This window comes from Ylistrum balloti, unplaced genomic scaffold, assembly GCF_031769215.1.
Source record: "Ylistrum balloti isolate Yb309-2 unplaced genomic scaffold, AGI_CSIRO_Ybal_v1 Utg370358, whole genome shotgun sequence".
In the NCBI taxonomy this organism is placed as follows: Eukaryota; Metazoa; Mollusca; class Bivalvia; order Pectinida; family Pectinidae; genus Ylistrum; species Ylistrum balloti.
The window spans coordinates 541,583-605,156 of record NW_026782254.1 but is presented as its reverse complement, the minus strand read 5'-3'; the positions used below and the strand labels follow the sequence as shown (position 1 = coordinate 605,156).

At 35.9% G+C, this 63,574-nt stretch overlaps 3 protein-coding genes across 5 annotated transcripts; 2 read left to right on the top strand and 1 right to left on the bottom strand.

The window, feature by feature from the left end:
- The first annotated feature begins 5,654 nt into the window (after positions 1-5,654).
- Positions 5,655-10,066, top strand: LOC132553830 (amine sulfotransferase-like). The gene is made up of 5 exons (XM_060218112.1): positions 5,655-5,829; positions 6,218-6,529; positions 7,333-7,436; positions 8,251-8,437; positions 9,957-10,066. Exons 1-5 carry the CDS (start codon positions 5,655-5,657, stop codon positions 10,064-10,066), a joined length of 888 nt encoding a protein of 295 aa, XP_060074095.1.
- A 3,562-nt stretch (positions 10,067-13,628) lies between these two features.
- LOC132553831 (arylsulfatase B-like) lies at positions 13,629-21,986 on the top strand. Its single transcript, XM_060218113.1, has 14 exons — positions 13,629-13,662; positions 14,074-14,185; positions 14,819-14,870; positions 15,780-15,883; positions 16,372-16,478; positions 16,887-16,951; positions 17,271-17,372; positions 17,735-17,798; positions 18,171-18,268; positions 18,477-18,613; positions 18,849-18,907; positions 19,127-19,253; positions 21,403-21,545; positions 21,814-21,986. The coding sequence occupies exons 1-14, from the start codon at positions 13,644-13,646 to the stop codon at positions 21,984-21,986; spliced, it is 1,362 nt and encodes a 453-aa protein (XP_060074096.1). The 5' UTR covers positions 13,629-13,643.
- A 16,056-nt stretch (positions 21,987-38,042) lies between these two features.
- On the bottom strand, positions 38,043-59,693 carry LOC132553827 (probable ATP-dependent RNA helicase DDX41). Of its 3 annotated transcripts, none has more exons than XM_060218106.1 (13): positions 59,604-59,693; positions 58,565-58,654; positions 54,221-54,431; positions 53,400-53,474; positions 52,095-52,155; positions 51,435-51,644; positions 49,226-49,379; positions 47,612-47,748; positions 45,761-45,923; positions 43,783-43,986; positions 41,634-41,730; positions 39,244-40,267; positions 38,043-38,984 (listed from the first exon to the last, which is right to left on the bottom strand). In XM_060218106.1, the coding sequence occupies exons 1-12, from the start codon at positions 59,622-59,624 to the stop codon at positions 39,798-39,800; spliced, it is 1,893 nt and encodes a 630-aa protein (XP_060074089.1). In that variant the 5' UTR covers positions 59,625-59,693; the 3' UTR covers positions 38,043-38,984; positions 39,244-39,797. The 3 variants fall into 3 exon arrangements, with proteins under 3 accessions (XP_060074089.1, XP_060074090.1, XP_060074091.1); XM_060218107.1 differs by having other exon boundaries at positions 39,282-40,267; XM_060218108.1 differs by lacking the exon at positions 38,043-38,984 and adding an exon at positions 39,229-39,243 and having other exon boundaries at positions 39,362-40,267.
- Between the last annotated feature and the right edge of the window lie 3,881 nt (positions 59,694-63,574).

The window sequence follows — 63,574 nt, the reverse complement described above, 5'->3', positions numbered from 1 at the left end:
GAAAAAAAGTGAGAGAAACACTTTTTCATAAAAAAAATCCAAGATGGCTACTTCACAAGTCCCCGTGGTTGAAGACATTGGCTGACAAATAAACAGAACAACAAAAAAAACGTGTCCCTTATGATTTTGGTTAGTTTTCGCATTTACGGGAGTGTTCATAGCTACGGGCGATTGTAAAATACCTATATTTATAAGTTTGGTTAGTCACATGGTAACGGGGATCTTTCATATCGAGCCCCAAACATACTTTCGACATATGCACGTTGTTGCCGCATGGAAAACTATTTCAAGTTTTGTCGGAATTTCTTTACCAGTGGTTGTAATGGTCGAGGGTTTTCCAGCGCCCTGTAATACCCAAGGTAGTACAAGATACTGGAGATGTGCGCACACATTCCCATCGTTCTCTCTCCAACTGGGCACTGGCAGTAGTAGTCCTTTATTGGGGCCTCAACATCGGGTGAAACGGTGAACCGTATCCAAACGTTATATTTCGTTTGGCTTTTGTGTCGAGAATGCATTTGACATCGGAGAAGGTCTGGGGGGGGGGGGGGGGGGGGTGCTGGTAAAGCTACACCTCATAGTCTCCGTCATCACTTAAATGTTCGGCGATGTAACCAGGAGCCAGAGATATCTGATACGTTCCACACGTAATGGTTCTCAAGTAATCAAGATCGAGACAGGGAAACAGTACGAAAGATGCATCCATCTTGACAAACTCGGACCTTGCCCGTCTAGTTAGATCCGGATCTATCTTGACTCTCTGAGCTAAACCATTCGGTGTTGTCAAACGGTCCTTCATACGTTCAGCCATTAGCCTATCTTTGGCATCTCTCTCTGGAGATCTCTGGTAGATCGGTCCTCTAATACCATTCAGACAGGCTGTGACGGTTCGAAGCAAAGCCTCAATGACATTGATAAAGCTGTTAGACACCAATTGCGTTCGGAAGAACGTCCAGTGTTTCAGACGACCATGATAGGATTCCACAATCCACCTCGATTTGGTGATAGTTCTGTCAAGATTTGCTTGGACGTCAGAATGTTGACTTTGACCGGGTTTCCGGTACGACGGCATGCAAGCATTGAGACCAGAGGCTTCGAGAACTGGTAGGACATCTCTAAAACCTCGGTCAACGACAACGTTGTCGTAACTAGCTTGTCCATGACTTTTTTTGTAATTGTAGCATCATTTTCGCTGCCAGTGAATGGTCCTACGGTGTCCAGAATGTAGCCATCTGGTAAAGCGATGCTCATGAACTTGACATAGTTTCTCTTCTTCTGGCCACAATAGGACATATTCTGGATATAAATATAGGTGCCATCCAATATGGCAGTGGCTTTATCTCCAAAAAATGCTTCTGAAAAGACAATATTGTGCCCGAGCAATTGTTCTCTTGTCAAGTGATCCGGACCTAGAAATTGTGGGACTGTCGATGTGTCTAATGCCTGTACTATGGAGTGGAAAGTTTTGGACACACTTGATTTGGAAATTCCAAAAAGAGAAGAACACTGACTCCAGAAAATGTCGGTTTTCAGTTTTACCCAGAACAGTAATAGAGCATCGTGTGTAGTCTTGGTATATATACCAGATGAAAGATATGGGGAACAGTGCGAGTGGATTTCGAGGAACTGATCTTTGGACCAACCTGTCCAGGCCATGCATGCCGAGTCATTTAAGAGAAGAAAAGCTTATTGTAAACGCAGACTGGTTCTGTGAAAGGACGTGCGACACCTCTAGGAGATCATTAATAATTTCGGACGATTTTGATGGTAACTGAGATTCCAAGGAACCTCTACCATCAAGGACAACCTCTGTAGACGGATCTAAGTCGTTACCAATAAGGTGAATGGAGCAGACGCGGGATGAGGTGGGACACCACAGTTTGTGTGAATAGATCAGGTGATGTCTTGCACGTTTTGGTAAAACTGATGATTTTATTCCATGTTTTGGAAAGGTAACAAGACAGAGACAGCATTTTTTGTGTGAAGATGATCCATTCAAAAGATCATGAAGGGTCAGCAACGGCAGGATATGGGACGGGGAGTCGTCTTCTTCCTCTATTTCCTGGTTCTGCTCGGGTTCAGGTTCAGGCTGATTTTTGTTCCGAAGATACTTCATGTAGCACTTCTGGCAAATAAATGCTTGTTCCTTTGCTGACATCAATCCTTGTTGCACCAGCGTATCTAGGAGCCATTTATATTTTGGACTATTTACATTGCGTGCACTTCTGTTCTTATTGCCACTACGTTTCTTGAAGTATACTTGACACTCTTCTCCAACACATTTACTCTCCATCTTGAAACAATAACGATTGGTTTATGAAGCGTATAAAGTAACAAAATAGCAAGCCACCGATGATTGCTGTAAACAGCTAATACTTAGTAGTTTGGTACAATTATGCGAAAATGTGTGATGAATAACGAACAACTAATTACACAAAATAACAAGACAATATAATAAATCACATTCAATACATTCAAGAAGCGCAGAATTGATTGATTTCTTAGAACAAAATAAAGTATTTCATATGGATAATCTATCTATTCGATGTGGCGTGGTCGGCAGGCACAAAGAAAGTGAGATAAGTCAGGGTCCCAACTCTGACAGAGCCACAACGCTTTGGAGATGGGACAATAAAACAAGGAAATTGAGACAAGAATAGCTAGCGTCGAGTGAATGATTTCGTAAACGTATAGACAAAGACAAGAAGATACGGATAATTGTACAAGGCCACACGATCAGAAAATTCAGAAGAGGACAGCTTGAGATAGAACAGTATTCATGTATCAGGGCGTCCTCAGTGTAAATCTTTATATCGATACTATTTATTTAGTCGTTACACATCATAAAACTGTCATGAAAATATCCGCTCTGATATTCAATATAAAAGTTTGTATATAATAAGCTATATAATAGGGTTACAGACAAGGTTGTTACTCATTTCCCCTTTTCTTTCAATTTACAACCACATTCAGGCGGCGATATGAGAACGTTCCATCACATGGAATTAGCTGGTTTTTGGTACACATATGAAACAAGTAAAGCTCTATCCGATTTTCTGATGGAAATTTGCATCCAAAACTATATAACGGGAGAAAATTGCAAATTTATGGTATTTTTCTTCATAATTGTGTCTCTGCAAGTACATTTCCATCCGAGAATATATTTTTTTTTATGTTTTATGAATAAACACGATGTTTTGGAAATATTTATCAAAAGAAATTTATACTATGTTGCGAATTACAATTTCGAGATAACCTTCTTTTATTTACGAACTTATGTCTTTGATGCTGAAATTGACAACTTTATAAAAATACATTTTCACTGAAATTATGAAATCTGGGTGTCGGAAAGGTGTAAAATTATTTTTCGGAAAAGAAAAAAACAGTAGTTGAGCTAGATAAGAAATTATACGGGGGCAGGCTCCTATGGAGAATTAACATTACTGGAAACAGGCCCTTTACAGTGAATAAAGAAATTTTATCTAAACCATATATTGCATTTATCAGACGTATTTTGGAATATGCGAGTGAAGTGTGGGATGGTTGTAACATTATACAGATTCAAAACAAACAAACGAAACAACAACAACAAAAAAAAAAAAAAAAAAAAAAAAAAAAAAACAAAACAAAACAAAACAAAACAAAATTGAAGCTGCCAGAATAGTCACAGGTTTGCATTTATTCGCTTCTAAACAGTACTTACATTAAGAGACTGGCTGGGAAAAACCTGAAGACAATACAAACTTGTGCCTAAATTCTATGTAGGCGACAGAAAATTAGGTCAGATTCATAGTAGACTCGGTCATGTTTGTACGGCTTTGAATGCATTATTTAAGTTATTTAATCTTATCACCAGCATGTGACTTCTTACTAAATAGAAAACTATCTAGACACAACATAAACGTTGATCAAGATGTGCTGTTGAGCGGGTCTGCTGATTTGAATCAGGCTGTTGTCTGCTTGGGTTAGGTCTCCAAATATTTCGACGAAAAAAATAACATTAAGATTCCGACATCTTTATTTTTTTCCAACAACTAATTAAAAAACCAATAGATTGGACACCTTTTCCGGAATTAAATATAAACTAATAAAACAAAAATAAAACCAACTGACAATATCCGGAATAAAGTTACTACCCCCTAGACCGTAAACATTATAGGTGGATATCTCATTGACCAGTGTCTCATATATATAACACAAGACCAAATTAGAAATATGAATCGACTTGCAAAAAAGTGCTTTAGTATCAAATCACTAATATTGGTTTAATGAAATGTTAAAATTTACGTACAGAAATTATTATTATATCTATTTATATGCATTGACATGGGAACATACTTTATATATTTATGTCATATTAAGTAAATTATCTGAACTACTGATAAAGGGAAGATGTCATCCTCCATCTGTAAACAGTAAAGTTTGTTTCTTTCTGTCTAGATATATACTGCTATAAACATAGATTTACTTTTATCATGAAATGCTGTTATTATAGGTGATTACAGAAGTTGACGTTCCCAAGTTGTAAACGTGTGTCCAATCGAATGTGTTTTTTTTTTCAAATAATATATGTTTAAATTAACCTAATTACCAATATTCCAGATCACATCTTTATACTTAACATAAATATCCACATTATATAATGTTGCTTTTAAACATTATTAATAATCGATTTTGTTGAAAAACATATTCAAGCGGTCTGCCTGCATTCTGTCCAACACGCATTAGGAAATGACCAAACTTTCCCGCCATTTTGTACTGAATTAACATGTAACCTTATAGGTGCCTCATTGCATACATATATCGTTATAACAGACAAAAAAGTGTTTAAAACCAGAATAAAAATATGATATTAAATTCCCAAAACTATATTCACAACTTGCCGCTTATGATTGTTGATTTTTAGGTGAGATAAAATAGTGTGTATTTCGTCAGGTACGGTTCAATTAGTTTGTATTCGGACAGTTAAAAGATAAAACAACACGTAGTTATATGTTGATGTTTTGTATTCTCTTCCAATCCGTTATCAGTTATCGATAAAATCCTAAAGTACATAGATGTATAACTGGATGTGATTTTGTCCTGACATAAAGAAACACTTAATCATAATAATATATGAATGCATTATATATGCTCTTAAACTTGGTGTCTGAAGTCACTGTGGTTTAGCATTATATACCTTCAGGGCAGTTATTATACCCTGTGTTAAGTCACACACACACACACACACACACACACACACACACACACACACACACACCCACACATACACACACACATACACACCATATCACACACACACACCCTCCCACACCCACACCCACACACACACACACACACACACACACACAAACAAACGCACACACACAAAAACCCACACATACAAACAAACGCACACACACAAAAACCCACACATACAAACAAACGCACATACACAAACACAAAAATACACACACACACACACACAAACTCACACATACAAACAAACGCACACATATGTACTTGTATCTATATCTAACAGAAAATATCTCTTATCCTACATCTTGTTCATGAGTTCAAATACCTATCAACATTTCAATCACATAGCTTTATCTGCTTGTGATCTAGTTGGATACAAATCACACTTGTCGAATAGGTTGTGTAGTAAATAAGACATGGCGGAGTGGGTGAAAGAAACAGACGAAGAGGGAAACATTTTGCAAACAAAGAAGTACGATGGGAAGTACTACGTCAGTCATTTTATTGGCAATATTAAGGACCATCTGTCTGCAATAGAGGAAATGGAAGTCAGAGATGATGATACATTTTTATTATCCTACCCAAAATCAGGTTTGTACTTTTGTACAGGTATGTTGGTACATATAAACCAGAGTCGTTATGCTGATTATAACACAAATGCCATATAAAACCTATATCACTGGATTAGTTAACGAGGTTGAAAAAGCGTTCAATTACGTGGGAAATAATTAAATGTCAAGACAAATCGGTCATAGCCTAGTGTCAATGACTTTGCCGCGTGACATTTTAAATACGTATTCACAAACATTCTTAATCGCTATGATGTAATGTATTGTTACATGTCGTCTGTTTGCATGTATTAATCTCGCTGCACACAATTTGATGTCTTTAACATCTGTTTGATGGGGCTTGAGATTTGTGATATGACTGTAAATCAGAAATGTTTAAAACACTATACTTACTTTCTTGTTTCCTTCAGGCACACACTGGGTTTTTACTATAGCCAGTATGTTACGAACCAGAGACACAGCCTATCATGGATCACCTATGTTTATGGACTTTAATGAAATGGAAACATTAAACAATATGCCATCTCCCCGAATACTAGCCACCCACATGACTTTTGATCGTCTACCTCGGCAAGCCAGAGAAGGAAAAGGAAAGATACTTGTTGCACTTCGAAACCCAAAGGATGTCGCAGTATCCCTGCATACATTCGTCAAGAAGCTAGACCATTCTGACGTCATCGCAACTTGGGACGGACTCCTAAAATTCTACGTTGAAGGAAAAAGTATACAACTGGTTTTCTACGTTTTGAGAGAAATGTTCGCGATCTACTTATTTTCTGAACGAATGTTTCGTTTGGTTAAATATTTCTATAACCTATTGGAAACATCTAGTAAATCTAAATTAGAGTTCGGATATACAACAATAATTTCAATTTAAAACATTTTGATGTTAACAATATTGATATAATGAAACTCACTTGGTATTTACACAAAGTATTATATACGGGTCGATAACGATGATCAGTAAACCTTTTACTCATAACGGACGCTAGAAATAACAAATAACAGTGATTTTATCAGTAAGGGTTTTGATAATGTTATCTGAAGGACACACATTGACAACACATACACAGCAACTATTAAAGCTACTTCTTCACGACTGAAACATCTGATTAGGACGTTTATCGTATTAACAGTCCAGCCTCATCATCTCGAAGTCAGCGTTACCGGGACTTCGAGTTATGCGAGTATTCGATTTAAGTGAGTTCAGATGTTAAATGTGAAATTTGGTCAGGAACGACGAAATACTTCGAATATAACGCGGCCTTAAAAGTTACATTAGTTCGAGATAATGATGGTCATTTAACAGATCTACATATCTTGGGTAATTATCAATAATTCTAATACTTTAGTTATCACGATCATAATGACCATACACAGTAAAACATCACTGATAAGACAAATATACTATAATTCATGTGTCAAAATTCAAAAGAAAAAATAAAAACATAACATTTAGAATTTATTTTTCCTTATCTAAAACTTTTTTATAAATCTATTTCTTGGCTTCAATTCTATTCTTCAGTGGTGTATGGCTCCTGGTTTGAAAATATACATGCTTGGGATAAAACCAAGAAGGAACACAAGGGAGATAACTTAATGTTTCTCATCTACGAAGAAATGAAAAAGGTGACCTCGTCGCAATCATTTATGTTATACATAAGTTTTGTAGTAAACTACAAGTACAAATAATAGCTCGCCAGTTATGATGTTATATTGGTCCCTCCTGACAATTATAAGAAATCTAGGTATACCTATTTTACACCTCATTATGCATAATATATTTTGTATATCTAAGTATTTTTGTTTCAAAAACTATCAGTGATATTGAGATTTTATCAAACAGTTCCCCTTCTAAATACGAGAGTGTTCTATTAAGGAAAAATAAACAAGATTTTTTTTTCACGATGACATAAACGAGAGGGTTCTGTCATTGTGAAACAAAAACGAGAAGATTTCTTGTAATTGTGAAATATATGAGAGGATTCTGTCATTATGAAATAAACGAGAGGGTTTTGTCATTGTAAAATAAACGAGAGGATTCTGATCATTATGAAATAAACGAGTGGGTTCTGTCATTGTAAGATAAACGAGAGGATTCTGTCATTATGAAATAAACGAGAGGGTTTTGTCATTGTAAAATAAACGAGAGGATTCTGATCATTATGAAATAAACGAGTGGGTTCTGTCATTGTGAAATAAACGAGAGTATTCTGTCATGGTGAGAAAAAACAAACGAGAAAATTTTATCATTATGAAATAATCGGAGAAGGTTTTGTCGTTATGAAATAATCGAGAGGGTTCGGAAATCATAAAATGGCACGGTGAAATAAACAAGAATATTTTCTAATAGAAAAATAGATGAAATGGTTCGTTACGTAGAAATAAACAAGAGGGTTTTGCCATGTTAAAATAAACGTGATTATTTTTTTTTTCATTCTAGGATCTGCACTCGCACGTTCAAAAGATGGCTGCTTTTCTTGAAGTCAATACCGAAAAGGAATTTGTGGACTTGGTGACACATAAGTGTACATTCAAGAATATGGTTGCAGAGGCAACGAATTCATTCAAGCCATCTGATCAGTGGAAGACTGCCACAACCAGTAAAACACTACCAATTTACAGGAAAGGTACGTACCAATGTAACTTGTACCTGTTCATTTACTTGCAAAATCGCATGCGCAAATATAGGAAGAAAAGTTTGTGTGTGTGTGTGTGTGTGTTTTTTTTTTTTTTTTTTTTATCTGACTTGCATTTATTTGTCTCTCCTGATTCAATGCTAGATTTACACGGGTTGATTGATAAGTTGTGAGCCTTTTATCAAAGATGTGTAGCAGGGATGTCCATTTTCAGCTCTACCAAAGCGTCATATGGTCAGTATATGTCGTAGGGGTAGCACACTAAATTTTAAAAAAGGCAAGTGACTTTTGCAAAATGAAGAATTTAATGAAAGAGTAGTAATTAAATATTTGCATATTTGCAAAAATCTAGCAACTTACGATATCCAGTTAACCATACTGATATCGTAGCAACAAGAGGAAATTATGTCTCTTCATATGCTACAGTGAAAAAGTGAGTGGCGGCATTTTAAGCAGCAAGCAGAGCCTTGGGGATGACGCCCGTCGTGGAAAGCGACCCCAGAAATGGTCAATAAAGTCCATGATTGTTATGGTTGACAGGCGAGTTACAGAGAGATATATAATCAGTGCAGTTGGGATTTTACGTGTAAAAATATATTCCATTCTTACAGAAAATCTTATATTGAGAAAGCTCTCAGCCCGTTTAGTACTAAGACTTCTGACAGTTGATCGGAAACACACTAGGCACATTTTATCGCGTGCTTATCTGAACTTTTTAGAGGCAGATCCTGTTAACTTTCTGCATAACCTTGTGGCTATGAATGAAACCCTGGTTCACCCCCGCCAAAGAAGGCAACGGCTGGCAGCTGGAAATGTTCTGGCCTCGGTTTTCTTGAATGCTGATGGTATTCTGAGGGTAGATTATCTGCAAAAGGGACAAAAAGTCAATGGCACATATTGTACATCACTTATTAGGCAGTTAAGAGAAAATATTAATATCAAGCACCGCGGGTTGTCTCACCAGGACAATGCGCCTGTTCACAAGTCTGTCATTGTCATGGCTGCCAATTACGATTGTGGCTTTGAATTGATTGAGCGTTCGTCTTATTCGCCTGACCTCACTCCATCAGACTTTTATCTATTTCCAAAAGTTAAAAAGTCTTTCTGAACGGTCAAGAAAACGACTTCTTTAAAAGTGGCATTGAGTCCCTTAAACATTGCTGCTGACAAAAGCATATATATACTGTAGGGAATTATGTTGAAAAATTATGAAATATGTCCATTAAATACCATACCCTTAAATATGAGGCTCACAACTTATCAATCAACCCTCTTACCTGTGTGTAAGAAATATGTAATAATGTTAAGGGATATGTATGTTTTCTTATTTAGCTTATTTCGTCCAATTCATGCCTGTTATGAAGAGTCGACTTGTCGATCTTTTCTTTGGAATACAAATTAAAATATTTCCTCCAAACTTAATAACAACACTTTTTACTTGTTATATGAGCATGCTTTTTATCTTCCTCATTCCATTCGTGTCTGTCATATAATTTATTTTCTGTTCCAGGGGAGATAGGTGATTGGAAAAACCATTTTACGGTAGCACAAAATGAATATTTCGACAAAATATATGAAGACAAAATGAAAAATTCCAGTTTTCATTTTATGTTTGAGTAATAAACATATAATATCGAGATTGTGTTTACAACTATAACATCGTCTTTGAACAACTATACTTAAACTCTCATCTAATTTTCTAGAATACCATTTCATTGTAATTTATCAATATTCAAGCTGTGTTATAACCTTAAGTACCTTGATATGAGTGTTGAGATGTGACACGGCAAGATACATCAATTCAAATAGGAGTGAAAGACATAAACACCAGGTGAAACTGATTCCAAAATATCAGCAAAGCTTCAGAATGTATAACGTTTAATTTAACAAACTCGAATTAACACCAGACAAAGGTAAGACAATTCTGGTCTGTAATGAAGAGGCGACGTGTCGATTCCTTTCCTTTGAATAAAAGTTTGACATCTTTCCTCCAGACTTGTCACTTGTTTGTTTACTTTATCATACATTTACGAGAGGCAGACATGACCCATGCTATCTATTATGTTACATGCCTATACCTTAGGTGATCGATCCTTAGATAACCTGAATACGTAAAGGCCAAAGCCAATGCAATATTACTCTCTGATAATTATAATCCCGTTGGACCTTGATACCCCTCGAGCTCAAATATTATTAAAAGGAATGATGTGGTTTCAATTGCTGCTTATCAAATAAAACCACAATACTGAAAATAAATTTTGGAACAATTTCAGGAACTAAAGTTATATACAACCGTTAAAACATATACGTTGGTTAATGACGTTAAAACTTAAATACATTTTTATACTGTTTTTTAATAGTTGGTTAGGTTTAACATTTCATCAGCACATAAGGCCATCTTTAGATGGCCATCCTATACATGTGAAGTGAATACCCGTTGTAGAATGTTGTTATGTTCAGATAAGTCAAATGAAGTACAGATGTATGTTGCTGAAGGCCAGCATCCCATCCTATCACATTATTGTGAGAGATATTTTCTGTGTGTGTATGTGTGTGTGGGTTTGTGTGTGTGTGCGTGTGTGTGTGTGTGTGTGTGTGTGTGTGTGTGTGTGTGTGTGTGTGTGTGTGTGACTTAATACAGGGTATAATAACTGCCATGAAGGTATATAATGCTAAACCACAGTGACTTCAGACACCAAGTTTAAGAGCATTTATAATGCATTCATATATTATTATGATTAAGTGTTTCTTTATGTCAGGACAACATCACATCCAGTTGTACATGTACTTTAGGATTTTATCGATAAGGATTGGAAGAGAATACAAAACATCAACATATAACTACGTGTTGTTTTATCTTTTAACTGTCCGAATATAAACTAATTGAACCGTACCTGACGAAATACATACCATTTTATCTCACTTAAAATCTACATTCATAAGCGGCAAGTTATGAACATAGTTTTGGGAATTTAACATCACATTTTCATTTTGGTTTTAAACACGTTTTGTCTGTTATAACGATATATGTATGCAATGAGTCAACTGTAAGATTAGATGTTAATTCAGTATAGAATGTTTGGTCGTTTGCTAATGCGTGTTGGACAGAATGCAGGAAGCCAGCTTGAATATGTTTTTCAACAAAATCGATTATATGATAGTGTTTAAAAGCAACATTATATAATTCATGTTAAGTATTAAGATGTGATCTGGAATATCGGTAATTTGGTTTAATCATATATTATTTGAAAAAAAACATGGGATTGGACACACGTTTACAACTTGGGAACGTCCACTTCTGTAATCACCTATAATAACAGCATTTCATGATAAAAGTAAATCTATGTTTATAGCAGTATATATCTAGACAGAAAGAAAAAAAAACTTTACTGTATACAGATGGAGGATGGCATCTTCCATTTATCAGTAGTTCAGATACTTTACTTGATATGACATAAATATATAAAGTATGTTCACATGTCAATGCATATAAATATATACATGTACATTCATAATTAAGTTTTAGAATCAGTTTCTGTACGTAAATTTTAACATTTCATTAAACCAATATTAGTGATTTGATACTGAAGCACTTTTTTGCAAGTCGATTCGTATTTTTGATTTGGTCTTGTGTTATATATATGATACACTGGTCAATGAGATATTCACCTATAATGTTTACGGTCTAGGGGGTAGTAACTTTATTCCGGATATTGTCAGTTGGTTTTATTTTTGTTTTATTAGTTTATATTTAATTCCGGAAAAAGGTGTCCAAACCTATTGGTTTTTTTTAGTTAGTTGTTGAAAAAAAAGAATAAAGATGTCGGAATCTTAGTGTTATTTTTTCGTCGGAATATTTGGAGACCTAATCCAAGCAGACAATACTTCAACAAAAATAAATTATCATTATCAGCCTGGTTCAAATCAGCAGACCCGTTAAACAGTGCATCTTGATCAACGTTTATGTTGTATCTAGATAGTTTTCTATTTAGTAAGAAGTCACATGCTGGTGATAAGATTAAATTACTTTTTAAAAGATATGCATTCAAAGCCCTGCAAATATGACGGAGTCTAGTATGAATCATATCTAATTTATTTTATGGCGCCTACAGAGAGTTTATGCACAAGTTTGTATTGTCTTGAAAAACATTTTTTAAAATTTGGCACTGTTTCTAAAGTTATAGTTGACATATCTTACGAGTTCTATATTCTCAGAGTATTTGGGATAAAAAAATGTTGATATAAAACTTGTCAACACTTTGGTAATACATAATATTGACCAATTCTTAAATTATCTGCACTAATGTAGTTTACTCTGTTGCATACGGTGTCGTTAAGGAACTAGATTATGGTGCTTTTTCACAAATATAACTTTTTTGTCTTCAGGTTTTTCCCAGCCAGTCTCTTAATGTAAATACTGTTTAGTAGCGAATAAATGCAAACCTGTGACTATTCTGGCAGCGTCAAGTTTTTCTTGTTTGGTTAGAATCTGTATAATGTTACAACCATCCCACACTTCAATCATATATTCCAAAATACGTCTGATAAATGCACTATATGTTTTAGATAAAATTTCTTTATTCACTGTAAATTTCAGTTTTCGTAAAACAGACAAATGTTTAGAGGCTGATTTGACTATATTCGCGATTTGTGATACCACTTGCCATTTTCACTTAAAGTTACCCCAAGATGATTGTGTGTGACATTATTTGTCAACATCGTGTTATTTAAATTCAAAATCAAGTTTTTCTACCGAACCAGTAAAACAACTAGGTCCGTTTTATTGGGATTAAAACTTAATTCCATTTCTTCGACCAGTAATCAATCACTGCTAAATCATGGTTAATATAATATTTGATTTATGCACTATTTTACGACGCGAGCTCGGAAAAACACATGCAATGAAGAGCGCGATTATTTATTACCGGGGTCAGAATCTGTGTACACGGCGGCACATGAACATTATTGACGTATACTCACCGGACTATCAAGACTTCAAACATCATATGATGATTAGTTCTGGATAAGATTGTGTCGGCTTTAACAAGAGCGATACACGAAGAAAACACAGGTAGACAAGTCTGTTCTCCGACACACACTCAACATGGACGGGCTGCTATCATTGCTGGTGTCATATGTCTGGGCGTTTCTTTTGTTGATTTGCTATGGGGAGGCAAAGCCATCGAATATAGTATTCATGGTCGCAGATGATTATGGTAAGATTTAGTATAACTTAAAGCGTCTATAATGATAAAAAAAACACTACGAGAAAACGATCATTTGTAGATGTAAATGTTTCATACTGTAATAAGTTTGAACTGGTCTATGACTCCTCAAACTTTAAATCGTGTTGTTTACAAATATAATCTTACAAATGATATGGATATGTAAAAGCTAAATATGATACCAAACACCTTTATGAAATATTGATTATAAATGCATTGTATGTACTTATTTAGAACAATTGTCAGAACGAGTGACCTTCAGAGAGTCTGAGAGATGTCATTCTTGCAATCAAAATGATTTATAACTTTATCAGGACAATATATTTCCAATGTATGAAAACGATAGTTTTGTACATGTACTATTATGATAGTTCGTTGTTGTCAGTTACACATTCATTACAGGTTGGAATGATGTGGGCTTCCGCAACCCCAGTATGATCACACCCAACATCGACAAGCTAGCATACGAGGGAGTTATACTGAATCAATCCTATGTACAGCCAGTATGCACACCGTAAGTATCACTTCACATAGTTTAGGGACCATGTGAGACAGTTGTTATCGAGATTAAATAAGTCTAGGAATAAAATGACATTTTATGTAAGTTCAACAGCAATTAAGATACCATGTAACATTGTTCAATAGTTCTACGTATTAACATGATACCGGAAAAGTCATGTGACGTCGTATAGAACCCATAATACCCGGAAAGTCATGTGACGTCGTATAGAGTCAATGATATCCGGAAAGTCATGTGACGTCGTATAGAGTCAATGATATCCGGAAAGTCATGTGACGTCACTTAGAGTCAATGATACCCGGAAAGTCATGTGACGTCGTATAGAGCCCTTGATACCCGGAGAGTCATATGGCGTCGTATAGAGACCATGATACCCGGGTAGTCATGTGACGTCGTGTAGAATCAATGATACTCGGAAAGTCATGTGACGTCGTGTAGAGTCAATGATACTATGGCTCTTTGTAACGTTGCCGTGTAATTACAATATCACTAGATGCACCATATACAACGTTAATGCACTAGGGTCACCATTGAACATACTTGTGTACTTTGAACGGATATTAACATAAAGTTTTAACGTATGTACCTATCACAAGAAAGTACATAGAAATTTTGTTTCATTCACAGGTCTCGTAATGCTTTTATGACAGGCGTGTATCCTTTCAAAGCAGGTCTGCAGGTAAGTATCCAAACCATATTGAAATTCATTACAGAGGAAACGGGAAAATATTTGTTTACTTTCATAATTTATCTACGTCATTTAGCTTAGTTGCAGGTGAATTATTCGGCCATGTTATTTCTTATTGTATTTGTCTTGATTTCTGTCTAAATGTTTAATCTAGATACGTATTGTCATCCTTAGTAACAAAACCCAAGATGAATAATAATTATCTTTACTGTGAATACAAATGTGCAATAATTACCGTCATAAGCAATGCATACCTTGTAGAACACTCATATCGAACCCAAGGTATATTACAATGACCGTAGAATGAAACACTTGGTATCTATGACGAATCCTAGAGGGGGTAAACAGCTAATAAAGCAATTTGGACATTGTTGTCGACTCCTTTCGATTTTCCTCTGTCGCCTTCAGGGTGTCAACAATTTAGGCTCTTAGGATCACTGGCAGGTCCTAGAAAGACGAAACATATGTATTATGTAGTTTTTATTAGTTGGCTTTACTGTATCTTTACATTAAAAAAAAATTATGCTGTTACTTGTATATTTTGTACAATTTATGTATTAAGATAACCATGATATTAAAAGTATTCCTTGTTAATTTTTAAAAACAACTAGATATATTACGTGTACATTAATGTCTGTGTAGGACATTAACACAGCTACACTATGGTTGCCCTGTTATTGTATAATTCATTAAAACATTTTGCTTTTGCAGAGTACAGCCAATGAACTATAGTAACATATACTGTAGTTACCAGGTTACTGTATAACTATAGATTAATGAATATCATTTGCCAACAAACTACCTATATATGGCACTTACCTAGACATATTGCAGTTAGCGTGTTATTTTCTTTTCTGATCTTAATTCTTGCTTCATAACCGGAATATGTACATATTACAGCATATCGTTATTCTGCCGCCACAAGCGACATGTTCTCCAACTAACCGCACATTCCTGCCTCAATATCTCAAGAAGTTAGGATATGCAACTCACATGATCGGAAAGTAAGTACAGGAAACGATTAAATGTGTGAGTTGTATGAATCAAGAGTAAAGTTAAATTAAGTAAGTATTGAAATCAGGGTGACAAGATAAAGTAAAGATAAATGATTAAGTCAGCACGAAGCAAAAGGTAAATATGAACGCTGAAATAAGAACGACTGATGAAAGAAATGTAAATGATAAGTATGTATTAATAACGTAAATATAAAATAAGACACTAAACAAATTCAATAGATTTAAATGGTGATGGCAGTACAACCAAAAACCGTAGAATATTCAAGGTAAAGTTATTTTGTGTATGGTTACATTTGTTCAAATATATATCAGTCAGGTTGATAAAGGACGGATGATGGATGAGTAAATTAGAAGGAAGTGGACAGAAAATGAACTGATGTCTTAATCGTCTAGGATTTACTCATTCCTATGAAGACATCAGAATGAATGGTGAAGTGAAATAATCCCAGTAGCTATTTTTGATTTGTTATTTCAAGGTGGCATCTTGGATTCTGTAATTGGAATTGTACCCCAACCTACCGTGGATTTGACTCGTTCTATGGCTTTTATAACGGGCAGGAAGATTACTACAACAGATCTGTGGGTAAGTATAGCTTTAATTATTCTGATTTTCCTCAGTCAGCTCCAAGGTTTCAATAATTAGGCCCTCAGCATCACTGAGACGAAAGGAGGAAACGGCTGTATAAAGTAGTTGAATTCATTATTTTACTCGGCTGTATCTATCTCAAAATTTGTATTTAAGGCGTCATTCACTTGTGTAACTATAGAAGATCATCAAGCCTTTTCATTTATAGCTAATACAGTGTATTTGCTCAATGTTAAAGAGACCTATGTGCAACATATACGTACAATTTATGCTTAGCAATGTCCATGAATGTTTTAATTGCTAGAGAAAAATTAAGAACTGATTAAAGCCGGATAAATCCTGTGGTTATAAGTTACCTATTCTAATTATGAAATAAAATCTTTTTTTCATTCTATTTTCTATAAGTGGGCGGTTTGGATTTCCGTGATAACAAAGAAGCTGTTGTCCCAGATGTTACGAAATATTCGACCGTAAGTATAGCAGGACATTGATCTAAATAAAGGTAATCAAATCCTTGTACAATTCTAAAACCCTGTAATTTCTAAATGCATTTTCTTTTTATCACATAAGTGGAGCTAACCCAAAAGTATGTTATATTGTAAATCTCCAGGTAGGGAGATAAAAAGACATCTGAAAGGAAAATAGGCACATTGTTTTAGTGAATCTCGCTGGATCATGTCGGACATTAAAACTTTTATTTCTGCACAAAAGACATGCTAAGCTATCAAAAATTGAATTTCATCATGATAAGTACCAGCAAAGGCGTTGTAATGATACTTTGTCTTTCAGTATATATATGCCGAGCGTGCAAACCAGGTGATTTCAAATCATGACAAAGACAAACCACTCTTCTTGTATTTACCTTTCCAGTCTGTCCACGCACCGATCGAGGTATCATAATAGATATGAATTCATTAAGTGTCTAACTTTTGGATAGAATTAAACTAACAAAATCTCTCAAAATATACTAGGTTTAACATAATTACCAGTTCAATATAAAGTAAAAGGAATATTTGTCAGCTTAACAAAGCTGAAATTTATCGTGAAAATATACAAGAATGAGGAAATGACAATTATATAGTGCTTAGAATTGCATATGACAATCCCATTGTGACGACACCAAATTAAAGAACTAAACGTTTATGTACAGAGGATAGTAAATTGGTCAAATAACAAGCATATAAGTGTGTTAACGCAAAATCGAAAATGTATTTTTTTTTCTAATTTTCGCGATATTACTTTATAAATTAAAGGTACCTGTTAGCTATGAAAACATGTATAGCAGTATTCAGAATGAAGGAAGGAGGAAATACTGTGGTATGTATGATAGGATTTTTATAATCAAATCGTATTTTCTTCAGAAAAGTGTGATTTAAATAGTAAGATTATTTGTTGCATGTATCTGTTTTCATATTTTGTCTGTTATGTTATCAAAAGGCATGTTCTGATATCGGATACTGTTTGTTTTGATGTCCGAAACAGTGTAATGCGAATTTTAACAATGCGGAAACCAATATGTTAAATTGAGGTTTTTCTAAGATGAGTGATTTAGACAAAATTTCGTTTCTGACAATTTTTTTTTCTCAATCCCATATGATGAGTGACAGAAATAATATCTTTACCAAGAAGGAGAGGTTGTCTTTGTGTATCTTTTAACGAAGGAATCCTGAACTTGCGTTTGTTTAATAGGTATGGTGACGGCTATGGACGACCTGGTGGGGAATGTGACGGCCGCCCTGAAGGAGAACGGAATGTATGATGACACACTCTTCGTCTTCACGGCCGACGTAAGTGAAATAATTCTGAGACATGAGTTACAAATCTGTTTTCGCCGACATCAATTAAGATATCAGTCATACAGTATTAGTCGATCAATATTGCCTACGTAAGCCAATCTAAGCTGACGGAAGTCTGCGTCGATTCAATTAATGTTGATTTACTCATCAATTTTGAGGCTTTTACTGATTGCATATATTATTTCAAATGTTTGATCAGAATGGCGGATGGCCTACCTACCATGGAAATAACTACCCACTACGTGGTGGGAAGACTACCGTATATGAAGGCGGTACCCGTGCAACAGCCTTTATCAGCGGTGCAGGACTAGAGAAGAAAGGCTATACATATGATGGGTAATTTATAGACTTTTCCAATGACCTACAGAATTTGTAATGACCACATGACGCGAAACATAGAGTCTATTTCATTGGTAAAAGGAAGTTGAAATACAGATATGGCTGGTAACATATAGTCTACTTCAATGGTCGCCGTAAGAGATATGAATACTATTTTGATAATGATCTTCCGCAAGATTCAGTCTAAACCACAAAACCCGAACGTTTACGTACTGATTTTCAAATCTTCCAGTATGATGCACGCCGTTGATTGGATGCCAACTATACTGTCTGTGGCAGGAGGAAAACCTGGTATGTAATTTAATCCTTATTAAATCAAGTAAACGAAAGATGGATTACGCAATTTTTTTGAATACTACATAAACACTTGCAATCTCGTGTACAAAATGGCAAAAGTGAAAGTCGTATTATTCATTATGGAAAACTGAACTTAAAAGAACACATTTTAGCAAAGCTTTCTAATACTAATAATGGTACAATTTAAGTATGAATCAATTTCATGATTTACAGATGACACAGATCTGGATGGCATTGACCAGTGGGAGAGCCTCAAGACTGGTGCTGCATCAAAAAGGACAGAATTTATCTATAATCTTGACGACATGAATCCGCCTATATGTGGCCACGCTGCCATTAGGTAAACGAAGTATACAAAACTACTCCTCACATTCAGGACACATTAACACACACATTTGTCCAATGGAAACGTTTTGGTTTTGCCTTTTGTTTTTGTTTAATGCCTATGTTATCGCTAGCAGTTTGAAATATGTCCAGAAATGGAAAGGAGGGATTAGGGACCTACATAGATTTGGTTTAGATTAGAACAATTACGAATGCCTGAAAATTGTATAGCCTAACACTATCCCTAAACCCCTGGACTGGCGTTATCACGCCTGCTCTTTTTCGAAAGGATACAGAGGGAGCTTATGGAGAATGAACAACCATTTTACGGGTCACCCTTGAAAGTCTCGTCCGCCGGACTATTGTTAGTAGTTACATCGGTGCAGGTGCAATTATAATTAACACTGATTTTTTTGGTTGTCCCATCTTGAATGTTTTTTTAATCATCCGACTAAGCTACTTCATTAATTTACTAATGTCCGTTGCTTTCTGATAATCCACTGCTCACTAGTCCGTCTTTTTACAATTATATATGAGATATGTGTGAAGGCGCTGAATTAAAAAGGGTTATGAGAGATTAAGGCAAGGTAAGTTACGTAGATGTAGAAATTGTTATGCTAGGTTGGGATTATCTAAGATAGATTTAATTTTTGAAAGAGTGGGAATCCCTACATTGGTAGGATGACTAGGTTATGTTTAAGGCTATGTATTTAGAAGGAGTAATGTGTTACTTCTCATTGGTTACATCTTGAATAGCAATAGAGAAATATATATTTGTCCGTTCTATGCTTTATACTTTCATAAACAGTATGTTTTATCTCGAAGATGGGTTATTTTATTTAAACCTAGTCTGCTTCCCGAAATGTAAATAATTGTATTAAGAGCTCCTTTACAATTTTTCTTTCGTGTTATTTATATGGAGTACCCAGCTTAATTTTTGGTCACCCTTCGGGTCAGATGACCTATTGCGATCGCCTTTTGCCCTGCGTCGTCCGTCGTCCGTCGTTAACATTTTCAACTACTTCTCAAGTTCTACTTGTGACATTGAGTTAAACTTACCTGAAATGATCGTGACATGGTCCTGAACAAAGTTTGTCAATTTCGGGTTGGCCCGAAATCCAAGAGGGCCGCCATGGCCGCCATCTTGAACACACATTTTCGACTTCTTCTTGAGTTCCACCAGTGCGATTGAGCCAAAACTTGCATGAAATAATCATGACCTGGCACTGACCAAAATTTTGTTAATTTCTGGTCAGTCCAAAATCTAACATGGCCGCCATGGCCACCATTTTGAAAATGCATTGAAAACGCATTCTCAACTTCTTCTCGAGTTCCACCAGTGCGATTGAGCCAATACTTGCATGAAATTATCATGACATGGCACTGACCAAAGTTTGTTACTTCAAACATCCTCCGAATAACCAAAACACCCAGGGTGTTGATATTTGGCCTGCAGCATGCTGGGATGAAGGTTTACGAAGTTTGTTGAAATGAATAACCTTAACCCACTTTCAAGGTGGTGGCTGAGTGCCCCTGATTATTAATCCGGGTGAAATAAGTTCAAAATTTGTAAACTTGTATTTTATGTCAGATGACCGTTAAGGCCCACGGGCCTCTTGTTTCTAAATATTGTGTTCTTGAGACAAATTTCATCTTTAGTCGCTTAGTAGAGCTATGGTGTTTTGGTCTTCTACAAAACGACATAGGTACGGTTTTGTCTTTTGAAATTTCAAAGCCCCAGTTATCAGCTAATTTCTGTATGGTGTTTTCTTTATTATTGTACTGTTGTGTGAGATAACCTTACTACTCTACTTGTGTGCCAAACGCTGGTGTCATCAGCGAACTGTCCTATCTTTCCTACACGTATATCGATTACTATACCAGCATCGTGCTCAGACTGTTAAGCCATCACAGTTATGTTTTCTACCAAATACATTAATAATTTGGAAATTTGACATTTTCGCAATTTTTTACAGTGAACAACAAATTGTTACCTATTAATCATTTAGCAAATCTGTGTTAAAGAACGAACAGGCAGAAAAAGATATTTCACACATTAAAAAGCAAAAAGAAGTAAAAGAAGATAAAAGTTTTAAGGCATGTACATATCTATATGTTGCGGTCTCTTCAGTTATAGTCTGTTTCATAAAATGTTTGTATAACAGAGTTGGTGATTATAAGTTGATCGAAGGCTATCCAGGACAATATTCAGGCTGGTATAAACCGGAAACGGTGTCAGACGAATCATACGACAATACTGAGAAGCAACATGCAAGTTATGGACGGAGACAACTTTTCAACTTAAAGGGTAATATTACGTTACACTATTTCTCTCATACAGAAGTTAATTTACTATGCAAGTATTCTTAAAGATCATCTGTTCCTTTTTTCAATCAAACATAGTAACTAGGTGACTGCAGGGACAACTCTGCTTCATTTAAAAGAATGTTTTATTCTATTTGATATATATATTTGCTTTTATTTAAACTTGTACTATATATATACATTGATGAAACGCGTTTTACCCTCATGTTCTAAGAAAGTCTAGATGTTGTGATATATCTATTTTTTGATAGATGATCCGAATGAACACAAAGACCTCTCGCTATCACACAAAGACATAGCGGATCAACTCAGTAAAAGGATGGCTGAGTACCACGCTCAAATGATACCAGCTAACTACCCAGGAATCACGATTGCATCTAACCCACAAAACTACAACGGCTTTTGGAGCCCAGGATGGTGCTAACAATTAAATTTGTTGTATGAGTTACCGAAATCCAACGACATAGCTACTTTTTCATTCTCGAAATAACATATATATATATATACAGTTGTGATGTTTTCATTGTCAGTAACATATACTTTTCAATATATTTCACTTATAAATCAAAGAATATGACATGCTTGTTATTTATTCTTCGAAGCACCAGGAGAACATGTAATATAGAATAACGAAAATCCGTGAGGGATTTAGGCTCTGTTTAGCATTCTTATTACTTGAAGTTAAAGTCATGTCAACTGATCATTAAATTATTTAAACAATTGAAACAAATAAATATATATATATATTTTTCATTTTGTGTGGCTTTCATGTGGGGGTACTTTACATTCGCAAAATCAAGCGCCCAAAATTTTATTTGAAAATCAGTTTGAAAAACTACGAAAATTAAGTGCCTTGAAGAGATAAATTACAAACAATTCTTTAGCAGAAGTCTAATAAACATTAAACATAATTAAACATTTAGACAGAAATCAAAACAAATAAAAGAACTACAGATTTGTATCTCCGGGGAGAAAACTATGATTGTACTGCAAGGTCGTTGCCAAATTATATGATTCTTAATGGGAAATGAGCCCGGCGATTTCTTCTCTTCAGAAATAACATGGCCTAATAATTCACCTGCAACTAAGCTAAATGACGTAGATAAATTATGAAAGTAAACAAATATTTTCCCGTTTCCTCTGTAATGGATTTCAACATGGTTTGGATACTTACCTGCAGATCTGCTTTGAAAGGATACACGCCTGTCATAAAAGCAATATGAGACCTGTGAATAAAACAAAATTTCTATCTACTTTCTTGTGATAGGTACATACGTTAAAACATTCTGTTAATATCTGTTTCAAAGTACACAGCTATATTCGATGGAGACCCTAATGCATTAACGCTGTATATGGCGCACCTAGTGATATTGAAATTACATGGCAACGTTACACAGAGCCATAGTATCATTGACTCTACACGACGTCACATGACTTCCTGGGTATTATTGACTCTACACGATGTCACATGACTTCCCGAGTATCATTGACTCTACACGACGTCACATGACTTTCCGGATATCATGGACTCTACACAACGTCACATGACTTCCCGGGTATCATGGACTCTATACGAAGTTACATGACTTTCCGGGTATCATTGACTCTACACGACGTCACATGACTTTCCGGGTATCATGGACTCTACACAACGTCACATGACTTCCCGGGTATCATGGACTCTATACGAAGTTACATGACTTTCCGGGTATCATTGACTCTATACGACGTCACATGACTTTCCGGGTATCATTGACTCTACACGACGTCGCATGAATTTCCAGGTATCATTGACTCTATACGATATCACATGACTCCTTCGGTATCATTGACTCCGTACAACATCACATGATTCCTTTAGTACCATTCACTCTATACGACATCACATGACTACTTCGGTACCATTGACTCTACACGACATCACATGACTCCTTCGGTACCATTGACTCCGTACGAGATCACATGACTCCTTCGGTAACATTGACTCTACACGACATCACATGACTCCTTCGGTATCATTGACTCTACACGACATCACATGACTCCTGCGGTATCATTGACTCCGTACAACATCACACGACTACTTCGGTACCATTGACTCTATACGACATCACATGACTACTTCGGTACCATTGACTCCGTACGACATCACATGACTCCTTTGACCTTTAACATTGAACTATTGGACAATGTTACATTTTCAACTCTATCAGATCAAATCTAGAATATGTGAAGTGATACTGACGTCACGTGACTTTCCGAGTATCATTAACTCTATTCGACGTCACATGACTTTCTTGGTATCATCGACTCTATACGATATCACATGACTCCCACGGTAACATTGAACTTTTGAACAATGTTACATTTTCAACTGTCTCAGATGATCCCTTAATATATGGAGTGATACTCAAGGTGTGCATACTGGCTGTTCATAGGACTGATTCAGTATAACTCCCTCGTATGCTAGCTTGTCAATGATGGGTGTGATCATACTGGGGTTGTGGAAGCCCACATCATTCAAACCGTAGAAGATACATATTTCTTTAATACCCTATAGCCATTTATTTTCGAGGGGTGAAATTTTCGCTATTTCACAGTATTATAACGTGATTACGAAAATTTAATCAGCCGTAAAATAGATAAACACGTGTGTATTACATGTCATTTCACATCTAGCTCTCGAAACTTAATATCATACAGAATATAATAGATATTTTTGAAAGAAAACCGCGAAAAGTTTTACCCATGATAATGACTATACAACAATATCGTTGTTATCCATAATTAGTTAACTCGAGAACATGGTTGATATTAAATACGGGACTTATAAGAAGAAAACTAAAGGGTTGTTACTGAATGTTAATGATGTATCCTGGAACAATGTATCAAAGTGCGTGATAGTATCTTCAATTCGCCGCGAAAGTCTTAGAGACATAGTACTGGAACAATTCAATAACCAATACAACCATACACACCATAGTCATCAGCAACCATGAATACGATATTCGGCGGCTTGGTGTAGGCTGATACCACAAGAAGAAAAGCACACAAAGAAGTCTCGACTTGCTGTAATTAGACATCTTGAATACTAGTAAGTAATCAACACGAAGGAGTCAAGAACGGGGACTCGTCGACAACATGATCGGCAGATCTAGTCAAGTGATTGGATAAGCGACATGAGACAAAAAAATAGTACACTATAGTGAATCTCTAACAATCTGTCGTGCTGATAAAGATCTCGTTAAATCAGCTAATATCTACCTGTACCTATATCAAAACACTTCTGAACTTTTTTGTCTCGTGTTTGTTTAAAGTTGAAGAATAAGCACGACGGACACCACAAGGATTATCTACATCTTATCCAAACCAGTTTAGACTTAAGCCAACGATCGCGTCACAATTTGTATATGTATGTTAAATCAGTGGTAAAACTGACTACCATGTATATTTATGTCAAATCAGTGGTAAAACGCACTACCGTGTATATGTATGTCAAATCAGTGGTAATCCGTACCACCATTTATATTGATGTCAAATCGGTTGTAAAACGCATCACCATGTATATGTATGTAAAATCGGTGATAAATCGCACCACCATGTATTTGATGTCAAATCAGTGGTATTCCGTACCACCGTTTATATCTATGTCAAATTAGTGGTAAAACGCACCACCATGTATATTTATGTCAAATCAGTGGTAAAACGCACCACAATGTATTTGATGTCAAATCAGTGGTAATCCGTACCACCATTTATATTTATATCAAATCAGTGGTAAACCGCACCACCATGTATATTCATGTCAAATCATTGGTAAAACGCACCACCATGTATATGTATGTCAAATCGGTAGTAAAACTCACCACCATGTATATTTATATCAAATCAGTGGTAAATCGTACCACCATATATATTTTATATTCGAGTGGTATTAGTATGGTTCTAGATGTTTATTGCCTTTGTTGTGAAGATTTTGCATTTTAACGAAAACAAATAAGTTTTGTCGTTAAGATTAAAATAAAATTACATATAATATAATATGATGGTATGTCAATTTGTCTATATAAGTGTAAGTATATTATGTATTACCATTATGTTATGCTAGGATGTTTGTAAGTGGCAGTGAGAATGATTTGTATCCATAAAAACAGCTCACCAACAATATTTTTGTATCGATGTATATGTCCTTGTCAATAAAACACACAGTATATTGCATTTCATGAGAGTTAATAATATGACCGGAGGATACTGTAAAGTCATTGCTTGTCGTGGGAGATTTATTTCCAATGATTTCGTGGGTACTCTCAATCAAACAAATGCGTATGTCAACGAACTGTTAAGAATAAATATAAGTAGATTCCCTGAAATCAAAAGTCCACGAAAAAGAAACTTTTGAGAAACCACGAGATTCGTGGCATAGGGCCTATGAAAATATCTGATCTCATAGTATGAGCATACTACTATATTAGAGATCAACAAAATTTAATTAAGATGAATTAGCGGAGAGTAAACATGATACCAAATTATCAGAGTACTATAAAAGTAATGTAACTAAGGCTTCACCAAAATATAGGATAACCATCTATTATAACCAAGGCAACTACAAAATATAGGGTAATTAGTCATTGTAACCAAGGCAACAACAAAATATAGAATAACCAGCTATTGTAACCCAAGCTACATCAAAATATAGAATAACCAGCTATTGTAACCAAGGCAACTACAAAATATAGAATAACCAGCTATTGTAACCAAAACAACAACAAAATGTAGAATAACCAGCTATTGTAACCCAAGCTACATCAAAATATAGAATAACCAGCTATTGTAACCAAGGAAACAACAAAATATAGGGTTATTAGTCATTGTAACCAAGGCAACAACAAAATATAGGGTATTTAGTTATTGTAACCAAATCAATAAAAATATAGGATAACCAGCTATTGTAACCAAGGCAATAACAAAATATAGGGTAATTAGTCATTGCAACCAAGACAATAACAAAATATAGGGTATTTAGTTATTGTAACCAAATCAATAAAAATATAGGATAACCAGCTATTGTAACCAAGGCAATAACAAAATATAGGATAACCAGCTATTGTAACCAAGACAAATACAAAATATAGAATAACCAGCTATTGTAACCAGGACAACAACAAAATTTAGGGTATTTAATCATTGTAACCAAATCAACAAAAATATAGAATAACCAGTCATTGTAACCAAGGCAACAACAAAATATAGGATAACTAGCTATTGTATCCAAGGCAACAACAAAATATAGAATAACCAGCTATTGTAACCAGGACAACAACAAAATGTAGGGTAATTAGTCATTGTAACCAAGACAACAACAAAATATAGGTTATTTAGTCATTGTAACCAAATCAATAAAAATATAGGATAACCAGCTATTGTAACCAAGGCAACAACAAAATATAGGATAACCAGCTATTGTAACCAAGGCAACAACAAAATATAGGATAACCAGCTATTGTAACCAAGGCAACCACAAAATATGGTATAAATAGCTATTAGTGTATTTAAGAAAAGATAGTTGTTGCAATGTCAACGGCCGTGCGATGCAAAACATCAATGCAATTTCATTCTGAATAATCCAATACACAAAACATTTAACATAAGACTTCAACTTTTACTGCTGGCTTTGGTTCAACATCTAAAACAACATAGGCTGTCATGGTTTGGGGAGACTTCTCCTATAGGTATGCTGTATTCCTGGAGGTAATTGTGTGTTTAATAATCGGAATAATATCATAGAAATATAGATAAAACAGCATTAGTTGTATTATGTCGGAATGACTAACACCCAATCCTATTTCGCAACTATCGAATACATTAAAAACATTGCCAAGTTCCAAAATTGCATGGGAAGCATTAATGCTACTTTCATATTATGCCGGCGTAATTTTTCCCCGAATACTTGTCACTAAACTTGAAACTTAAATGGAATATGCATTTGAAATAATGAACATTGATATATAGGAGCAGTTTTCAAATTTCCGGATTGATATGTAAACTTGTGTTTATTCAATAAAAATGTGTCTTTATTGGAAGTCTGGCTGATTATGATACAAACAATAACAACATCGAGTTACAACTGTTTCCACTTATAGCAGTGTCTTATTTCTAATAATTTACGAAGCTAATTGATAATAAGGTGGTGAATTATATGGTAACAGGCGAAAACATCTCAGCAGTGCTAATGCTGCTCCATTTCTAGGTCACGTGATTTATCGAAAGGACAGGTTTTTTTTATTTAAACATATTAAATTGGTATCACATATACAGGTAGTGATTGGGCACAAGTTTTCTAAGTTATATTAAGCCCTTTCCTATAAAGTGTGACAAAATACATATTAACAAGACAATACGACATGTTTAAATGCAATTATTCTGCGAAGAAAGAGACAGAAAGAAAGAAAGAAAGAAGGAGAATTCGATTAATTTCCTGTAAATCAGGGTTATATCAAACATGTCTATATAGACCAATTTGAATTATATAAGCTTGACATTCATACTAAGGGGCCCTAGATCATACATTATATCGACAGAATGCAATTTACAACAATTGATAAAAAGTTAAATAAACGAATTAAAGAGTGAACTTTTTGTAATCAAGCATTTTCATATAGATAAACTTTTTGCACAGACAATAACGGAAATTCATATTCATAAATACCATGAAATAAAGACACGGTTAACGCGTACTCACAAGAAAACAGAACAGTGTACAAAACTTCAGTATACCGTACCGCATATGGCACGATCGCATTAATAGAAGCTATTAGGAATGGGCACAAGCGGAACACTCTTTTAGGGAGCTTTGTTCATGTGACAACTCATGCTTTTTTTTTGTTTTTTTTTTTTGTTTTGTTTTTGTTTTGTTTCATAAAATTTTATTCAGTATTTACAGGTAAAAACGTCATAGGACTGGCCCTGATGATGCCAGCAACGGATGGACAACCGGTAGCCCCGGTAAGGTGCTATTATCCCGGACAACTACGATGTACAATATTTCTACTGATTTAACTACTCTAAACTAACACACGATTATAAACCATCAACAATAGACACAAAATAGAAAGGAATACGATTATCATACAATTTAAACCTGGTAACGATGATCAATTATCAAAGGGATAGATTAATACAAAGAATGAGGTAAAGCATTAAAGTTACACGGCTAAGGGAAGATTTATTACTAGCTCCTCGTCTTGAATAGCACAAAAAATATTCGTAGTACACCAATACTCAGGGAAAGTAGTTTTGGGGAGTCGGGTGAAATCGGACTTAATACAAAGAATGATATTACTGAGAAAGTGGCAGACGAGAGAATCAGACGTGGGAGCCTTTTTATCATATTTTTTAATGCAACGGATATGCCAAATGGAGGATAACGATTCTGCCACTAGGAGGAGAACAAGGGACTTTATTTTTAGAGTGAGAGTAACCAGGGAGTGGAAAAGCCAAAGAGCCGAATCAGTGGGGACCTTATTCTCTGAGATCTGGTGTAAAAGGTTTAAAGTTTAGTTTTGATATCAACAATACCGAGTCCACCACTAGTGGGAGACCCATAAGCTGCGGTGCGCGCAAGTGGCTCCGATTTTGAGTTCCATAAAAAACATTAACAATTTTCCACATATCTAAGGTCCTTGAAAATTTCCGAAAGACCGGCTGCCAAATATCGTCAGGAGAAATGTTATTCCCAACCCAAATCCCACAAATCTTATGTTTTTCAACCCAACTAATGCCAAAAGGATGGTCAGAACGAGATTTCCATTTCCCAAGCCAAATAACCCTAGTTTTCTGCCTATTCAATTATTAACCCCACAATGGGGAAGCTATTTCAACGAAGTTTTCAAATGAAAAAGGCAAAAATTCACAACAATTGGTCTTTTCATTATTTGGTGATACAATTGACCTGTAGAGTTCTTTGGGCAAGGTCTAGAAGGTCAAGGTCAAGTCTGGGAATGGGGGGGGGGGAAACTTTGGTAAAAATATACTTCCTTACTAAAGGGTACTGTAATCGGAAAATAATTCAAATTTTACCAAATTCAACCAAATTTGGCTAAGTATCCCAATCTGATTTTGTGTGAAAATAGTTGCTGTGCCCATTAAGAGCTTTTATAAGGAGTAAAAAGAGACCTTTTATTTGATGGTGATACGTTATTATCCATATAAAAATGTCGTCTGGTGCATAACTATCATAGTATGAAGTGTAGGACAATATCATCTGATATAAATAGTAGATGTATTGCACATTTGTATATGTCAATTAATGACAGACACAAATTGTTCAGGTTCACGTGTTTCCAGTGCAGGCATGACCTTTAATAATAATTTCAGTGGAAATGATGACAATGTGACTGCAAAGAGGACAGCTGTGGTTTCTAAGAAGAAGGAGGTAAGATGCCAGCACTTGACAGATGTATTTATGACAGGGAACAAATACCTCCTTTTTGGCAATTAATATGTAATTTCTGTATAAACCAAAGTAATTAAACTTAGGTAGGGGTTAAGATCAATGAGTGTTTACAAATGGTAATAATCTATTCAACAGAAAATAGGAAAACCCTGGTCTGGTCAGAATATATTTTATTAAGAATTACCTTTGTAGGCCTGAGTCAAAGAGCTATTGTTTGCTGTCTGTCTGTAAGCAGTTCTTGTTATCACTATTTTTCAACAACTACATGTGGGATAATTATCATGTTTTAGGTGTAAAAAATTTTTTTTGGTCACCATTTGTCCATTTTACATATTTTTGAGTGGATCAGAAACACAATATGGTCTATAGAAGACCGTCTTTGGTTTTGAGTCATAACATGTGTCAAAGGCTTAAAATGAGCTATTGTCTGTGATCTGTCCGTAAACCACTTTTTTTGTAAAACTTCATACATATATAGGTAAGTACCTATTGCCGCGTTGTTGTGCATTGTTTTTTTTTTTACATATGGTCGACTGCTATTCCCAAACAATTATTGAAGGGATCGTTATGAAACTTCATAGTTTGGTTTCCCATAGTCATTTCTTGTGTATTGCACAATTTTTAAGCGGATTCAGAGAAAACATATGGCTGACAGGTGGCCATATTGAGCTTTGCGACTAATATGTCTAACCTATATTTGTCTGAAAGCACAGGATGGATCAAACTCAAGATTCATATGGTGCCTTTCTTAGTGCATAGTTGTGCATTAATGTACTTTTTTGGACAGAGTTGGAAAACAATATGGATGACATTCTGCCATTTTTAATTGTGGCAGAAATTGCTTGTTATTGTATTTTTTTTTTTTTTTGACAACTACCTGATGGATTCAATAGGTTGCCATTTTGCCGTCTTGACTTGTGGCAGGGATTTTTAATTTTTTTTTTTTTTTTAGTTTACCTGTTCCAGTTTGTTTTATGATAGGGATGGGTCTCAATAGGAAATGGGTTATATCTTTGAAACAGTTGAGATCCCCATCCCATAACTTGTACAAAAATGTTGGGGATCAAGAGATAAACACAATGCTGATAAAAGAAAAGTCTTGGAGTCCGGTCCCACCTCTTAGGACTTAGTTTCTGGGTTTCACCCTATAACCTGATATAGCTTTCCTAGACATCAAATGATAAACATGATATAGTTTCTGAGTAATATCTTTGAAACAGTTGAGATCCCCACCCATAACCATATATAGCAATTTAGGGGATCAAGACATAAAAGAATCATGATATAAGAATTGGCCTTGAAGTCTTGCCCCACCGTTCAGGACTTAGTTTTTGAGCTTAACTCTGACTGCCCATGATATAAGAATTTACCCTTTAATCTTGCCCACCCGAAGAGGTTAAGTGACTGAGTTGTAATTTTGAAATAATCGAAATACCCAGCCTATAGGCATGTATACCATGGCTAGGCTTTAAGATTCAGGTGAGCGATACAGGCCCTATTGGCCTCTTGTTTATATGTCAGATTACTGAACGTAACTTTCAAGATCTTAAATACAATGAAGTTGTTTGTTGGTAAGATACTGTAAGATTTGCATATATTGTGATACATATTGCAACACACAATTAAATTGATATTGCAATAACTTTGTAGTGTGGTTTTGTTTTCCAATACATAGTTCTATTCAAATATATGTCACTTGAACATCTATCAGTTTTACTCAGATTTGTTGCTTCATATTAATATTGTATAGATGGTTGATGACAGTGAAATGGAGTCTGAAAAATCAGACATTTGGCCTATGCTGGTATGTATAATTTACATCAGTTTGTTTTATGACTGCCACAATATAATGCTATATCGTTATTATGTGATTCACATCCCATATACTGTCACATTACAATACAATGCAGCTGCTGAAAGTCGGATATTTTGTGCAGTTTGACCTCATTGCTTTCATTTATCGTCATAAAAAAAAACAAAATTATGCTCGGCGGTTCATCATACTTCACACTTACATTTAAAACCATTTTATTGCTTTCCTCTAGCATGCCCCATTTAGTTTTTAAATGTTCCTTGATCATTCTTTCTATTTTTGTAGGTAATAGACTAAAAGTTATTAACTCCAGTGACAATGACATAAATGAATATATTGCAATATTGCAATATTATCTTTGTCTATTACAATATATTGCAACTCATAAAAACCACATTGTGGTAGCTCTGATTTGTTTTACCTCCGCAGTAGCTTTGCAAGTGAAGTAACTATATGAAATCACATATTCCATTCTATCCTAACAAGCACAACAACAGTTGATGACCACAGCCATTAGGGGACACTTAATTTCCATTATATACTTTGAATTGCTTATTGCTAAAAATGGCGGATTTCTGGTATATGCCAGCACAATGTATAATTATGTCTCCCCTTTGAATGAAGGGAGACATATTGTATTAGTAAATTCTCTTGATTCTGGTTCTGGTTATTCAAATAATATTTGCTGTTTTATCTGTCAATGAAAAATACATGTATGATGCAGAAAGCTTATAAATGTATGGTCTCACAAAGCACTGACATTCCTGAAAGCATCAATATTATCACTCAGACAATCCTATCTTACTCGATATTCTTAAAGCTTGCCTACCAGATTTCTTGCGAAATATGATTTGCTCTGTCGGTCAGATTTCGTTATTACAATATCAAATAATGTTCATAAATGGTTAGGTAAATAAAGCATCTCCTCAAAGCTATAAGTGTTATTTTTTAACAATTCATATGCCATTTATTAACGAGAATGTTGAGCTTGTCTCGGCTGCATAATCCTACTGTATTACATAGCCTAATAATAACTGCTGCCGAATCGATCCGGTCACTGAATTAAATCCTTCTATAACACAAATACCATGGACAATACCGTCACCATTTTCGTCATCTTGTTTAAGCCTATGGCTTTGTAAAATTCCACTTTTATCAATGAGTTTTACGTACCGAAAATGGTACAGCCGACAACTTCATGTGACTCGCGTCAAGTGTGTCAAAATCACAAACTCGAAGTGTGTTACTGCTACACCATACAACCTTTGCTGAAGAACACTGTCGGAAGTTAATTATTTTGAAAATATTTTTTCCTTTTTATTGAAAATGAAAGTAAAGTTTTAAATTCCTGTTTTTAACATAGGTGTAGTATAAAAATTCAATCACGTTTTTGAACTATATTTTTTGTTGCCTGGTGACAAATGAAGCTATTTACCAGCTGTTCCATATGTGGGCACACATGTACAATAATTGCAACAATGTAACAAACTGTCAGTACATTGTACTGCAGGGTCAACAGAAAGTGCATTCGAATGGTAGGATTTTTAAATTGATAAATATAAACATAAGGATTGATTGTCTCTTTCAGTTTACTTCATTTGCACGAGGTTCACTTCCCCTCACCAGTCTATGAAAGAAACAAAATAGACAATCAATCCTTTCATATTCTCACTGTGAGATTTTAAATTTTCAATCTGATATCTTGTAACCTTTCGCAGATGTATCTTCATGATGAAGGCACCATTTGGAATGAGGGAAAAGGGTAATTATGAATACTAACTTTCAGCTTTTCAGAGGTATTAAGGGCAATTTTAACAAAGTTGAGGGTTTAAATTATGCTATATCAGAGATGCAGCATTTTGGGTCTGTCTGTCACAATTTATCATGCTCCATCCGTCGTCGTCCGCTGTCTGTAAACTTTTTACTAAGACAACTTCTACTCAATAACCAAAAGGCCCATGGTAATGGTATTTGGTCAGTAGGTACCTGGGATGGAGTGCTACAAACATTCGGTATATGAATGACCTTGACCTAATTCCAAGGTCACATGTGTCAAATGTCTTGTTCGAATGCATGACCTTGATCCACTTTTAAGGTTGCTGTCAAGTTAATTAAAATCTTAGACAACTTCCAAATAAGGGAAAAAAATCTTTTTAGTCAGATGACCGTTAAGGCCCTTGGGTGTTGCTTTAAATGACATCTCAAAACTACCTTGCCTATTAAAACCAATTTTAGTTTGAAGCATTATTGAAGATTGCAATTCAGTTTTTCTTTAATAAGAAGGCATTGAGGGCCCAGTAGGGGCATAAAACAGAATTTATTATTTTCTTACGCTGCCTGTAAATGAAAATTCAACCATCATAAATAATTTTTAAAAAAGCATATCAGTTACCACTAGAATATTTTGAACTCAAAGTGGCCATTAGTGATCTATATGGATAGTTAATTAATATTGACTGAAATTATGATGACATTATGATGTGGTACGCACAGTAGTTTTATTTGATAATTTGTTTGTTACATCAAAAGTCAAAAGGTATTCAGATTATGAACGAGGTAACTTTTCCTGCTGTTGTTAAAGTTAGATTACCAAATATTCATTGATCAATTGTTCATTGAGTCAATAAGATGTTTATTGGCATGAAAAGCTATATATTGCAGTTTTTGGCATGCATGCTGCAGTAGATTGCATGAGCTGAAATTAAACTCATTTTTTTCTCAGCACAAAAGGTGCATAGGAGTCCATGGAGTGTCGAAGACAATAGACTGTTAAAAGACTATTTTCGTAGAAGTATCGTTGACAGAACGCCACCGTCCAAAAATGATGTAATAGTGCAGGGTCGCGAAAATCAGAGAATAAAAGAAAGAATTGAGCAGAGAGGATAGAAGAAAGTAAAATATAACTAGTGGGGTTTAACACAGCAACACCATAAAAAAAACAAAAAAGTCCCTGAAGCAGGTCAAATGAAATGTGTAACTGTGTGAAAACATTGTATTCCTCATATCTATGAGATGTTCCCCACAAACATTTAGCAGTTTACAAACGTTGTATTCCTCACAAGTGTGAGACATTCCCCACAAAGGTTTAGCAGTGTGAAAATATTGTATCCCTCATAAGTATGAGATATTGTTCTCTACAAAGGTTTAGCAGTGTGAAAATATTGTATCCCTCATAAGTATGAGATATTGTTCTCTACAAAGGTTTAGCAGTGTGAAAAAATAGTTTCCTTACAAGTATAAAATATTATTTTCTACAAATACAAGTGTGAAACATTGTGTTCTTCACAAGTGTGAGATATTGTTCTTCACTAACATGTAGCTTAACATAAAAATCCTAGTTGTTACTTTCAGAGTTTACAAATTACATCAAGATTTCTAGTTTATATTTATAGTATAAACGATATTTCGGAATTGATCTTTTACTTTCAAAAACTCCATTGGTTTGCCCTCTCTTTAAACAACCCCATGTGTGGCTGCACCATTTTGTTAGAGGAAGTGACGATAATTTAGTAGATTGGACATATTTGTCTCACAGCTCTTGAGTTGCCATTTGTCATTGTATTTCCGTTTCATATTTAGTAATTGAAATAAATAAATGCGCCTTTATTTTGTTGGTTTTGTCAATTTGCATGTAACCGACGGACTAGGGCGAATAATGTGAAAGCAATGTAGTGAAATTACAATGTAGATGATAGCATTCATGTATTCTTAGGTGTAGGAGAAATATTTACTTTAACTTCTAATTTAATTACTACATTTTTTCATTTGTTACTAAATCCTGAAAGTTAAATATATACACAGTACACGTGATATTTAACTTTTCATCATTAAGCAATTTGAGTTCATTAATGATTTGATTCACATTTCAGAGAATGAAATCATTTCTATTGCTAGCTTTGTAGGCATGCTTGGAAAGTTCTTGAAAAATGCATAGAGACCTGATCGGATCAACTAAATTCAGTATAGATAATTGCTCTATATCCAGTCCAGACCCAATATTGGTAATTGAATTACAGATTCGAGCAGAAACTAATGGGCGAAACAGGAAAGCAAAAATGAGGAAACTTCGTTTTCCAGACATTTAATTATGAAATATCTTTCCCCACAAATGTTCAGATTGTATGAGATATTGTTCCCCACAAACGTTTAGAGAGTGAAATAATTCCTCACCAATTTGAGATGACATTCCCCACATCCATCTGGCAATGTGAAAACATGGTATTGACAAAAAAGAGATGTCACACCCAACAATTACGTAAAAATGTCTGAGGTCTAGAGAGTCTGACAACAACTCGGTTCCTGATGGTAAGTAAAATTGTCTGAAGCCTTGAGAATCTGAAAATTATCCCGGTTCGTGATGGTTGGAAAAAATGTTTGAAGAGATGAGAATCTGACAATGATCCCGGTTTATGACGGCGAGATAAGTCTAGAGTATCTAACAACGATCAAGGTGCATGATGGTAAGTAAAAATCAAAGAAGCTTAAAGAATCTGACAATGATCCCGGTTTATGACGGTAAGTGATGTAAGGTAAATATGTCTGAAGCCTAGAGAATCTAATAACGATCCCGGTTCATAATGACTGGTAAAATGTCTGAAGCTTGGATAATGACAACGATCCCGGTAAAAATGTCTGAATCGATGAGAAACTGAAAATGATCCCGGTTGATGATGTTTAGTAAAAATGTTTGAAGTCTAGAGTATCTAACAACGATCCCGGTTCATAATGGTATTTAAAAATGTCTGAAGTCTAAAGAATTTAACAACGATCCTGGTTCATGATGTTGGGTAAAGATATCTGAAGTCTAGAGAATCTGACAACAATCTCGGTTCCTGATGGTAAGTGATGGTTGGAAAAAATGTCTGAAGAGATGAGAATCTGACAATGATCCCGGTTTATGACGGCGAGTGAAGTCTATAGTATCTAACAACGATCAAGGTGCATGATGGCAAGTAAAAATCAAAGAAGCTTAAAGAATCTGACAACGATCCCGGTTCATGATGTTGGGTAAATAAGTCTGAAACCTGGAGAATCTGACAATGATCCCGGGTTATGATGTTGGGTAAAAATGTTGGAATCCTCGTGAATCTGAAATTGACATCCTGGTTCACAATGGTAGTTAAAATTTCTGAAGTCCCTACAATCTGACATTGGTTTCCTGGTTTACGATTTGGGGTTGAATTGTTTGAAGTCCAGTGAATTTGACACAAAAATACAATCACAAATAAATTAATGTAGGCATTTAATCATTTATGATACATTGTTAATATAATGACATGATTTTTCAGAAATGTCAGTATGACATAAATGTATACATAAAGATTCTCTCTTAATTCAGTGGGACATATCATATTCATACACAATAAAATAAAGCACTTTCCAACAAAAGACCTAATGGGCCTGAATCACTCGCCTGGTATTCAATGTTCATAAATAATACAATCAATGTTCATCACAAATACATTAACACATACACCATTGTTATTCAAAGTTGGCACATCCAATCAATTTAACCAATTAATACCACAAAATTAAACTTCTAACACTCAGCTCTATACAATAACAGTTATGACCTAGATTATAGGCATATGTCATTTCTTCTTTGCAAACTTTGTCTGGATTTTTATTAGGACCCTCCTAGCCAAATATCATGCTTCTTGGGCATTTGGTTAATCTGAAGAAATTGCTTCAAGGTTTTTTCACAAATTTGAGCCCTGTGGTGACCTTGAATACGGGTCAAGGTCATTTTATTTTGCAATCATTGTTAGGCTTCATCCCAGTTATCTACCAGCGAAACATCATGACATTTGGCTTGTTGGTAATTTAGAAGTTGCTTAGTGGGAAAGATGACACCAGTAAATGAACAACAGACAACAGATGATGGACGCCATGTTACAGCATAAGCTCCGTGGATGTTGAAAATGTCAATTCTAATTGGTCAAAACAAAATCAATGTGAAAGAGTGAAATTTTATTTTCATTTTTAATTTATTTTAAGAAGAAATCAGAAGGATTTAACAACAGGTATAAAACCTATAAAAAGTTATCTCCCTTGCTTCCTGATGCATAAAAACCTATAAAAAGTTATCTCCCTTGCTTCCTGATGCATAAATATTATGAAATATCTGCAAAGAATGGATAATACGTAATCATATACAAAACAACACAAATTTACATAAAAAAAATATTTATTATTCAAAATTTGTATCGCTCGAATGTCAAGCATTTTCACATCTGTATAACAAATACAGACTCCACAACTAATACGACTATCTTCAAAGCAATATTTACGCATATCTTGCTCCGTGGCCAAGACAAGCCAACGGGTCAAGAATGCTAAAAAAAATTAATATGACCACAGATTTAAAATAAATATTTAATCAAAATCTTCTACTACTAATTAATACCAACAAACACTGTATATATCAAGAGATAAGATACAGTTAGGAAGTATAAAAATGTTTTGTATAGATTTCCTCTGGGATGGCCTGATTATCTATTAGCTGACTGTAATAGTTTTATCATTAATATCCATGAACTTTTAATGATAACATACCATCCAGTCATCCTGGATACTCCAGAGGTTACAAATCACTTTTACTCTCTGCACCCCTGAAACATGTCATGGAAAATTGAAGGTTCCATGTGCAACACCTTGTTGACAAGATGAAAAGTTTGATCCTCTGATGTACATCAAACAAATCTTACGTTCACATAACAGTATATTGAAATGGCTTTTAAGCTGAGTGTTACTTGTTTGTAATCTTCAAATACTACAAGTATCACATAACTAAATGGCCTTGTTTCACTAATGTCATCAATAAGACCTCAGACAACAACATGCCCACACTGATATCAATAGACCAGACCTGGGATATCTACTAATCCACAATGTTATTTATAAATCTGACTTGGGATATCTACTAATCCACACTGTTATTTATAGATGAGACCTGGGATATCTACTAATCCACACTGTTATTTATAGATCAGACCTGGGATATCTTTCCACACTGTTATTTATAGATCAGACCTGGGATATCTACTAATCCACATGGTTATTTATAGACCAGACTTGGATATCTACTAATCCACACTGTTATTTATAGATCAGACCTGGGATATCTACTAATCCACACTGTTATTTATAGATCAGACCTGGGATATCTACTAATCCACATGGTTATTTATAGACCAGACTTGGATATCTACTAATCCACACTGTTATTTATAGATCAGACCTGGGATATCTTTCCACACTGTTATTTACAGATCAGACCTGGGATATCTACTAATCCACATGGTTATTTATAGACCAGACTTGGATATCTACTAATCCAAACTGTTATTTATAGATCGTACATGGGATATCTACTAATCCACACTGTTATTTTTAGATCAGATTTATAGATCAGACCTGGGATATCTTTCCACACTGTTATTTATAGAGCAGACCTGGGATATCTTTCCACACTGTTATTTATAGATCAAACCTGGAATATTTACTTGTCCATACTGTTTCTTACAGACAAGACCTGAGATATCTACTAATCCACACTGTTATTTATAGATCAGACCTGGGATATCTTTCCACACTGTTATTTATAGATCAGACCTGGAATATTTACTTGTCCATACTGTTTCTTACAGATAAGACCTGAGATATCTACTAATCCACACTGTTATTTAAACATCAGACCTGGGATATCTACTAATCCACATGGTTATTTATAGACCAGACCTGGGATATCAACCATTCTACAGTGCTGTTTACAGAGCAGACCTGAGATATCTATCCACACTGATGCTTATAGATCTGACCTGAGATATCTGCTTGTCCACACTGTTTCTTACAGATCAGACCTGGGATATCTATCTGCCAACTGTTGTTTTGGAGGTAGATCAGGATATCTACCAGTCCAAACTGTTGCTTTTGAGGCAGATTGAGAAATCTGCCAGTCTACACCTCTGTTACCAGTCTGCACTGTTGTTTGCAAGATAGTCTCTGCGACCAATGTTCTGTGCCTGTTTGGTCTGGAGAGCCTCTAGTTTGGGGCAATCTGAGATACGGTGCCCAAGACCACCACAATAAGAACATCCAACTTCTCCTCCAATGTCCAAGTATTTCTCACTTTCTGAAGTCATGCCAGCCAAAAATGGAGGACAGTTTTGTTTTGCCTCAATCAAGAGATGTTTCAAATCCAAAAGAATGCTCTCTTCCACTGTCTTGTTGATGAAGGTGGTTGCGATGCCAGTTTTACCACAGCGTCCAGTACGTCCTATTCTGTGTACATAGTTCTCTATGTCCTCCGGCATGTCATAGTTGATGACATGTTGAATGTCCGGGAAGTCCAGACCTTTCGATGCCACATCTGTAGCCACTAATACATCCTTTTTAAAATGTTTGAATTGGTCGACAGAGCGTGTCCTTTCTTCTTGATCTGCATTAAGGAAAGCACATATTACCAATGAATAACTCACAGTTAACCATGTAATGTCCAAGTGTACATCATAAATTTCCTGACAATTATCTTATATTTAAAACATGTCTGTATCAAACATACACAATCCTTCTTACCTCTACTGACTAATCTTTGGTTAAACTCTTCACTAAGAAGTACCACATTCAACATCATCAGACTCATCACTCTTTTAGGAAGGATGTAATATATCAACATCACAGGTCTGTCTATACATCACTGACCTGTCTATACATCACAGGTATGTCTATATATCACTGGTCTGTCTATATATCACTGACCTGTCTATATATCACTATGTCTATATATCACTGGTCTGTCCATATATCACTGACCTGTCTATATATCACTGGTCTGTCTATTTATCACAGGTCTGTCTATATATCACTGACCTGTCTATATATCAATGGTCTGTCTATATATCACAGGTCTGCCTATATATCACTGACCTGTCTATATATCAATGGTCTGTCTATATATCACAGGTCTGCCTATATATCACTGACCTGTCTATATATCACAGGTCTGTCTATATATCACTGACCTGTCTATATATAACAGGTCTGTCTATATATCACAGGTCTGTCTATACACCACTGACCTGTCTATACACCACGGGTCTGTCTAAATATCACAGGTCTGTCTATACATCACAGGTCTGTCTATATATCATAGGTCTGTCTATATATCACTGACCTGTCTATACATCACTGGTCTGTCTATACACCACTGGTCTGTCTATATATCACAGGTCTGTCTATATATCACTGGTCTGTCTATACATCACAGGTCTGTCTATATATCACAGGTCTGTCTATATATCACTGACCTGTCTATACATCACTGGTCTGTCTATACACCACTGGTCTGTCTATATATCACAGGTCTGTCTATATATCACTGGTCTGTCTATACATCACAGGTCTATCTATATATAACAGACCTACAATGACATACAAATAACAGACCTACAATGTCCTACATATAACAGACCTACAATGACATACATAAAACAGACCTACAATGTCCTACATATAACAGACCTACAATGACATACATATAACAGACCTACAATGACATACATAAAACAGACCTACAATGTCATACATATAACAAACCTACAATGACATACATATAACACACTCAAATGGTGAAAATATACTATTATTTTCATGAGAAAAGTTTTGTGAAAGGATGAAAAGCACACGCGATTAGTTATATATTTATTCCATAATTATTAAAAATCTTGAAGCAGGTAGGTCAGATAACTATGGCTATTGACTTGGGAGGATGATTCCTTTGATCTATAAAAGAGAAATTAACTCACCTTTCCCACCATGAACTGCAACAGCCTCTACCCCTTTCAATAAGAGATATTCATGTATGGAATCTACATCTTGTTTCTTCTCAGCAAATATCAGCACCTTTAAAACAGCAAATCAATACTGCAGACTGTAGTTGTTTGTCAACTCACCTTCATCTAACAGCAGCACCAGTCCTAGTACATGTATGATATACAACCAGCCCTAGATACATGAATGATATACAACCAGCCCTAGATACATGTATGATATACAACCAGCCCTAGATACATGAATGATATACAACCAGCCCTAGATACATGAATGATATACAACCAGCCCTAGATACATGTATGATATACAACCAGCCCTAGATACATGTATGATATACAACCAGCCCTAGATACATGTATGATATACAACCAGCCCTAGATACATGTATGATATACAACCACCCCTAGATACATGTATGACATACAACCAGCCCTAGATACATGAATGATATACAACCAGCCCTAGATACATGTATGATATACAACCACCCCTAGATACATGTATGACATACAACCAGCCCTAGATACATGTATGATATACAACCAGCCCTAGATACATGTATGATATACAACCAGCTCTAGATACATGTATGATATACAACCAGCCCTAGATACATGAATGACATACAACCAGCTCTAGATACATGTATGATATACAACCAGCCCTAGATACATGAATGACATACAACCAGCCCTAGATACATGTATGATATACAACCACCCCTAGATACATGTATGATATACAACCAGCCCTAGATACATGAATGATATACAACCAGCCCTAGATACATGATATACAACCAGCCCTAGATACATGTATGATATACAACCAGCCCTAGATACATGAATGATATACAACCAGCCCTAGATACATGTATGATATACAACCAGCCCTAGATACATGTATGATATACAACCAGCCCTAGATACATGTATGATATACAACCAGCTCTAGATACATGTATGATATACAACCAGCCCTAGATACATGTATGATATACAACCAGCCCTAGATACATGTATGATATACAACCAGCCCTAGATACATGTATGACATACAACCAGCCCTAGATACATGTATGATATACAACCAGCCCTAGATACATGTATGATATACAACCAGCTCTAGATACATGTATGATATACAACCAGCCCTAGATACATGTATGACATACAACCAGCCCTAGATACATGTATGATATACAACCAACCCTAGATACATGTATGACATACAACCAGCCCTCGATACATCTGCAATATACAATCAGCCCTAGATACATGTATGATATACAACCAGCCTTAGATACATGTATGACATACAACCAGCCCTAGATACATCTGCAATATACAACCAGCCCTAGATACATGTATGATATACAACCAGCCCTAGATACATGTATGATATACAACCAACCCTAGATACATGAATGATATACAACCAGCCCAAGATACATGTAGATACATGAATGATATACAACCAGCCCTAGATACATGTATGATATACAACCAACCCTAGATACATGAATGATATACAACCAGCCCAAGATACATGTATGACATACAACCAGCCCTAGATACATGTATGATATACAACCACCCCTAGATACATGAATGATATACAACCAGCCTTAGATACATGTATGACATACAACCAGCCCTAGATACATCTGCAATATACAACCAGCCCTAGATACATGTATGATATACAACCAGCCCTAGATACATGTATGATATACAACCAACCCTAGATACATGTATGACATACAACCAGCCGTAAATACATGTATGACATACAACCAGCCCTATATACATGTATGACATACAACCAGCCCTAGATACATGTATGACATACAACCAGCCCTAGTTATGTACATACATTTGTCTATTGTATGTAAATTTTGGAATATACAGAGAACAGGAAATTAGTGCTGCACTGCATTTTCTTGCCATTTTTTGATAAATCTATTTTGACATTTAACCTGAGTTTACATAATTCTTTATTTTTGTACTTCACTGAACTTGTAATTATAACAAACATCCTTACCACAACATGGCAAGGTGAGGGTTAGAGACCCTATGCACACTTGTTCATGTGAGAAAGAATTTGCCCTCAGATACTTACAGGAGGGGCTGTTTTCTGCAAACATTCCAGTAGGTACATCATCTTGGCCTCCTGTTTAACATATTCCACCTCTTGGATGACGTCCAAACTAGCTGCACCTGCCCGTCCCACATTTACTGTTACAGGTTTCACAAGAGCACTTCGTGCAAAGTTCTGGATCTTCTTAGGCATGGTGGCAGAAAACAGTAAAGTTTGTCTCTGACTCTGGAAGATGGAAACAAATAAAGTTTGCCTCTAGCTCTAGAAGATGGGAAACAAATAAAGTTTGCCTCTAGCTCTAGAAGATGGGAAACAAATAAAGTTTGCCTCTAGCTCTAGAAGATGGAAACAGTAAAGTTTGTCTCTGGCTCTGGAAGATGGAAACAAATAAAGTTTGTCTCTAGCTCTAGAAGATGGAAACAAATAAAGTTTGTCTCTGGCTCTGGAAGATGGAAACAAATAAAGTTTGTCTCTAGCTCTAGAAGATGGAAACAAATAAAGTTTGTCTCTGGCTCTGGAAGGTCAAAACAAATAAAGTTTGCCTCTAGCTCTAGAAGATGGGAAACAAATAAAGTTTGTCTCTAGCTCTAGAAGATGGAAACAGTAAAGTTTGTCTCTAGCTCTAGAAGATGGAAACAGTAAAGTTTGCCTCTAGCTCTAGAAGATGGAAACAGTAAAGTTTGTCTCTGGCTCTGGAAGACGGAAACAGTAAAGTTTGTCTCTGGCTCTGGAAGATGGAAACAGTAAAGTTTGTCTCTGGCTCTGGAAGACGGAAACAGTAAAGTTTGTCTCTGGCTCTGGAAGATGGAAACAGTAAAGTTTGCCTCTGGCTCTAGAAGATAGAAAACAGTAAAGTCTGTCTCTGGCTCTAGAAGATGGAAACAGTAAAGTTTTTCTCTAGCTCTAGAAGATGGAAACAAATAAAGTTTGTCTCTGGCTCTGGAAGATGGAAACAAATAAAGTTTGCCTCTAGCTCTAGAAGATGGAAACAAATAAAGTTTGTCTCTGGCTCTGGAAGGTCAAAACAAATAAAGTTTGCCTCTAGCTCTAGAAGATGGGAAACAAATAAAGTTTGTCTCTAGCTCTAGAAGATGGAAACAGTAAAGTTTGTCTCTAGCTCTAGAAGATGGAAACAGTAAAGTTTGCCTCTAGCTCTAGAAGATGGAAACAGTAAAGTTTGTCTCTGGCTCTGGAAGACGGAAACAGTAAAGTTTGTCTCTGGCTCTGGAAGATGGAAACAGTAAAGTTTGTCTCTGGCTCTGGAAGATGGAAACAGTAAAGTTTGCCTCTGGCTCTAGAAGATAGAAAACAGTAAAGTCTGTCTCTGGCTCTAGAAGATGGAAACAGTAAAGTTTTTCTCTAGCTCTAGAAGATGGAAACAGTAAAGTTTGTCTCTGGCTCTGGAAGATGGAAACAGTAAAGTTTGTCTCTGGCTCTGGAAGATGGAAACAGTAAAGTTTGTCTCTGGCTCTGGAAGATGGAAACAGTAAAGTTTGCCTCTGGCTCTAGAAGATAGAAAACAGTAAAGTCTGTCTCTGGCTCTAGAAGATGGAAACAGTAAAGTTTTTCTCTAGCTCTAGAAGATGGAAACAGTAAAGTTTGTCTCTGGCTCTGGAAGATGGAAACAGATAAACTTGGCTTTGTACTGAAAGTAAGAAAGTACACAATGAGCTGTATTGGAAACAGCATCAGTAGAGAGGATTAAATGATCCAATTCCCTCTTTCTTTCTCTATTATGGGAATCAACAAGTAATTTTGTCAAGCGGGTCTGAGGGACATGAGTCAATTAACAATCTCTTCATAGACTGAAGTCACTTTTTAAATTTCATGAACAGCAAATGTGGTGCATTACACTGATACCTTTTATATATACAGCGCAAAATCCCCATTTGTTTAAAGTTAATTCCCTTTAAATGAAAATCACGGCAATTTTAACCCATGAATTAATCAGCCTTATGACATACAGAATATAATTTTTTTAATATTTCAGCTAGCATACCTTGAAATATGAGAAGATGGTCCGAACATCCTCCTCAAACCCCATATCTATCATACGGTCAGCTTCATCCATCGCCAGGTACCGACACACATCAAGGGTGACCATTTTCTTATTGAGCATGTCCATTAGTCGACCAGTTGTGGCAACAAGAATGTGTATCCCTCTTAAAACAAAACAGTAATAATTCCTATGATAGTCAGAATTGATAAACACTGTCCCTTTAAAACAAAACAGTAATGATTCCTATGATTGTCAGGATTGTAAACCATTTTTACAACATGACCTGTCATAAACAGACTTAAAAGTAATAAGAACTAAGTCATAAGTTAGGGACCAAAAAATTCAGTATCAAATATTTTAATGAAAACTTATTTTGTCTTGTAAGTCTTGTTGTACCTCCTTACTGTGTCTACTTGTGTGTTTGGTGCCATTTGCCAGCAAGCGATACACCCAACTTAATGATAACCTGGATTAAACTAGGGTACCCATGCTCTTACAAAACACAAGTTTGCTTTGGCACATACAGCAGCGTTTGCATGACTATTACTTGTAAATCATACACAGGCTCATCTTGTATCTGAAAACAGTTTGTCAAAAACTGACAAATGCTGAAAGGGGGCAAGCTTCTGGAATATTTCATGGTAGTATGACATACAGGTAAGTATCTGCACGTTTTAATGTCAGCCATTTTGTTACTTCTAAGCTAATGCAGTGCCTGAACCCAACTAGGCATGTTGACCCAGATATATAAGGCCTTGAAAGACTACAGATAGAGAAGATAGACTTCTAGACAGGCACAACCTCCATTCACCACTGCCAATAGAAGCAGAGGACAGTGGATTGTCAATGTTTACATTCGCTGAAATCCTGTCCACAGAAGGCTTACCAATCGGTGACCTCACTCTAGAGAAACAGTAAAACATCCACTGTTGACTGAGAGGCACAAACAAACCAGAGGCTCCATGTTTGGAGACCATGAAATACAGTGTCTCATCAGAATCACATTCTGGGTACAACATGTTGGTATATATGTCCTTGGTGGAACTTTAAATGGGTGAGACTGTTGAGATCAGATTCTTTGACCTTTCTGAACTGTGATGCACAACCACTGGCAGATTGGTCTATTCTAACCACTGAAAATGGCAAACCGCAAAAAGGCCTATTGCAAGATTATTTTCAACAAGAAGTGATAGAGACTCTAAATGGCCTAAAATGTAACCTGATATGAACCAACTGAGCATGTGTGGCACCATCTTGGACAAAAAGGTCACTATACTTGATCTAAAATGCTGCACTGATTCAGGAGTGGCAGAGTCAAGCTCCAGTGTCTGGTCATTAATACAATGAGCACAAGCATTAGTGTGTTGGATATATCCAACATTTTCATACCCAGAAGAACTCGTTGATTGGTTTATTTTCTTAATTAAGTAACATGCTTTGGCGATTTGATGATTATCTCTGATGAGACATTTACGTCAATCATTTTTTATACTTAAGGAATGCCTTTTTGAGTACATCTTTTTAAAATGACACAGCACTTCAGGTTCTATAAAACTTCTATTCCTGTCCACTGTGTATACTAGTAGTGTTGTAAGACATCTAAAGCATTCCTTTATATCCTGTCGAGTTGTCCATGAATATTTTGCTTATTTTGTGGTAGTCAGAGATGTTTCTGGAGGAAAATCAAAAGCTAAAATAATGTCAGGGGTCGTGGGACAAAGGTGCCACTGCAGCCGAGGATATTACATCCAAAGTGGTACAATATTCACCTTCCCTCTTAACATAATCCTTAACTCAAATTTACATTTACGAAATTCATTCTATAATTTCTATAATTTTGACAAAACTTACGCCTTGATGACCTCAAGTTGCTCCTTGACAGACACGCCCCCAATACAAAGACCACAGTGTAACAGAGGGAACCCATCATCAGCTAAGCACTGACTGTAGTACTGAATTATCTCATGGGTTTGTCGTGCCAACTCTCTCTATAAAAAAAAATTACATTAGTCACCTCATTGTAAACATCACTGAAAATTGTCAGGAAACCTTGTCAAATTCCAATAATATTTTCAATTTACCAAAGCTAATATTACCATTAGTGTAGTGCAACTCAAAGACCTACTAATAGACATATGATGAGACTGTAGGTCCCTCCCCCTTATATAGACTTACTGTTGGACATATGATGAGTCTATAGGCCCCTCCCCCTTATATAGACTTACTGTTGGACATATGATGAGTCTATAGGCCCCTCCCCCTTATATAGACTTACTGATAGACATATGATGAGTCTATAGGTCCCTCTCCCGTATATAGACTTACTGATGGACATGAGACTGTAGGTCCCTCCCCCTTATATAGACTTACTAATAGACATATGATGAGTCTATAGGTCCCTCTCCCGTATATAGACTTACTGATGGACATGAGACTGTAGGTCCCTCCCCCTTATATAGACTTACTAATAGACATATGATGAGTCTATAGGTCCCTCTCCCGTATATAGACTTACTGATGGACATGAGACTGTAGGTCCCTCCCCCTTATATAGACCTACTAATGGACATATGATGAATCTATAGGCCCCTCTCCCTTATATAGACCTACTAATGGACATATGGTGAGATTGTAGGTCCCTCTGCTTTATATAGACTTACTGATGGACATATGGTGAGACTGTAGGTCCCTCTCCCTTATATAGACTTACTGTTGGACATATGATGAGTCTATAGGCCCCTCCCCCTTATATAGACTATCTGATGGACATGAGACTGTAGGTCCCTCTCCCTTATATAGACTTACTGATGGACATGAGACTGTAGGTCCCTCTCCCTTATATAGACTTACTGATGGACATATGATGAGACTGTAGGTCCCTCCCCCTTATATAGACTTACTGTTGGACATATGATGAGTCTATAGGCCCCTCCCCCTTATATAGACTTACTGATGGACATATGGTGAGATTGTAGGTCCCTCTGCTTTATATAGACTTACTGATGGACATATGATGAGTCTATAGGCCCCTCTCCCTTATATAGACTATCTGATGGACATGAGACTGTAGGTCCCTCTCCCTTATATAGACTTACTGATGGACATATGGTGAGATTGTAGGTCCCTCTGCTTTATATAGACTTACTGATGGACATATGATGAGTCTATAGGCCCCTCTCCCTTATATAGACTATCTGATGGACATGAGACTGTAGGTCCCTCTCCCTTATATAGACTTACTGATGGACATGAGACTGTAGGTCCCTCTCCCTTATATAGACTTACTGATGGACATGAGACTGTAGGTCCCTCTCCCTTATATAGACTTACTGATGGACATGAGACTGTAGGTCCCTCTCCCGTATACAGACTTACTGATGGACATGAGACTGTAGGCCCCTCTCCCTTATACAGACTTACTAATGGACATGAGACTATAGGTCCCTCTCCCTTATATAGACTTACTGATGGACATATGATGAGACCATAGGGTCCCTCTCCTTTGATGAAGGGTAGGCGTTTTTCCTGTTCCAGACAAAACATAATGATGGGTAGAGTAAAGACGAGAGTCTTGCCAGATCCTGTGAAAGCGATACCAATCATATCTCGTCCCAACAATCTGCAAAATCAGAGTTTACAAACAATAGTATTTTGAACAAGAGAACCAAGGCAGATCTTGGCATGCAAGATATTGTCTGATATTTATTTGTGTTTTAAAAGTTTGGTCTTTTCCCTTTTTTCCCTGTTCTTGCCTATAAGTAGAATAATGAAATTCCTCTTAAGAGATTGTCACAAAAATCCCCAACTGCCAAATCCAAGATGTCCACTTTTCAGCCATTTCTGATTTTCTAGTAAGTTCCAAAATCAAATGTACACATCAAGGGACCAAGAGGAATCAACAGATGAAATCTGAGAAAGATCCATCCAATATTTCTCAGGAAATAACAAACTTACATAGTCAAAATCTAAGACTGTCGGTTGACTATTTTGTTTTTCAATCCCAAAATCAAACTGGCACAACTAAAAGCAATGGGGAACCTTTTGTTTCAAATTTGCGAAAGATCCACACAAGACTTCTCAAGAAATAGTGATAACAACAAGGACTTGCCAGGACGGCCAACTAATACCCAATGCCTCCCAATCAACAGTAGTTAAGGAGGGGCTGTCCTAACAAGATTCCTCCTGTTCATTTGGTCACCATGGCTACCAAATGGAAACAATTTTTGTCTGAAAATGATATCATTGTGTTTGTCATCCCCTAAACTTTTGTATACCAATTTTCAATTTAATCATATTTGGATGAAGAGATATTTATTTCATTTAAACACATGTGTCTTGGAAGGGAGGAGCCCAAGAAGAGAGAAAGAGCAAATTCTTTGAAATCCTACTTCTCCTGTAGTAATGATTGAATTTTGGTATGAATGGTGGGTCTTGGCCTCCAAGGTCAGGAGGGAGGAGGAAATCGATTTTTTGAAATAGGTTATATCTTTGAAGCAGATGAGATCCCTGACCCTATAACTGTATATAGCATTGCTGGTCATAAAGAGAGAAAGCCTATAATTTGACATAATAGATGTTCCAAAACTATTACCATGGAAACACTTTGGAAGCTTCTGATTAGTGGAAATTAAGATATTATCTGATTAAATTGAAAACTGGTATACAAAAGTTTGTGCCGATGACAAATACAATGATATCATTTTCAGACAAAAATTGCTTCCATTTGGTAGCCATGGCGACCAAATGAACAGGAGGAATCTTGTTATGGCTAAATCCATACCAACAGGAGTAGGATTTTAAAGAATTTGCTCTTTTTCACAGATTTTGACACTGCCCTGTCCCTCCTGCCCAAGGGCGGCAAGACTGACAGTTTATATAAAATGATTCCCATTACCCAAACAATCAAAATTTGAACCATCACTACCACCCCTCCCATCGCAGGGCGCCAAGACACACCTTTTATACTTAGTTGATTCCCCTTCACCACAATATGATTCAGACTAAATTTGGGCAAAATCCAATCATACCAACAGGAGTACAATTTTTAAAAATTAGCTCTATTTCCCCATTTGGGAATTTGGTCAAAATCCTGTCAGTCATTTAAGACAAGTAGTGATTTTTTAGGAAAAAAATTACCGATGTACTGACAGATGCTAGATGCCTGTATACAAAAGACACACAAATGAATGGCTTAACAAAGAAATGGATAAAATGCATCATACTGCTGTTCTATCCTGTGACCTGTGATTACGACCAGTAACCTGTACACTGTGACCTGTGATTAAGACCAGTAACCTGTACACTGTGACCTCTGATTACGACCAGTAACCTGTACATTGTGACCTGTGATTAAGACCTGTGACCTGTCCACTGTGACCTGTGATTACGACCAGTAACCTGTACACTGTGACCTGATTATGACCAGTAATCTGTACATTGTGACCTGTGATTAAGACCTGTGACCTGTACACTGTGACCTGTACACTGTGACCGGTGATTACGACCTGTGACCTGTACACTGTGACCTGTGATTGAGACCTGTGACCTGTACACTGTGACCTGTGATTATGACCAGTAATCTGTACACCAAGACCTGTGATTATTGAACCAGTAACCTGTACACTTTGACCTGTATACATGACCTGTGACCTGTATACATGACCTTTAAGCTTACACAGTAGGTATTCCTTGGATTTGTATGGGTGTAGGTTTGGTGATTCCCTTTTTCTTAAGCCCAGAGATTATGGCCTTTGGGAACTTCATCTCCTTGAAGTTAGCTATAGGTGGGGGTAGGTCTTCTCCCTCCACCAGAATGTGCATCTTTTTACGCAGACGTTCATGTCGTGTCTCACTCAACTCCCTGATACAACGGGGTGGCAGCCACCTGTAATATGCATTTAAATGTGTTTTTCTTAAAGAAAGCTATAAATTCAGGTAAGAAATTCTAATGTGACAAGGCTCCCCCACACACACCCTGCTTTCAATATCCTTTCTCAGCCTCCTTTGAACAACAGCTTTGAGGTATTTTTTATTGCCCTTTGATCGTAAACTGACTTCTAGCTTATTTAGATCATATATTCACCATCCCAAGAAACAGTCTACAAACTCTACAACCACTCAGACAAAGAGCAACTAAACAATAGTCCAGTAGTTATTGATGAGGACTTAATATCATCTTTTAAACAATCTTTGTTTAGTACTCTGATATATTATGTGATGCAATATTTTTTTTATACTTTTTAAAAGATGCATAATCAATTTGAATGAGAGACTTAGTGGAACAAGCAACATCACAGGAATCAAATTACCACAAATATATAATACCTATCCTTACCCAGTCTTGATGGCTTCCTGATACTGAATACCCTTTGCTAACTCGGCCACACCCATCAAAGCTGAGAGAGAAACAAATTCAGTCATTACTGTGCTGTTTAAAACATAAACAATACCAAACCAGTCACACATTTAATGTATTACAATGTATCAACCAGTCACACATTTAATATATTACAATGTATCAACCAGTCACACATTTAATGTATTACTACTATATCAACCAGTCACACATTTAATGTATTACAATGTATCAACCAGTCACACATTTAATGTATTACAATGTATCAACCAGTCACACATTTAATATATTACAATGTATCAACCAGTCACACATTTAATGTATTACTACTATATCAACCAGTCACACATTTAATGTATTACTACTGTATCAACCAGTCACACATTTAATGTATTACTACTATATCAACCAGTCACACATTTAATGTATTATTACTGTATCAACCAGTCACACATTTAATGTATTACTGCTGTATCAACCAGTCACACATTTAATGTATTACAATGCATCAACCAGTCACACATTTGATGTATTACAATGTATCAACCAGTCACACATTTAATGTATTACTACTGTATCAACCAGTCACACATTTAATGTATTACAATGTATCAACCAGTCACACATTTAATGTATTACAATGTATCAACCAGTCACACATTTAATGTATTACAATGTATCAACCAGTCACACATTTAATGTATTACAATGTATCAACCAGTTACACATTTAATGTATTACAATGTATCAACCAGTCACACATTTAATGTATTACAATGTATCAACCAGTCACACATTTAATGTATTACAATGTATCAACCAGTCACACATTTAATGTATTACAATGTATCAACCTGTCACAATAATGAAGTTCATCTCTTCTCCAGGTGGAAATGTTAGACCCTGGGGTCATGAACTTTACAATTTTCTTAAAGTACCCAATCATTTCCACCTATGCAGAGTCTTTGATTCTACCATATTTGGGTATTCAGAAGAAGATTTTTAAAAATTTCAGACAACTTGACACTTGTGTGGCCCGTCTTTCAGCATGTGGGAGTGGGGACCATTGATTAACCTTTGGGCATGGAAGGCTTTTACCAAGTTTCATTGATATTGGTTCATGGGTTTTCCAGAAGTCAAAAATGTAAAAAGTTTATGAACGCACAACGGACGACAGATGATGCCAGACAAATGAGTATCTCACTAGGTCACCATAAGACTTTGTCTCGGTGACCTAAACACTTAATCACACATTATACAACCAATGGTATAAAGCAAACGTACCAGTTTTCTCAGCAACACTTTCTAATATTCTTTCTTCCTCTTTGAGCAATTTTTCTCGGGCTGTTTCTTTCTTAGCTGAAAAAAAAAAATTTGTTTACAAAAGAAAATCGTAAGTAGTCACAGAAGGCAAAGCTCCTTGATAAATAATTCAGCTATCAATTTTGTGTTATAAACTTTGATATCCTATTATACACTACCAAACATTGTGTCAAGATGTTTTTGATTTCTCACTCTCCAAATGCCATCAAAGAGTTCGGCATTTACCTGAAACTAACTTGATCATGTCTTACAATTCAATCAAACATATCATAGCTACTCATTCCAATTTATTATAAATATGAAACATATTTCATACTTTTGTTATACATTGTATCTTGAGTTGTGTCAAAATGTCAGAACTTGGTTTGCCTTAAAACGTCTTACCTTGATTGTGTTAAAATGTCCTACCTTGATTTGTATTAAATTGTCCTACCTTGATATGTATTAAAATGTCCTACCCTGATTGTGTTAAAATTTCCTACCTTGATTGTGTTAAAATGTCCTACCTTGATTTGTATTAAAATATTCAAACTTGGTAAGTGTCAAAATGTCCTACACTGATTTGTGTTAGAATATACAAACTTGCTTTGTGATGAAACATCCAACCTTGGTTTGTGTTAAAGTGTCTTTCCATGATTTGTGTTGAAATATACCAACTTGTGTTTGTGTTAAAATGTCCTAACTTGATTGTGTTAAAATATCCTAACTTGGTTTGTATTAAAATGTCCTAACTTGGTTTGTGGTAAAATGTCCTAACTTGTGTTTGTGTTAAAATGTCCTACCTTCAGCTTTTTTCTTCAGTTCACTATGCTGATCCAGTAGACTGATATGTGACCTCTCTCCTGCTCCTTGTGTTTCCTCCTCTTCACCACTATTGTCTTCATCTTCACGTTCCGAGATCTCTGATCCTTCAGAAGTACTCTGTTTTATTGCTTCCTCCTCCTCCTTGATCAGGGCAGCAGCGCGGCCAAGTCGCATCTCAACATTCTGAAACTGTACAACAGAAGGTACAAGAGATCCCAGAGGTATTTTGGTGCCCACCACTGTTTGATCTTTGTTCTTTGAAAGTTGGATCTTTTCCCTTCTTACTTCACTTCCCTGTTTTTGTTCTTAAGACATTATAAGACATTTGAACATTTCTTTACAGAAATAGCGATGAAAATCTTTACCTGCCAAATCCAAAATGGCCACCTGGAAGTCATTTTGTTTCTTCTATTGAGTCCCAAAATCAAACAAGCACAAAGAAAGACCAAAGGCAGGGCTCAACATGAACTTTTTTGGTTACCTGTCCTGTCGGAAAGGTTTACTAAAAATTTACCTGTCCAAATGATTTATGTACCTGTCCAACATTTCTAACAAGATAAATTCAAAATCAAAACATTGACTTAATGTTTTAATGTTGCTTCCATTTAACTAAAGCTACAAGGTGGATATGAAAATAAACAATTTAAACAATGAACAACAGTTCTCATAATGCTTTCACTCATTCACTGTTCAAATTTTAAACCTGAGGCCTCCTCTGTCTGTCACCCCCATGCCACCACAGCTTCAGTGCTTTGCAAGTCCAATACAAGAATGCCAGAAATGGAGATATCAGATTGTTGAGCATGACTATGGTCAGAGTTGATCTCCGATTTGACTTTGTCCCAGGCATTGTGGAAAAGCAACACTCACAAACAGAGGTTGATATCGGGATGCAAAGTATGATTTCCACAAGAATCAAAATATTGCTGCATTTTTCTTCCAGAGTAGGTGTACAGAAAAGTCTTCTGTACATTTCTAGTACACTTAATGATGTTGGCTGTTTCTAAAGGTAGTTTTTGAGTGCACTCAGGCCAATCAGTATTTTTCAGTACTTTGATGTCACAACCAAGACACTCAAGAATGTCGCAGAAGTGCCTGCATAGAGTTTCAATTTGTTCTTCTTCATAAACAGCCAATTCAGAAATATCAAATGACAGATACACAGGAAAGAAGATCTGCACGGATTTCAAAAGGTCATTCCTGGAGTCATCCACACGAGCACAAGCATGGTTTAAAACTACATCTAAAAGAGCTTTCTCCTTCTCCTGAGTGTTTTCAGAGGTAAAATTAGTGTCAGTTTCACTTCCCTCCTCTGTAGACAAAGTCTTCAGAAACTTTTGCCAGAAAATCCTGCAAACTATCACTAGGCCAATGCCCTAGTGCCACTAATTGTAGAGTGGCAGTCTCAACAGCCTCAATAGTGTCTGGCATAATACAACCATCCTTCTCGAACTTAAGGGATAGGACAGTGAAAATCTGAAATATGTCTAGCCTCTACTGTGTTTTCAAAGTGAGGCTACAATTAATTCATAATTTCCAGTCAAGTTTTTCAAAGCCTCACTTAAATGGACCATCCATCTTGTTTCTTTCAAGTTACCAGGTTTTTAGGAACTTGGAATCCATGATATTTGCTATACATAATAGTTCCCTAACAGCTTTGGGGGAGTAAAAGTAATGTTTGTGTATTTCTTGAAGGATATCTTGGAGAAAATGGGTAGAATCCTTGTCTTTCATTGTGTCTGAAGTACCAAGCTCTAATCGATGGCCTATGTCGTGCATCACAATTATGTGATGTGCATGCTCCTTCAAATGAATTGCAACCCTGTTGTTTTTTTCTTGGGCCCATCTGACCCCATACCAACCAATTTGTCTTTCATGTCACTACTGATGGAGGTCATAGCTTTATCTACTACTTTAAAGACACCAGCTGCATGTGCGTGTTCAAGAGCTTCATGAAGAAATCTGCTATGACACAAATGTGCATTGCTCTTGCATAAATGATTTCATTTTCACAAGTGCTAGTGTATGCTGTTATAGTAAAATACAACTGACTACACTAGCATTTTGAAGGACTTCATGAGCAAGTTGGGAAGACTCTTCATGTATAATAAACGTGAACAGTGAATTTAATTACCATCAATTTAATTTGCATATTTTAAATGAAATTTATAATCATACATATGTATGTATATCATTCTTGTGTCATTATTTGATTAGACAGCCAATCAATCTTTAAAAAGATATTCTCTTGTAGCTCTAACAGTGATGGATATAACAGTTCTTTCTTAACAACAAAATAGGCTTTGTTGAAACAGTTCTTTCTTAACAACAAAATAGGCTTTGTTGAAACAGATCTTTCTTAACAACAAAATAGGCTTTGTTGAAACAGATCTTTCTTAACAACAAAATAGGCTTTGTTGAAACAGTTCCTTCTGAACAACAAAATATGCTTTGTTGAAACAATAACCAATTGCTCACTGTGCTCTTTATCAATTTTCTTTATTTGTTCATCCATCTGACCTGTAAGTTGTGATTGTCTCCCCTTCTGCATCTCTCTCAGTACTGTGGCCTCTGTAATCAACAGATAGCGGGCCTTTTGTCTGTGATTTGTTAGTCAGATATTGGTTATGATACAGCTGAAGAGATGAACTGAAATTGTGGCTGGTTATGTTTTTGATTCTGAAGCTATTGGTCTCTGTTACAAAGACTGGTTACAGTTGTCAGCATCAGTTGTCATCGTATTTCAACCAGTCATACTCTTCACACCATTTTTGCAAAAACTTTCTGCTTCTCCTTTTTTGTTCTTCTTTCTGTTTTTTTTGTCTGGATTATCACCCCGACTTGCTGAACCCAAACGCTAAAAGTCTTGGGCCTTTCTTTGTTATACTGACAAATCTAACTTCGACAGTTCACCGGATCACTGCACTGCAGGAGTATATCTGGTGTTGTTATGTGTCCTCTTGATCTCCTAAGCGTTTAGCATTTAATAATCACATGGCTGCCTTATTCAAACATTTTACAGAAAGTGATTAAGCTTCATATGCATTGTATTGTAGGCTACGACGGCGCTAATCAAGTTTTGATGCAGCAATGTTAATACAGGCCTATCATATAATATCAAGCAATACCAACACATTTAAACAGGATGACATTTTTTTTAGTTTTGACCATATATTTTTACCTGTCCCGTTGGACAGGTTAGGCCCAACTTCTACCTGTCCGACAAGCAGATCTACCTGTCCCAGACAGTTGTTAATGTGGAGCCCTGCCAAAGGGAACATACAAATGAAATTTGAGAAAGATTTTTGGAGAAGTTCTCAAGATATAATGATAACAAACTTTCAAAGTCAAAATCTAAGATGTCCGTCTGTCTGCCATTTTTTTTTTAAATAGTCCCAAAATCGAACAAGCACGACTAGAGACCAAGGGGAACTTACATATGCAATTTGAGAAAGATCCATCCCATTCTTCTTAAGAAATAGTGATAAAAAATGTTTACGGATGGACCACAGACGCAGAGCGATTTGAAAAGCCCACCACCTGATGATGGTAAGTTAAAAAAAAAAAAAAAAAAAAACAGGATGGGGAAATTTAGGGTGGGACAGCTGGGAGGGTCACCATGGCCATGAAAAACTGAACCATTAATCTATTTTCGTACTAATTAACTTTTTTCACCAATTTTTTTTCTATTCACCCTGATTCAATCATATAAACACATACAAGAAAAACTATGTCTGTGGTGGGAAATGAATCACAGCTCATTACTGTTCAGCACTTCCTTTTTGTTACTTGACATTCCCCCAATAAACACTAGTTCCCCCCACCCCCTCTAGGAAGCATTGCTAAGATCAGCTGCCAGCCTGATATTTACCAACATGGGCAGATTTCCTGATTATACAACAGAAGACAGTGATGACAATCTCAATAAAGATTTGTTTCCTAAGATATCAATGGTAGAAGGTATAAAACATTTGTAGACTGGATTTTTGGCCAACTTGTGTTTTGTTGAACCCTCGGATCAAACTGTTGCCTTCAGCCAAACTCATGTTGACCTCAAACCCAGTCAACAAATGTATACTGATACTAAACAATCTGTGGACATTGTCCAGTGTTAATGAAATATTTTTAACTGGTGTTAATAGACATTTTCAAGACTTTTGTTTTTCTTAAAATTTTCATTTACACTGTAATCTTAAATGCATTAAGTTTTATTATAGATCAACTGGTTAAAGTATTTATTCAGTTACTTTACCTGTGTTAATGAATTCCAGTCAATAATTCTGTGAATTACAGGTGGTTACAATATATATTAGTTACTTTACCTGTGCCTTTTTACGCTGTTTGACAGGTATGTAAGGGACATAGTTCTCGTCATCTGAAGATTCTTCAGACTGTCTTCCTGAAATTTTCCTCTGAAAGGATAACAAATACAGAATATTTCTTTAAACCAGTTAAGTATTAGTTACATCTTGTTTCAGAATTTGGTATAAGTAGCACAAGCCTGATTCGGACACATGTCAGACATTGACCAACTGAATTCAGAAATGACCTTTTTTTTTTCAATATACCCTTATGATAAATTTCTTTAACTCATATTTTCAATCTTATGTTACCTCCGCCAACAAAATCAAAATTAAATCAAAGTTTTTATTGTGTGGTCCTTTTTTTCTCAAATGAGTCATATTTCTTGGCAAACTTTTTTAAGTATAACTATTTCTCTTAAGCTATTTCTTTTATATGTCAGTCTTCAACTCACAAGTTGATTAAAATCAGAAATTTCATAAAAAGCTATTTGTTCTTTCTTTCATTCTTCCTGGAAGCTTATGCATGGATTGTTATTACAACCAAGATACATATTATGCTGTTTGGGTATTTACTGAAATCCGCCAGTGAGTTGTAGTTTTTAAAATAATTAATAAAAATATTTCTAAGTGGAATTAACCCACTATTTTTTTCATACAGACAAATATGTCTTTAAAGAACACAATTCTAGGTCCATTCTCTTAAAACATGATTGATACAAGTTTCAATTTCCTCCATTTCGATAAATTCAACTCTATTTCGGTAAATATTCCAACCCCATATTATGTACATAACGATCCGGAACCGAGACGATATATAAGATCTGCATTGCCACATAACAGCTAACGTCTGATCAAAGTTAGAATAAACAAATATCAGAGAAGGTTCATATTTCAATTTAGTTATATGCATTACCGCTTCGGATGAAATTCGTCAACATACTACATAACACATAATCCAAGAATTCAATTTTGAGGTGCCGATGCGGCAATGTCGGTTAGACTGTGATTTTTTTCGAGTTTGTTTGTCGTGAGGCCGACAGGTTGACTGTTTACTTACCCGTCGACTCTGAGAGTACATCTCAACAAAATCCCAACAATAAGATAGTTTTGAATTTCAATCCACCAATGTGTACGACGACCAAACGTATAAACACGCCGAACGTTTAAAACGTCCATATGATCAAGATTACTTCACAAATGAGACATGGTAATATACGGATAAACACAGCGGAAAAACTCAATGTTGCCCGGGATATAATTTCATACCGAGAATAAAATAAATGAAACAATTTAAATAAGAATGATTCAAAGTATACCATTAAGATTAAGAAATAGGTTCACAGAGAGAAATGAAGCTCCACAAATAGCTAAACGCCGAACGTTTGAAACGTCCATATGATCAAAATTACTTCACAAATGAGACATGGTAATATACGGATAAACACAGCGGAAAAACTCAATGTTGCCCGGGGTATAATTTCATACCGAGAATAAAATAAATGAAATGATCTAAATAAGAATGATTCAAAGTATACCATCAAGATTAAGAAATAGGTTCACAGAGAGAAATGAAGCTCCACAAATAGATAAACGGAAAACACCAACACAGTTAAGTCCAAGTAACGGCAAAATGCATGTGAAATTCAGCTTTGACGTTTCAACGTATATACGAATATTCATTGCCTGGTTATGACAGCTTATGTACACGGATCGAAATATAGGTAAACACTAAGCTATCCAAAAAATATTTAATATTTGTGAGCCGTGTACATGTTTCTGTTCATTTATCATACGTAATACTCTGGAGACAGGAATCCTTACAAAGTCCTTGTTTTGTGATGAATTAGTAGATATCAGAATCCAGAAAAATCAGTCACATATATACCATTTCTTCAAGCGATGATAATGATAGAAGGGAGTGTTAACTCTCCAAATACACGCATAAAAACTTATTTTAGATTGCTTATGGACTTTAAATTTATGTCGTAACGTCATTGTCTAACATATGACACCACAACGATTTCAGACGGCGTATTAAATGACAAACGCCCCAGGGTACTTTACAGTAGTGATACGGATAATTCTCTCCATACATGTAAAATGTTACATTTCCGTCCCGTATTTTGTCCCAGCCTTCTACCTAATTAGCTATTTGAAAATCTTAGGATATTTTCTGTTAATAAAGTTCATATATACATTCAGTATTATACATAATATACAGTCTATGAAATAATTTAGTATCTAAAGATATTTTTCACCCAATTCAATCGTGACGGTAAAAATTATAACTGGTTTTCCTGTGTGACAGTAATGTCACAGCTTGAAATGCAGACGAATACTGTCAATAACTACTCATACAGAAAAAATAACACTGATTGTGTTTTCACATCTCCATTTAATTCAACAACAAACATCAGTCTCGCGATTATCCGTTCCATACCGTCACAGCCTGAATTTCGTCACTCGTGATCAAAGCGTGATTAAGGTCATTTAAGTTCTGGCGCCACACAAACTATTGATGACGTAAATGACCCCGTTCCATTTTCGACATGCCATGGCCGATGAGAAATAGACCACCTCAAAGTAAGTAATAGTTTGCCCGATTGTACCTTTAATAGCTCTCCGTACCGTTCACATTCCTACTTAAAGTACAGCTGAGAATCTTTCAGTCAGAAAATTGCAAACTTTTGATTATTTTGAAGAGATGATTTTAAGTATTTTCGATTGTCACACACGTCACGGATTTAAAGATTATTGCTTGTTAATTTTAAATGATTCCGTACCGTCACGTTCTTGTATAATTTGCCGTGACGGTACAGACCATGACGTGACGGTACGGAATTTTGTACGTTGAAAATTTAAAAATATTGAAAAAAAAATAAAAAATAAACTTAAAAGCTTAACAGCAGCATTCAATATGCTTTCAGACATTGACCAAATGGAAAACAAGGCACTGGAATACAAATTACTTCAAACTGAGAAAGATATTATAGAAGCAGAAAAGGATTTAGACAGACAAAAGTATACAGTCGCGTACCATCTTGTTGATTTTTTGGGAACCAATCATTACAGAACGTTGGTGGAAATATACTGATTTATCTGCAAAACTCGATAAAAAAATCTGCTGAATAAGGAGTACCAGCTATATATAAATGGGAATGAACGCAGCAGAAAGGGCGCGGAAATACAGACAGAATATAAAGAATGATTCAGTTCGATACGCCGAGTATCTCGCAGAAGAAAAAGAAAGACACACACACACACACACAAAAGAAAAAGCAAAGGCGAAAGACCTAGAATAAAATCTCTACCAGAACGTGAGCAGAGGAAGCTACGCCGAAAAAGGCGAAAAGAGAAACGAGAAAGGAATGAAAAGAAAAAAAGGAATTATCAGCAGTGATGTTTCTCCACCGTCGTCTCCGGGACCGTCACAAGGTAATGAGAGTGATAGAAAGAGTCGTGGACGGAAGAAAGTAAAAACAGACAGATTAAAAATGTAAAGAAGAAATAAGCAGCTGAAGGTCGAAATTTTAAAAGCACAAAGAGATAAATTAAAATTCAAGAGATGGCAGAGATTGAAAAAGAAAATGGATCCAAACATGAGGAAAGGAAACAGAAACGACTACGAAAATACCGATATGGAGAATACAACCGAGACTAAATGTCCTCGCCCAGCATTTAAGCAACAACTCCAGGGTGTCAGTATTCCCAGTGATGTTAAGAAGAAGCTGTTATTCAACAGTGCCGTAGTTACAGAATTGCGTCAGAAGATGCAGCGGCAGAAGACAGGAAAGGGAAAACAACTTGTATCGAAAGTTATTTCCGGTTCCATACTGAAAAAATACAGGCTGTTGATCATCAACAGAGGAACACGAAATTGGTTTGAATTTGTTTTCAATACCAGAAATATACCTTGCTTTCTTTTGTAATAAGATCGTGATGGTATGGAACTGCACTTGACCTTCAGCAGTGTTTCAAAGGACTCAGCATCGACCTTGATAGTTTGTGTGCGTGGTCAACTATTGTAATTCATAACTGAATTATAGTTACATACATAGGATCCAAAATCTAAATGTTTTGAACCAATGGACAACTGAAATTTTCTGGTAGCAAACTGTACGACCTCTTGGGGGAATAGGCCGTATCGACTGCGCATGGCCCTGGGTATGAGATTCCCGGATGTTCTGCTGCGGCGCCATTAAAATGACAGTCAAGTAAAACCTGACTCTCCTTGTCTTGTAGGTAAGTATTAGAGAATGTTGTTTGAATGTGATTGCATGTGACTAAATGGTGTGGTAAGTAACCAGGATCATAATTGCTAAGGGCAAGTGTTCAGGAAATCCAACATTTGAGTAAGTTTACGAATAATTGAAGCGAGGTGTTTGATCGCCTCACCACTTAGTTCGCACCATGTTCGCGGGTTAGTCAATCTTAACGATAGTTGTCAAAAGTTGTTGGAATTCCATTGTAATATGTTCGTATATTCCCCATTTCGAAAAAAATGGCTAACAAACAAAGCCATTACCTCCATTGGCCGAAGCAAACAAGAGTGTATAGTGAGGAATGCTTTAGTTTCTGTATGGTAGCCGAGACAAACAAGAATGTAGTTAGGAATGCTATAGTTCTGTGTGGTAGCCGAGACAAACAAGAATGTAGTTAGGAATGCTTTAGTTTCTGTGTGGTAGCCGAGACAAACAAGAATGTAGTGAGGAATGCTTTAGTTTCTGTATGGTAGCCGAGACAAACAAGAATGTAGTTAGGAATGCTTTAGTTTCTGTCTGGTAGCCGAGAAAAACAAGAATGTAGTTAGGAATGCTATAGTTCTGTGTGGTAGCCGAGACAAACAAGAATGTAGTTAGGAATGCTTTAGTTTGTGTCTGGTAGCCGAGACAAACAAGAGTGTAGTGAGGAATGTTTTAGTTTCTGTCTCGTAGCTGAGACATACCAGCGCCTTTTGTAAGGAAAGTTACTAGTGCTATCTGAATATTCAGCATTATGGTAGTTTATGACTAATTAGTACAGAGCCCG

What these genes read in the sequence shown, in the direction of transcription:
- LOC132553830 (XM_060218112.1), top strand. Translation starts at nt 5,655, where the DNA reads ATGGCGGAGTGGGTGAAAGAAACAGACGAAGAGGGAAACATTTTGCAA. An exon ending in ATTCTACGTTGAAGGAAAAA is followed by an intron (nt 6,530 to 7,332) that starts GTATACAACTGG and finishes TCTATTCTTCAG; the next exon opens with TGGTGTATGGCTCCTGGTTT. An exon ending in TCTACGAAGAAATGAAAAAG is followed by an intron (nt 7,437 to 8,250) that starts GTGACCTCGTCG and finishes TTTTCATTCTAG; the next exon opens with GATCTGCACTCGCACGTTCA.
- LOC132553831 (XM_060218113.1), top strand. An exon ending in GTACAGCCAGTATGCACACC is followed by an intron (nt 14,186 to 14,818) that starts GTAAGTATCACT and finishes TTTCATTCACAG; the next exon opens with GTCTCGTAATGCTTTTATGA. An exon ending in AGGAAGGAGGAAATACTGTG is followed by an intron (nt 17,799 to 18,170) that starts GTATGTATGATA and finishes TTTGTTTAATAG; the next exon opens with GTATGGTGACGGCTATGGAC.
- LOC132553827 (XM_060218106.1), bottom strand. Translation starts at nt 59,624, where the DNA reads ATGTACTCTCAGAGTCGACGG. An exon ending in ATCCAAGGAATACCTACTGT is followed by an intron (nt 49,380 to 51,434) that starts GTAAGCTTAAAG and finishes CTGATTTTGCAG; the next exon opens with ATTGTTGGGACGAGATATGA. An exon ending in CCATCTTCTCATATTTCAAG is followed by an intron (nt 43,987 to 45,760) that starts GTATGCTAGCTG and finishes TCCATCTTCCAG; the next exon opens with AGTCAGAGACAAACTTTACT.